Source organism: Bidens hawaiensis, unplaced genomic scaffold, assembly GCF_021521415.1.
Source record: "Bidens hawaiensis isolate Kalapana, Puna unplaced genomic scaffold, B.hawaiensis_p1.1 tig00018749_1, whole genome shotgun sequence".
NCBI lineage: Eukaryota > Viridiplantae > Streptophyta > Magnoliopsida > Asterales > Asteraceae > Bidens > Bidens hawaiensis.
In genome coordinates, this window is record NW_027492842.1 from 118,104 (window position 1) to 177,974 (window position 59,871).

At 38.9% G+C, this 59,871-nt stretch overlaps 4 protein-coding genes across 6 annotated transcripts in view; 1 reads left to right on the plus strand and 3 right to left on the minus strand.

Annotated features, from left to right (window-relative positions):
• The first annotated feature begins 1,941 nt into the window (after positions 1 to 1,941).
• LOC143556900 (uncharacterized) lies at positions 1,942 to 8,595 on the plus strand. 3 transcript variants are annotated; one of them, XM_077046112.1, is made up of 5 exons: positions 1,942 to 2,539; positions 3,422 to 3,542; positions 7,199 to 7,258; positions 7,336 to 8,267; positions 8,358 to 8,595. In XM_077046112.1, exons 1-5 carry the CDS (start codon positions 1,977 to 1,979, stop codon positions 8,530 to 8,532), a joined length of 1,851 nt encoding a protein of 616 aa, XP_076902227.1. In that variant the 5' UTR covers positions 1,942 to 1,976; the 3' UTR covers positions 8,533 to 8,595. The 3 variants fall into 3 exon arrangements, with proteins under 3 accessions (XP_076902227.1, XP_076902228.1, XP_076902226.1); XM_077046113.1 differs by having other exon boundaries at positions 7,336 to 8,316; positions 8,425 to 8,593; XM_077046111.1 differs by having other exon boundaries at positions 7,336 to 8,594.
• A 945-nt stretch (positions 8,596 to 9,540) lies between these two features.
• On the minus strand, positions 9,541 to 11,453 carry LOC143556889 (uncharacterized). Its single transcript, XM_077046104.1, has 3 exons — positions 11,111 to 11,453; positions 10,015 to 10,199; positions 9,541 to 9,940 (listed from the first exon to the last, which is right to left on the minus strand). The coding sequence occupies exons 1-3, from the start codon at positions 11,451 to 11,453 to the stop codon at positions 9,617 to 9,619; spliced, it is 852 nt and encodes a 283-aa protein (XP_076902219.1). The 3' UTR covers positions 9,541 to 9,616.
• Positions 11,454 to 40,328: 28,875 nt separating this feature from the next.
• Positions 40,329 to 43,186, minus strand: LOC143556890 (putative sucrose-phosphate synthase 1). The gene is made up of 4 exons (XM_077046105.1): positions 42,860 to 43,186; positions 41,122 to 41,775; positions 40,907 to 41,034; positions 40,329 to 40,569 (listed from the first exon to the last, which is right to left on the minus strand). The coding sequence occupies exons 1-4, from the start codon at positions 43,184 to 43,186 to the stop codon at positions 40,329 to 40,331; spliced, it is 1,350 nt and encodes a 449-aa protein (XP_076902220.1).
• A 9,173-nt stretch (positions 43,187 to 52,359) lies between these two features.
• LOC143556901 (putative sucrose-phosphate synthase 1) overlaps positions 52,360 to 59,871 on the minus strand; it is a 7,881-nt gene continuing 369 nt past the window's right edge. The window contains exons 2-13 of the mRNA XM_077046114.1: positions 57,877 to 57,966; positions 57,001 to 57,242; positions 56,540 to 56,603; positions 55,738 to 56,439; positions 55,195 to 55,311; positions 54,899 to 55,030; positions 54,648 to 54,824; positions 54,507 to 54,560; positions 54,192 to 54,254; positions 53,208 to 54,110; positions 52,993 to 53,120; positions 52,360 to 52,636 (exon numbers count right to left, since the gene is read on the minus strand). Coding sequence (XP_076902229.1) covers positions 52,360 to 52,636; positions 52,993 to 53,120; positions 53,208 to 54,110; positions 54,192 to 54,254; positions 54,507 to 54,560; positions 54,648 to 54,824; positions 54,899 to 55,030; positions 55,195 to 55,311; positions 55,738 to 56,439; positions 56,540 to 56,603; positions 57,001 to 57,242; positions 57,877 to 57,966 — 2,949 coding nt within the window. The remainder of the gene's footprint in view (positions 52,637 to 52,992; positions 53,121 to 53,207; positions 54,111 to 54,191; positions 54,255 to 54,506; positions 54,561 to 54,647; positions 54,825 to 54,898; positions 55,031 to 55,194; positions 55,312 to 55,737; positions 56,440 to 56,539; positions 56,604 to 57,000; positions 57,243 to 57,876; positions 57,967 to 59,871) is intronic.

Sequence of the window (59,871 nt, forward strand, 5' to 3'; positions counted from 1 at the left end):
ATAAATGTATAATATAAAATAATAATGAAGAAAGCATGCCTCTTGAGTCATAAAAAGATGTGTAATAATTAGGAGAAGATAAGCTTGAACTGATTATAAAGATGAGAGTAATAATTGAGGAGCAGATAAACTTTGATTATGAAAATTAAAGAGTGATTTGAGTTGAAGATAGAATGATAAATATATATAATATGGCTGGTAATGTTTTACAGATGAGGCCCAGCGTTAATATTTTAAGCAGATGGGCCCAAGCAGTTACATTTTTAATTTAATTTAGACTGCATCACATGAAGCGCCATCTCAAACGCCTCACCCGCTGATGCGCCGCTTCAAGGCGCCTCATGTTTTTTCTCGCCTCACGTAAAATAAGGTGTTCTCCTTAACGCCTCGAGAGCCTCGCGCCTGAGGCACGCCTTTTTAAACCAAGAACACAAGAAGACAGTAAAATGCAAAGGCCACCAAAAGATAGGAAAAGCTAAGCCCCAAAGACAAAACTAGTACAAGTAGTACGTCTGTACGAAGTCTATCAACTTCTGCCTAATTTGCTCATCCCAAGATAGTTTGGGTCTGCCTCTACTTCTCTCTTCCAAAGTGAGGGTTCCTACGGCTGTAACTGTCGTTGTCTCTCTCCAATTCACATGCCCAAACCGTCTCAATCTACTCTCTTTTACCTTAGTCGATATGCTAGCCACTCCTAACGTTTCCTGAAAGACCTCATTTCTATCTCGTCCAACGTTGTGTACCCATACATCTACCTCAGCATCCTCATATCTATCATCTATGTGTCTTTTTGATGGCTCAACAATCTATTATGTATAATATAGCCCATTGAATAAGTTCACAAAGTAGAAAATGGTCTAATCGATGAGAGAGTTTGCTTAAATAATCCCGTCCAAAATGGTTCTAATAATATACATAACTCAGTATTAAGTCCCTTTCAACATTGTATACATAACACAGTATTAAGTTCCTTACTTTCAGCATTGTATAGCGTCTGCTTATATTTTTTCTAGAGGTAGAGCGAGAGTAAAGTATAGTAGTAGTATTCAGCACACTGAAAAGGGCTTTTTGCAAAGATATAAACGTATCTTCTTTTCATTTTCTCGTTTTGGTCGCATAATTGCATTCTTTCTAAAAATCTGGATCATTAAAAGATGATTTTGTGTACTGTTTGGTACATTTAACATTGTTATATAACGTTTAATATTATGTATAAATATATATAAATTTAACACAATTTTTTTTTAAATGACATCATTTTGACAGTAGGCTTTTTAATACAAAATGGCCCAATTAGGACACAGTTTCCTTATGGAAACTGCGGATAACATAATCCCTGATCAAGGTTGAAACTGAAAACAAAGAAGACTTGGATGTTTTAATATACCAAAAGAAAAAAACAGACAATTCTAATGTTATAACCTAAATATCATATGCAATTGCGAGTGGCAATTGACTGGCTATGAACATATAACTGAATTTAATCTGATTGAATAAGAGCAACAAATACATCGGAACAAACCTAAATTATGATTGTCACAGCAGCATCTGATCACCAGAATTAAGGTCACACGCTAAAAACTAACTCACAATGATTCATGAGCAAAAGTACAAGCTTCAGTTATCTGTGTTGCATGCTCATGTAGATACTATGATCATACGGCAATCAAAAGAGCCCACGTCATCAATGCATAACTGAAATTGACAAACTCATACAGCAAAATGTGAAACTTTTTTCAAGAAGTTCCCAAGTTTCAAAGAAAATAATGGAAGGGGTATGCATAAGTATTACCTTAATTTAGTTATTTTGCATGTTTCCTTCAAAAAATGATTTACAGAAATGAAAATTAGAAGAAAGGCCTCTATCCTTTTTATACTGCTGCATAATAATTAGTTTTGCAATATTCATCACGTTGATCTTTTTTTTTCCTTCTTTCAGTTGGCAAATCAATTTGTTTAAATCCATAATCGGTATTATGTTGAAAGATAAATGGGAAGATAAACCTGGTACTAACCTACCAGCTCAGACATCTTTTTCAAACAATATGGTACTACAACCTCTTCAAGGATTATCCGATAATGTAACAACTTTGACTTCTCCCGGGTCAAACTTGCAAGATGGTAAACCTGGATTTCCTATTAATAATCAGTTTCATCAGCAGAATAATTCTTCAGAAACTCATGCTGGACAACCTATCGTTGATTCTAATTTGCAAGAGTTGATAACGTTTCTCTCCGCCAATTATGGGCCGAAGAAAACGCCACTTCAAATCGGAACTCCTGAATACATGAAACTTGTCGAGATCTTGAAACAAGGTTCTGTTGATGGCAGAGGGCCATCTGTGGAAGAATCATCAGGTGATTCAAAAGAAATTGGTTCTTGTTCAAAAGATGGACGAACATATAATGTTCAAAATGTAGACAAATCAATTGTTGGTAGAAACAATCAAGAGAAAATAAGTTGTTCTGAACAACTGTGGGAAGGATCTCTTCAACTAAGTTCTTCTGTCACTTTATCAGCGGTTGCCTTCTTTAAAAGGTCTTTTTCAACTTGCTTTTAGTTTATTACAGATTTTACTTTAACAGCTTTTAGATTTTACTAAAATTATCATTATTTTTTTGGATTTGTTGACTTTCTACCATCATTTTTATTACGTATTTGCAGGGCTGTAAACGAAACGAACTGAACTGACGAAGCCTTGTTCATGTTCGTTCGTTTAGCATTAAACTTGTTCGCCAATGGTTCCTGAACTATAACTGAACGGAGAATCTTGTTCGTGTTCGTTTGTTAAGGAATTGAAGTTGTTCACGAACACAAACGAACATGTACAATTTACGGAAAAAAAATAACATTCTTAATCCTAAACATTAGACATAATCACCATAATTAAAGCACCTGAGATAATAATTATAAACATAATCAGACCCAATCGACGGTTTTATTATGATAATGCCAACAAAACACGAGTTAGATTTGTTAGTTAAAGCAAGATTTTATAAAACAAACCATTAACGAAACAAACTGTACATGAACTATAAAATTATAAAATTTAAAATTAAATGTTAGGCTGGTTATTACAAATAATATATAAAAATACAAAACAAACATTTAACTTGTGACCATAAACTGTCGAACATAAATGAACACAAATGAAAGAACGCAACCTTTATTCATGTTCGTTCTTTAACTAAACGAACAAAATTTCTTGTTCGTGTTTGTTCGGTAATGAACGTAAACGAACTTCCCACCGAACGGTTCACGAACTGTTCGCTGAACGTTTGGGTTGTTTACAGCCCTCTACATATTTGCATGTGATATCAATTTCTTGAATCTGCACGCTCTGCTTAAATGGGAGTTTGAATAATTGAACATGATAGATGATAAATCAAATCCATCTTATGCATAATTGCTTGTTTGTAGTGGTGAGAAATTGGTTGGTAACCACTGGCCTGAGTTCATAGAAGTTAAAGGAAAAGTAAGATTAGAGGCGTTTGAAAAGTACGTTCAAGGTCTTCCTCGCTCGAGGAATCGTGGATTAATGGTAAGATGTTGCTTTCATCATCCCTTTGCTGTTAATTTTTTTTAGTTTATAGTATCATACCAATTTTTGTTAGGATATAAGCATCGATGCTACACGTGATTCGTTTGACTTTCAAAGTCAAATAAGTACTAACATAGCAAGAACTAAGGGAGTATAATCAAAGCAACTGACTATAAGTCCCATGATTAGGAAAAAGTAGAACTAAATACAAATATCTATTCAAGCAAAAAATATTATTAAACGATCCACTCTTTACTGCAATGAATTTATTATACGTTACAATCCAAGTATAAAACGGACATTTACCGGCAGTGGCTTGTCCTTGGCGTAGAGCTGCCTTTTCAAGACATCATTTAACAAATATGTCATGTGTGTAACATGTGAGCACAACGAAAGAACCCATGACTTCCTCACTATGAGTACCAGTTTTAATCTCTTATGCATGATACTATGATCCTAATAAAGCTATACAACACCACTACTCATTTATTTTGTATAATCTATCCCTCTTGATGCACTTATACGTATTGTTTTATATCTTTTGCTTGGATGACAAACTCTCCAAGAATCAAGTTGTTTTTGGCATTAGAGAGAGCTTGGAATGGAAGCGAGAAAAGTGCTAGTTACGCTCTAGCAAATGCTTAAATATAAACCCATATGCGAGAAAATTTAGCATCCGTTTATAGGCTACCTTCATAACCAAATTATTTTCGGCTTACGTGCTGACTAGAGACTTAAATGAAATGAAAGATTGCAACTGAAATATTAATTACTGTCAAGATAATGTCATAACCAACATTCTAGTCTTAGTTGAAATAATAAAAACAACAATTTAAATAAATACCAATTGCTTTAAAAAGTCATACATTGGTTATTATTTTAGAGTTGTTGACCCCCACTGGTCCATATACAAGTCGATCATTTGAGCAATTGGTCGTTCATCATCCTTGGCTTTAACCAAGGTCTCCTTTTAACGCTTTCTCATTGGAGCATGGGTTACCTTCAAGACCAAGAACCGACCAGAATTAGAAATAGATCTTAAAACAGACAATGCATCAACTGCAAACTGTGAAATCTGTAAATTTTTGAATTAGTTGTAAATATGTTCTGCTGCTTAAGCGAAATTTGTATTTATCAGCTTTTTACCTGGAGTAAATTATCAGCTAGTGTAATTTTTATGAGTTGTGAATGACATTAAGTTATACAAATAATTTAGTTAATACACTTCAAAATCTGAATGTCTCATGTTGAAATAGACTTGGGCCAAAACGGGTTGAAATTACTTACAGAAATACTAGTCATCTCAGGATGCAGTGCTGGCATAAATGATCAAGAAACAGTTGGCTGATCTTGTATTTACTTCATACTTGAAAATAATAAAGGATTCATGGTGTTGATGAATTTATATATAAAAAAAATCAAAATATCAATAGTTTGTTTTTTCTTATAGAAATTGCTCAACTCTGTGAGACCTGGTAATTTGAAGCTGGAGAGCAGCATACAATAACTCACAATAAAAATCTTATATGCCCCTGTGATAACTAGTAGTTTGCAGCATCTAGAAAATATGCAGAAGTACCGATTCAAAGAGAATTTAAGTTCTTTATATTCATGTCCGTTAGCTGCTGCTCCATCCTAACTAACAAATCCAAGAACACTAAACATAAAAAACTAGTTTCATTTCATTCATTATGTTTATCACAATGTATAATGCTCCCTTCGATAACATATGAAGCTAATTGTCCCTGTGACTAATCCACGAATGTTGTCCCACATCGAGAGCCGAGACAATGTATGGAACTTTTTCTCTATTTTCTTTCTTTTTTCTTATTACCAGAATGCCCCCTTCACATGTGAACCTATACATGATTAGCACTTCAATAAATGCATATTATAAAAATTTAATGGCTACACTATAAGTGAAAGCGACCAGTGAAAAGGGACAAGATCCGTAGATGGTTTCGACAAGATGCTGAGACATCTTTTTAGTGTTCAAAGATTGTTAGTGCAGTAACTATTATCTAGAGTTCATTTATAATTTACAAATATTCTATGAATGTGTGGCGTCTCGCTAACATGAAGTTTTCGCCTTGCGCACTTTTAACTCTTGGGACCTAAGCTTCTTGGAGCGCGTCAGGCTTTCTAATGCCAAGGCATGGACGATCCGTTCAGTTTTACTTAGGAGATATCTAATGCTTAGTAAAATCATTAACAATGAGGCATACTGGTTTTCATTTACTAGCCAAAGAACAAATAGATGGAACCGTACCTTTACAGGTCCTGTGGATTACCTTTAGCATGCTTCCACCAACATCGATCGCCAATTTATCCACCCTCTTGCCCATATTAATGGGAGGGACATTGTCAATCAACCAATTAAGTTCCATGTTCAAGTACCGAATCCAGACCCCTTATGTGTTATAGGCAAAAACCAATCAACTTTTGTATAATCACATGGTCGAAAATAGGATAGATCTACAGCTGGGTTAGATACAGATTCACCACCAAACAAGCGACAGGGCTGCAATGTCAAAACCGTAGCTGTAGATGCACCACAACAGTTAAGAAATCGGGTCTAAGATCACCACCCAATTTGCCATGGTTGAGCACTTGAGCTATCATAGAGTGGATCATTAACTCAAAATAATTCTCTTAATCGCCCCCCAGATATCTCCATATAGACTATGGTTACTGTTTAAATGCACAGCCTTTTCCCCTTCCATTTGGAGGCTCGTAAACCAAACGGGCTTCCTCATCTTCCATATAAAGTAGCTGCAATATGAATTGACCCTGACTGCAATTTTAGACACGTTTTCAAGTTGATGATGGCTGACCAATGAACATGACTCATGAGTATCGAAACATGTTGAGGATGAAGTTCACGCATTAACACCTTCATTCGAATGAATTTATAGTTAATACATGTATAATTGTATATACATACTTGCATATATGGAAAACAGCAAGTACACAAATTTGAAACCTGCTGTAGAAGTAAACTTTATGGATGACTATGGAATTAGACAAATTATCTTCTTATAGATTTATTATAAGCATACACGCCAATTTGAACTAATGATTGCTTGCAATTAAATGATGGTTGTGTGCCAAAGATTACAGTAAATCTGCGTGTTGAATCCAAATACTGTTGGCTCAAAGTGCAAGGCTCGGTAATTATATGAAATTATCAGCATCAGCATGCATCGTCGTTGATACATTTGCGCCAATGAAATAAATTAAATTTTTTTACGAATACAAGATATTTCGACATCAATAAAAATGTCTAAGCAACAAATTATCCAATCCTAACTAATATATTCTGTCTTCCAAATTATGATTTATGAATCCATTTTCATTTTCTGAAAATTATAATATATGGATGAAGATGTTGTAACTTGTAAGGTGTCAACTGCCATTAAATGCATCATGAATGCCATAGTGGTTATTAGATGAGGAAACACACATGGTAGTTTTTTAGAACTGGGATAAGCAAGATTGCTAATAAGTTGATTCTCAAACCGACCAATATTATTATGACTGTAAATGAACCAAACAAACAAGTAAATGATCATATTTTTATGTTCATTCGTGTCTGTGATCGTTCCTTAATATAAAACTATCTTTTTACTGATCTGGCCCGTTCACGTGTTGAATAGGTAGCCTCGATATGCTGGAACGAGGGATCATCTAACAACGGACTGAATGGCATGAAAGAGGTAATGATTAACAAGTTTACCTTAATCAACACATAAAATGGTTGAATTTTTTATATATTGGTTTTTATTTATTTCAGGTAGCCAAAGGATACAAGAAAAGTTCTCGTGTCGGGTTTGCACATCTTTTGTCGGGTACAGATCTTTACATATGCCCTCGCAGCGATCCCATAATAACAATTTTGGCAAAATATGGTTTCTTTAAAGGCATGTCGGTTCTTGATGACAAACCTGATTCAATGATCGGTTGTGTTGTATGGCGTAAAAACCGACCGTCAAATCCTGTTGAGAATACAACAGATGTTAAAAATAGCCCCGGTTTAACCGAGTCTCAAAATTCACCTCCCGGTTTTTCTTCAAAACAACGCGCTGAACAGAAACTCTCACCTGAAAAGACAGAATCTAGTCAACTTGACAAGCCTTTGACTTTGCCGTTGACCACAACATGCGCTGAGGTAGAGCCTTGTAATTTGGTGGTAAAGAAAAGACCTTTTGAAGATGATGATCTTCCTGAGTTTGACTTTGGTGTTGCATGTGGAAAGTCAAAGTTTGACCTTGGTGTTGCATGTGGAAAGTCAAAGTTTGACCTTGGTGTTGCATGTGGAAAGTCAACTGTAGCAACTAAGCCTTTGAATTCTCCTAAAAAGTTGGATAATAATTCCTCATTGATTCAACTTCCTTCAGTTGTGAATGTTATAGAAAGGAACAACAATAATAACGGTTCGTTAAAGCCGTCGTCAAAAAAGACCAAACTGTTTGACGACGATGATATGCCAGAATGGCAGCCGCCTGAGCTTCACAACCAACCGCCACCACTTACCACCTCAAATTTCCAGACATTACCTTTACACCCTCCACTGCCTCCTGGCCCCCCACCGCCCCGAGCTGAGATCCATTCGTCATTCCCGTACCTACCATTCCAACCTGCTAATTCTCAGCCACCTGTATTTGTAAGACCACCACTACAGCAGCTACCACCGCCACCACCACAGCCGCCAAGCTCGACAGGCAGGTTCAGTTCTAACCAAGTTTTGCCTGTTAATTCTCAGCCACCCGTATTTGTAAAACCACCACCACCACAGCCGCCTAGCTCGACAGGCAGATTCGGTTCTAACCAAGTTTTGCCTGTTACTTCTCAACCACCCGTATTCGTAAGACCACCACCACAGCCGCTACCACCGCCACCACCACAGCCGCCTAGCTCGACTGGCAGGTTAAGTTCTAACCAAGTTTTGTGGCATCAACCGCCATTTCCGCCTTCTAGTGGAAGACATTGAAACAAAGGCTTATGTCAAAGTTTGTATATAAATCTGGATTCTTTCTGACTTTTTTTCTAGTAAAACATAAGTTACATTGTGGTTTATGTCAAAGTTTATATGTGAATCTGTATCCTTTATTACTTCTTTTTTAGTATAACATAAGTTACAATGTTGTTTTTTCTGGATCAATCTTTATCAATATTTTTGGCTGATAAGATTTTTTTGAATTTGTTCAAATTATTATGGTATATTGGTTTTTAATGATCTCAACTATTGCCTTTTGGTCACTGCGGTCCCAATTAATAAATTGGCTACTGATGGTCCAAACTTTTAAAGTATTTTTTCCTAATAGTCCACGACTAACAGAATCCTAATGTCGTTAGTTTCAGGTCGTCGGGAAAACGTTTTTGGTCGGAAAATTCAAATTTGTTGCCGGAAAACACCACATGAACACCGCAACCACTGTCAATTGACTCACCGTTAACCAACTACCACCACTTGAACACCATCAACCGATTTCGACGATAATTCTAGAGTTTCCGGCGACCTTAATAATTGGGCTTTTACTAGAAAAAAGTTCCTAAAGGTCAAATACGAAGTTACCAAGATGTTTGGGACGAAAATGTTTAGTTTTCGGGAAAAAAATTGAGTTTTCTGGCCAAAACCGTTTTTCCAAACACCTGAAACTAACGACGTTAGGATTCTGTTAGTCGTGGATCGTTAGAAACATATACTTTAAAAGTTGAGACCATTATAAATCAACTAAAACTGAATTCAACCGGATGTCAAAAGCAAAACATATTAACCAACCAAGCATTCAGATAAACCCTAGAGATGAATCGACCTTTACAATGTGAATTTACACGCACTCAGCCTCGACTAGTTGACCGAATCACCCTTTGTACTACATTCAAATTCATAGAAAGACACAAAAATAAACATTCGACCTCTCGTACCAACTAATATTATTCGCTTTATCTCTGTTGCTTAAGTGCTGACACAACAAAAGGAAACCGTAAACTGGTTATGGACAAAATGAATTATATAAAGTTGGATGTTACGATTAGTAAATATTTAACAAAAGGATAAAACGATTAATGTACTATAGATCACCATCCTCAACCGCATGCCAATCACTTGACGACCCTTCACTTTCTGACCGTCTTTCATGATACCTTGATCGGTTTGCTTTTGAAGTCCCACCCCCACCGACACGAATCCAATCACTGTTTTCACTTGCTGAGGAAACCCTGCTACTTTGTGTTTGTTTATATTCCTCATCTTCCACATCAGTGAAACAAACATCATCCTCGCGCTTCTTATTTTTCATCGTATTTGTTGCATCATCAACTTCAACCTCGCCTGAGGCTTTGGTTTTGGCTCTATTTACCATACTACCCTTAGTATCCTCATGCATTTGAAGAATCTATAGTAGAACAAGCAAATCAATATTAAATAGCAATAATAAAGATTATATTTTATCTGAAGATATAATCTAACCTCTGGGGTTAGTAGAAGGCAACGATCATTCTCGTTTAACCGCGGGACCAACAGAATAAAATAGATCATCCAAAACTGTTGTTCATTCATGAAATTGTGAATTGTACGTCTCAAAGTAGCGAGAGTTGGCACCAAATCTTGTATGGCAACGGTGTGATCTTTCTGAACTTTCGACATGCGAAAATCTGCATTTAGATACTCCAAATTTTAGCTTATGTTCACAAGAATATGTTCGCTTTCGGGAAGTTAGATTGAAAATAATCCAAAAAGTTCAAAAAACAGGGTCAATAAGGTAATATCATAAAGGGCCGTTCTATAGATACACGAGTGATGCTATACAAATATCTAGTGATGCCATCATATGGGCCAACGACAGCGCGAAAAATGATCATACGTGTAGTACAGCTTTTTCTAGCTGGCCAAGACAGCCACTTCTGCGTCAGTGAACCACATCATATGGGCTATTATTCAGTAGCGGACTCAGGAAAAAAATTTCACAGGTATCGGAATAGGATCGGTGTCAAAATTTTATATAGGTCAATCACTCGATCATGATTTTAACATATAAATTATCATCATCGTACACAGTAAATCCCACCAATAGCAAAGCTATGATAGGGTCTGAGGAGGGTAAGATGTAGACAGCCTTACTTCTACCCTGTAGGAATAGAGAGACTGCTACCGGTGATTTTAAAATATAAATACCTTAAAAAAAAAATTTTTCACATGGTCGGCTGACACCTACACCAAAGGCGTAGGTCCGCCAATGGCTATATGATAGGTCAAAAAAGGTCATACGGTCTGTATGACTTTGTCAGTGATCACATCAGTCCTACGATGCATATTATTATTTTTGCCCTATCATATAGCCCGTTTGATCACTTTCTGCATACCATACTACCCGTATGACACATTAGTAACTTAGTGGCGCCTATACACTATTTGCTTACCCTGCCATAAACTCTATCCAACTCTTGATCAAATACGAATCTGACGCAATTAAATACCTAATCGATCCTAACTCCTTACGGGTTCATACCCAAGATTAAAACCAACAATTACCAAAAAAACACAAAAACAACAATAAAAATCAAACCTTTATGTAATAAAGCCAAAGGGAAATCAATCCACCACTCGGGTCGAACCGAAACCGCCTGAACAAACTCAACAACACCATCAGTAACCCCCACAGCATCAAGACCACTGCTTTGATCAAATTGGAGCAAATTAGAAGCAAATTTTGTAATTCCAATCATACCCATCTTTAAACTGTCCCCAATTTCAGCTAGATCGTTCTTTAAGCCGTCGTAAGACGACGGTGAAGCGTCGCCGGAGATATCGGAGCACGGCGGTAGCGGCGGCGGTGGGGCGAGGAAGGTGGCGACGGTGTGGATGGTTTGAGTGATGACGGAGAAGTCGGGTTTAATGGAAGGTGACATGGTTATTGGTTAAGGGTTGATTAGGGTTTTGAAGAAAGTGAAAGAAAGCATGAAGATTGAAGATGATGATGATGATGGTGGAAGGTTTATCTGATTTGTGATGTTAATCTCAAAAAACAAAAATATGAATCTTTTTTAAGTTTTTATAATAATAATAATAATAAACATAAATATTCGTATGTTACATTAAAAGTTTTGCTCTTGTGGTGGCACAACGAATATATAGAATATATAGTATGGTTTTCTGGAGAAACGCCAAAGTCAAACTTTGAAGCCAGTGCGGGCCTGATTAACACAGCATAATGTGGTCAGTGTTGGACAACAGGGCTCTCTATTGAAGAACGCGGTGACCTACCCAGGGGCAGATCTAGGTAACCGGGTGCGGGCTCACGAGAACCCACTAAGTTTAAGATTTTGTATAAAACGCTTATATAAAATATGAGAGTGAACTCATAAACAAAGTTGAACCATGGTTTAGTGGTAAACATCTTGCGTTGTCACTGTGATGACTAGATTCAAATCGCACTATTAGGGGGTGTTTGAGGTTGCTTATTTTATCTCTTTATGACTTATAACTCAATAGGTGTTTGGAAAAGTTAAAAATTGTGAGTGGATAATCTATATAAGTTACAACTTTGTAACTTATAACTTATGGCTTATATAAGTTATAAGGAGGTTAAATAAGGAATCCCAAACACTCCCTTAGTTGTTTCTTTTACTTTTTTTATTACCGCAAGTTCAAAAGTTGTGGCATTCACTTGATTAGCTAAAATATGTTTACTTTGCACAAAATTATGTGACTCCTGTGGACTAAAATCAATATACGTAGCAACTTAGCTAGCATGCAATTATATGTAGCAACTTAGCTAGCATGCAATTATATGAATCGTGTGATTGCTATGATTACATGTTATAAGATATATAACAAAGAGATATAGGCTAGCCTTTCTAAAAGAACGTTTTGGTCACTATGTTAAGGAAGCAAAGTTGATCTTTCGTAAAATCTCATTCTTGGTAGAGTGAACTGACCCAAACTATCGAAACGACCCAAACTGTTAAATCGACCCGAATAGCGAACCTGCTGAAAAAAAAAACTTAATTCATCACTGAACCTAACACACAAAAAGGTCACCGTTAAAAATAACAATAATAATATACTAAACTAGCATGTAATTGTTTTATCTTTATTCTTATAATTGTTTTTTTTTTCTTAAAATGATATGAATAAAATAAAATGAATCTAATGGGGACTCTTGGGGGGTATATCGGGCCAAGTATGGAGATATTATGAGAATACAAGATCCGGAAGCAAACATAGATTGATAGATACAAGAATTGATGTTAGGTTGGGTGTAGAGGAGTAACGCCTTAAATTTACCTAAGAATCATTTTTGCAGGTTTGGATAGTGATTAGTGAATACCGTTCGAGAGGGGGTGTGAAGGGTGGGTGTGCAGGATTAGTTGTCTTGAAGAGCAAGCATAGATTGATAGATACAAGGATTGATGTTAGGTTGGGTGTAGAGGAGTAACGCCTTAAATTTACCTAAGAATCATTTTTGCAGGTTTGGATAGTGATTAGTGAATACCGTTCGAGAGGGGGTGTGAAGGGTGGGTGTGCAAGATTAGTTGTCTTGAAGAGCAAGCTTAGTAGATCTATAAATAGGAGTCTAGATATTGTTTTATTAAGTCTTTTTTCTTTGTATGCTCGTGAAGTTTGTTTGATTATACGAAAGAGTCGAGTGTTATCATCCCAATACCGGCCTTGTGTTCGTTTATTTGATCTGATTGTTTAATCCGTATGGGGCTGAGATTAGAATTATTGAAAGTGAAGAAACACTAGTTCACCCCTCGGTCTAATTACTTAGTCCTTTGGTTGAGATCAAGAATTTCCCACGGGGGTTAGATACAACCCGGTCAATCTGAGTGTAACCACATGTAAAACAAAACACCATATAAGGAGAAGGGAGGGTCTTCTTGTAACCACCTCTGGTGTGAGAATCATTACAGGAGACTAAGTAAATAATGAATACAAGTTATCACGGAGCACTAGTGGGTGTTCTCGCCTAAAAGTTTTGATCCTTTTACTGTTGGAGATTGAGCGATATTTATAGCCGGATGGGAGGAGAGGAGGTTTGGGTCGCCTGCTATGTCAGGAGTCCCACCAATTAGAGAGTTCCCACGTGCGCCTAGAAGGTTGGCGGATAAAGCAGTTGACCAATGATGATGTTTGTACTATGTAGTATTATTGACTATGTGTTGTCACTTCCTTATTGGCTGGACGTCCCTTTCAGTAAGATATTTCCTTTTTGCACCATGCTTAGGAAGATCTTTGGCACTACGCTCCCCAAGTAGTTAGGGAATGTTTGGCGCCTGATAGGATGTAGCACAGCTGTAACGCCCTGGAATTTGACTGGTAGACAAAAATCAAGGAATCATCGGAAACTATACACTTTGGGGTTCTGGACGATAAGTTCGGAACCCATATCATTGGAGAAATCTGCTTTTATCATTTGAAATGTTTATTTTATAAAACGACATTTACGCCTGGAAAATATTAATTTTTATGCTTTTGAAAAATAAAATGTTCTTATTTAAAAAAAAAAAAAAAAAAAAAAAAAAAAAAAAAAAAAAGATTTTAAATAATTATTCGGAAAATGGTTTATAAAAGTTTTGCTGAAAAAGTTTTAGTTTGTTTAAAAACTTATGAACTCGACTAGTCTTGACCCGTCGGTAGCCTAAACCCGAACCCGAGTCACCCGAGTATTTAAGCGGAAAATCAAGTATTCTTACACCATCTCTTTCATTTCCACCAACACTTCCCACCCAAACACTCCCACTTCTAGAGAGAGAGTAGTGAGAGAAAGTCATCCAATCTAAGATTCGAGTCCACCAATCTGTTTATCGTTGTTGTCGGTAAGATCTTCTTGAAAATCATACGTTTTTACAACCAAAACCCGCCCCGAATCGAGCAAAAACTCCGACTTTTGTGTCAAGTGTGTTCTTGGTCAAAAACCGTCATTTTTGGTGTCAAAATGCAAGCTTTTGTGTTTAAAAGTACTAGGAATCGATACCCCTTTCAATCCCGAGCATTTCCATGTCAAAAACTTCGATTTTGGGTCAAAAATCTGGAAAATCTGGAAAACCCGTGGGTATCTCCGTCGCCCAGCTTGAAGGAGTCGAATCAGTTCATTCGATCGAACCAGTCGATCGAATCAGTTCATTCGATCGAATGTGTCGATCGAACCAGTCCAGTCGACCGAATAGGAAAGCAACCGAATGGTCTCCAACTCATTCGACCGAATGAGCTTCGTATTCGATCGAACGTCTGTCTATTCGATCGAATGAGTGTCTATTCGATCGAATGTGTTTCTATTCGATCGAATGTGTGTCTATTCGATCGAATGTGTGTCTATTCGATCGAATGTGTTTCTATTCGATCGAATGTGTGTCTATTCGATCGAATGTGTTTCTATTCGATCGAATGTGTGTCTATTCGATCGAATGTGTTTCTATTCGATCGAATGTGTGTCTATTCGATCGAATGTGTGTCTATTCGATCGAATGTGTGTCTATTCGATCGAATGTGTTTCGATTCGATCGAATGTGTTCCTATTCGATCGAATCAGGTCAGAACCAAGCTGTTTCGTCTTTAAAACCTAGTTTTTGCTCGAGATCGTGTAAGGCTTACACTCTTAGACTTAAACTGTGTTGTTAACTTATTATGTCCTTGTCTAGACTTAGAGGATCGACGTTTGACAGCACCCGACCGCCCTAGCAACCACACCTAGTCAACAAGGTGAGTTCATAGCCCCCATTTTTCTTTTAAAGCCTTTCAAATCATTGGGGGTGAAAACATGGTAAATGTACACGTTTTGACAAAACACATTTATTCAAACATTACTTATCATAAACACTTGACAAATCTTTTGCAAACAATGAACATTGGGAAAACAAGTAATCATGGCAGGTTACGCGTACCTTAACTTTCTCGGAAGTTGTGTATGCATAATCAAATATTCAGGAGTAAATATGGGAATCACTCAGCGTTTAGGGAACATTGGACGTTTGGAAATCAAAGTCATGTACCCGTTATACTTTATCATGAAAACACATTATTCATTGGTCAGTCTTGTGATCGTGTGAACAGTGGCAATATAGGTCACAATAGTGCATAGGTTTGATCTCCAAGTGGTCGATTGGTAGACAGGCCGTCACTAGATGTGGGATTCTAAAGTGATCGATTTAGAATACACGTGACCTATGGGGTTCTTAAGTGTTCGATTAAGAATCCGAAGGATCTCTTAAGTGTTCGATTAAGGATCCGAAGGATCTCCTAAGTGATCGATTAGGAATCCAAGAGATACTAAAGTACGCTTTAGAATTCTCTCATGGTACCCAAAGTGATCGATTTGGGTTACCATCAAGGAAATCAAGTAGCATAGTGTGGTCTTGTGTGGGGTCGATGTCAGGTCTTGTGTGATCATTATGCATCATTATCATTTTTCATCATGGCATGGTTACATATGATTCTTGGGTATCTTATACATATATCCTTGATACCGTTCCTCCTGCATGCATGGAAATAATAATTGGAATCTTTATACGAAACTCTTGCAGATTCAGTTGAGATGATAAGCATACCAAGCATAGTAGGATAAGTTGTAGGAGTGGTGGGTTAGCCGATGGTACACCCTATATATAAACCCCTACAACTTAGCCTAGTATGCTTGTGTAGGGCTTATCACTACAGTATTAGTTAACCTATGAATTCACTCATCTACTTTTTGTAGTTGACGTTTTATTACATGTTTTCAGGAAATGAAGCAGGAAGTAGCTAATAGCTGATAGAGGCCTTAGAGAGATGAAGGCTAGGCTAGGAGTTGTTTGGAAACTTGATATTTTGTATTAAAACAATTTGTTTCATGTTACCTGGATGATGTAATATTTGACAGTTTGGTTATGTTTATGCATTTAGACTTTTATACTATTGTGCTCAATCAATCACGACCTAGTCGCCACGCCTCGGTTTTCCGCCATTACGACCGGGGTGTGACAGATTGGTATCAGAGCCAATGGTTATAGGGAATTAGGAAACCGACCTAGACTATAACCTAGGACCCTTAACTCTAGATAATTCATGCATCACTATCACACGCCCACACTTATGTGCTTGCTATGTGCTTATGTGCTGCATCTTTAATTGTGTCTATCGTAGCGATGTATTCTTTGGCTATTCCTTATCCTGTTATTCTTATTCCCGGTATCATTCTTGCGCGTTCTTTTTCTTTTTCAGAATGCCTCCTCGTCGCTCGTCCGTCAATGCTGACCCTGCTGACCTCGCTGCCATCATAGCGCAGCAAATTGCAGCAGTTCTTCCGGGTCTGGTTAACAACCTAAGGCAAGAAGGAACCTCGGGTGCGCCACAAGCCCCAGAACCGAATCCTACTCTTCAGGCCGACAGGCTCTATAAGGCTTTTACTAACACTGGGCCTACGAGCTTTAATGGATCCGAGGGAGCTGCTGGTCTTCTCCAGTGGTTCGAGAAAGTCGAAGCTTCATTCAACATGTGCTCTTGCCCGGATGAACTCAGGGTCAAATTCGCGGCGAGTATGTTCCACAAACGGGCTCTCACGTGGTGGAATATCGAGATTAGAACCAGGGGGCGAGACGCGGTCTTAGCCTTGCCCTGGGCCGAGTTTGTTGAGCTAGTCACGCAGGAGTTCGTTCCGAGAACCGAACTCCAGAAATTGGAGGCTGAGTTTAGGGCGCACACGATGAAGGGCGCCGATCACATGAAGTACACGGAGAGATTTCATGAACTCTCCCTATTGGTGCCCCACATGGTTACCCCAGCTTCACGCGCTGTCGAGCAATACATCAGCGGTCTTCCGGACTCTATGAGGGGCATTGCGGTTGCAGTTGACCCCACTACACTTAAGGCAGTGATCGATCTCACTGCCCGTTTGACCAGGGAACAGCTCAGGTCCGGTGTTTTGCATCAGGATAAGGGCAAATCTTCCGATGGGAAAGCGAAAAAGGAGAACAATAGGAAGCGGAAAGCGACCTACTTAACTGCGATCACTGGTGCTACGCCTATCAACTCCATGGCCCCCGTTTCAGCCGCAACAGTTCAGGGAAGACCGAGAAAGGAATATACTGGGCCGCATCCCAAGTGCAACTTATGTTCTTATCATCACCCAACAAGTGAGTTGTGCCGCAAGTGCACAAATTGTGGACGATTCGGACACCTGGTGGAGCGCTGCAGGAGTCCTGGCAACCAATTGGCTGTGGGGAATGCTAACCCTCAGCCTAACCCTGCTCGAGGCTGCTTCGAGTGTGGCGCGATGGACCATTACAGAAATCGATGCCCTCGCGTCACCAACGTTCCTCCGGCTCGCGGGAGGGCCTTCACCATTGGAGCTGCCGAAGCACGCCAAAACCCCGATGTTATTACTGGTACGTTTACTCTTAACAACAATTGGGTGTCTGTCCTATTTGATACAGGAGCTGATAGGAGTTTTGTCTCTTGCGAATTGGTTCCTTTGCTGAAATTAAAAATTTCCGAGTTGGAACCTGCCTTGGTTGTTGAACTTGCTAGTGGAGAGTCCACACAAGTGAGGTCTGTCATTCGATATTGCACCCTTACTCTTGTCACCACATCGTTCAGTATTGACCTTATACCTTTTCGTCTTGGAAGCTTCGATCTAGTTGTGGGAATGGACTGGCTGTCTAGCAATCGCGCGGAAGTAATCTGCGCCGAGAAACTTATTCGTATCCCTCTGTCTTCTGGTGAAATTCTAACCATTCAAGGGGATAGGTCGGGTGGATGCCTAAGAATCGTTTCTTGCTTAAAAGCCAGTCGGTACCTTCAAAAGAAGTATCCCGCATTTCTAGCCCGTGTTACTCTCAAGGAATCCAAAGTCAAGAGACTGCAGGACTTCCCTGTCGTGCGTGAATTTTCTGATGTTTTTCCCGATGAGCTGCCTGGACTTCCTCCTAGCAGGCAGGTGGAATTTCGTATCGATCTTATTCCTGGTGCTCTCCCTGTTGCTAAGTCTCCTTATCGTCTAGCTCCGCTGGAACTTCAAGAATTATCGAATCAGCTTCAAGAACTTCTTGGCAAGGGATTCATTCGCCCTAGCTCGTCTCCATGGGGAGCCCCAGTACTCTTCGTCAAAAAGAAGGATGGGACTTTCCGTATGTGCATTGACTATCGGGAGCTTAATAAACTGACCATCAAAAACCGGTACCCGTTACCGAGAATTGATGATCTCTTTGATCAGCTTCAGGGTGCTACGTTTTTCTCTAAGATCGATCTGCGTTCTGGTTACCATCAATTGCGTGTTCTGGAAGAGGATATCCCGAAAACTGCGTTCCGAACTCGTTACGGTCATTACGAGTTCATGGTTATGCCTTTTGGAATGACCAATGCCCCCGCCATTTTCATGGATCTGATGAATCGCGTTTGCCGTCCATATCTCGACCAGTTTGTCATTGTTTTCATAGACGATATTCTCATTTATTCTCGTTCGAGGACCGATCATGAGCTTCATCTCAGGCTTATTTTGGAGCTTCTCAGGAAGGAACAACTATATGCCAAGTTCTCCAAGTGCGAATTTTGGCTAAAGGAAGTTCAATTCTTGGGACATGTTATCAATGTCGACGGCATACACGTCGACCCTGCCAAGGTAGAAGCCATCAGAAATTGGGTAGCGCCTAAAACACCTACCGAAATCCGTTCATTTCTTGGATTGGCTGGTTACTACCGCCGATTTATCTCAAACTTCTCCAGGATTGCCTTGCCTTTGACCACTCTGACTCAGAAGGGAGAACCCTTCGTGTGGGGACGAGATCAAGAGGAAGCCTTCCAAACTCTGAAGAATAAACTTTGCCGTGCACCGATTCTATCGCTTCCGGAAGGTGACGATGACTTTACCGTTTATTGCGATGCTTCAAATCAAGGCCTCGGTTGCGTTTTAATGCAACGAGGGAAGGTCATCGCTTACGCTTCTCGACAACTCAAGGTGCACGAAAAGAACTACGCCACGCATGACCTCGAGTTGGGTGCTGTGGTGTTTGCCTTAAAAATCTGGAGACACTACCTGTACGGCACGAAGTGTGTCATCTATACCGACCACAAGAGCTTACAGCACATCCTCCATCAGAAAGAGTTGAACATGAGGCAGCGACGCTGGGTCGAACTTCTCAGCGATTACGATTGTGAAATCCGCTACCACCCGGGAAAGGCTAATGTGGTGGCTGACGCATTGAGTCGTAAAGAAAGGACCCAGCTGCACTCTATTCGAATTCAATCCAATCTTCCCTCCTTAATTCGCGAAGCTCAGAATCAGGCGCTTGTGAATGGAGATCTCAAGGGCGTTTTGTCGTGTGGAGCCGAACAGAAATTCGAAACCAAGTTGGACGGCATCCTCTATTTTCTTGATCGAGCATGGATCCCAAACTCTGAGCCTCTTCGAACGCTTATTCTAAGTGAAGCCCACAAGTCCAGATACTCGATTCATCCCGGCAGCAGCAAAATGTATCAAGATCTTAAACCTCATTATTGGTGGCCCGGGATGAAGAAAGACATCGCTTTATACGTGATGAGATGTTTGACTTGTTCGCGAGTCAAGACAGAGCATCGAAGGCCGTCTGGGCTGCTTCAGCAACCTATTATTCCTCAGTGGAAGTGGGAAGAGTTAGCTATGGATTTCATCACCAAGCTACCGCGGACGCCTAGCGGTCATGACTCAATTTGGGTTATTGTGGACATTCTAACTAAATCCGCTCACTTTATCCCGGTTCGTGAGGACTACACTACGGAAAAGTTGGCGCGGATATACATTCGTGAGATCGTTTCCCGTCATGGTGTGCCTAAGGGCATTACGTCTGATCGCGACAGCAGTTTTTCTTCCAGGTTCTGGAAATCTTTGCAAAAGGCCTTTGGGACAAGTGTGAAGCTTAGCTCTTCCTATCATCCAGAAACTGATGGGCAGAGCGAGAGGACCATACAAACCCTAGAGGACATGTTGAGAGCTTGTATCCTTGAATTCGGTAATAGTTGGGAAGCTCATCTGCCGCTGGCAGAATTTTCTTACAACAATAGTTACCACTCTTCTATTAAATGCGCGCCGTTTGAAGCTCTTTACGGTCGCAAGTGTCGCTCACCCTTGTGTTGGTCCGAGACCGGGGATTCACAGATCATCGGCCCGGAACTAATACAGGAAACAACCGATCAAATCGCTATCATTCAACAGCGACTCAAAGACGCCCGTTGTCGGCATAAGTACTACGCAGACAAACGACGCAAGCCACTCGAGTTTCAAGTTGGTGACCGTGTTCTGCTGAAAGTTTCCCCCTGGAAGGGCGTAGTCCGTTTCGGGAAGAAGGGAAAGTTCGCTCCTAGGTATGTTGGACCATTCAAAATCCTTGAAAGGATCGGACCAGTTGCCTATCGTCTTGAGCTGCCGCCGGAACTCGGTAGAGTTCACAATGTTTTTCATGTTTCGCAGTTAAAGAAGTGTCTTGTTGACGAGGCCCTTCTCATTCCCGTCGACGAGGTTCGAATTAACGACAATCTGCTTTTTGTTGAAGAACCCGTCGAAATCTTGGATCGCGAGGTCAAGAAGACCAAGCGTAGCCGCATACCGCTTGTGAATGTTCGATGGAATAACAAACGCGGACCCGAGTTTACATGGGAACGCGAAGATCAAATGAAGGAGAAATACCCTCATCTGTTCTCTTAGTCTCTATTCTTGTAATCTATTGTCTAGAAGTCAATATAACATTTGCAGCATGTATCAAATAATTGTGTTATTCAATGAATATCGTGTTGCCTTATTATGCTTATAAGTATTCTTTTATTTGCATCCACAAATTTGGCTACTCAGGGCTCATGCTGGGAGCACAAGTCATATCTACTCAATCATATGAATTTTGGGGAAATTTATACATTATTTAAGCCAAAAATTTGTCATTCATTCTTGCATTCATGGAGCATGGTTGTGTGTATGTGTGTGGTGTCGTGTCAAATTTTCTAGCCGCACACAATAGAGCTTATACATTGATACAAGGTGAGCTCGTAATTATAGTCCGGAATATAATTACATCAAGGTCACAGGTGTATACGTGTATAAGCAATATGCTATTGTGTAACTAGAAGTCGTGAACTCAAGGTTCGTGTAGAGAAATATTCGACAAAGGTTGAAGAAGTGGTGGGTTAGCCGCTGGTACACCCTATATATAAACCTCTTCGGCACGAGTTGAATATGTCTGAAGCGAAACCTGGAATTAGGGACTTATAGTTAGCGTGGCAGCTGTGAGACATTGAATTCAAGAATTACCGAGGGTAATATTCGCGGAAGATTGAAGGAGTGGTGGGTTAGCCGCTGGTACACCCTATATATAAACCCCTTCAATCCGAAATGAATATGTCTGATGTAAAGCTTGAGGATGATGCCTCGTAGTGGAAAATAGTGTGTCGTCCTGTGTGTCATTGATCTAATAGGAGTCGAAGGAAACACCCAAGTAAGGTTGAAGGAGTGGTGGGTTAGCCGCTGGTACACCCTATATATAAGCCCCTTCGGCTTGATTTGGGTGGTGCCTGAGACGAATATTAGAAGTGGTGGCGCATAGTGGTCATCATGGGATCATGTAATCTTAATCATCGATGCATCAAGTATACTAAAAAGCTAAATTTCGGGACGAAATTCCCCTAAGTTGGGGAGGATGTAACGCCCTGGAATTTGACTGGTAGACAAAAATCAAGGAATCATCGGAAACTATACACTTTGGGGTTCTGGACGATAAGTTCGGAACCCATATCATTGGAGAAATCTGCTTTTATCATTTGAAATGTTTATTTTATAAAACGACATTTACGCCTGGAAAATATTAATTTTTATGCTTTTGAAAAATAAAATGTTCTTATTTAAAAAAAAAAAAAAAAAAAAAAAAAAAAAAAAAAAGATTTTAAATAATTATTCGGAAAATGGTTTATAAAAGTTTTGCTGAAAAAGTTTTAGTTTGTTTAAAAACTTATGAACTCGACTAGTCTTGACCCGTCGGTAGCCTAAACCCGAACCCGAGTCACCCGAGTATTTAAGCGGAAAATCAAGTATTCTTACACCATCTCTTTCATTTCCACCAACACTTCCCACCCAAACACTCCCACTTCTAGAGAGAGAGTAGTGAGAGAAAGTCATCCAATCTAAGATTCGAGTCCACCAATCTGTTTATCGTTGTTGTCGGTAAGATCTTCTTGAAAATCATACGTTTTTACAACCAAAACCCGCCCCGAATCGAGCAAAAACTCCGACTTTTGTGTCAAGTGTGTTCTTGGTCAAAAACCGTCATTTTTGGTGTCAAAATGCAAGCTTTTGTGTTTAAAAGTACTAGGAATCGATACCCCTTTCAATCCCGAGCATTTCCATGTCAAAAACTTCGATTTTGGGTCAAAAATCTGGAAAATCTGGAAAACCCGTGGGTATCTCCGTCGCCCAGCTTGAAGGAGTCGAATCAGTTCATTCGATCGAACCAGTCGATCGAATCAGTTCATTCGATCGAATGTGTCGATCGAACCAGTCCAGTCGACCGAATAGGAAAGCAACCGAATGGTCTCCAACTCATTCGACCGAATGAGCTTCGTATTCGATCGAACGTCTGTCTATTCGATCGAATGAGTGTCTATTCGATCGAATGTGTTTCTATTCGATCGAATGTGTGTCTATTCGATCGAATGTGTGTCTATTCGATCGAATGTGTTTCTATTCGATCGAATGTGTGTCTATTCGATCGAATGTGTTTCTATTCGATCGAATGTGTGTCTATTCGATCGAATGTGTTTCTATTCGATCGAATGTGTGTCTATTCGATCGAATGTGTGTCTATTCGATCGAATGTGTGTCTATTCGATCGAATGTGTTTCGATTCGATCGAATGTGTTCCTATTCGATCGAATCAGGTCAGAACCAAGCTGTTTCGTCTTTAAAACCTAGTTTTTGCTCGAGATCGTGTAAGGCTTACACTCTTAGACTTAAACTGTGTTGTTAACTTATTATGTCCTTGTCTAGACTTAGAGGATCGACGTTTGACAGCACCCGACCGCCCTAGCAACCACACCTAGTCAACAAGGTGAGTTCATAGCCCCCATTTTTCTTTTAAAGCCTTTCAAATCATTGGGGGTGAAAACATGGTAAATGTACACGTTTTGACAAAACACATTTATTCAAACATTACTTATCATAAACACTTGACAAATCTTTTGCAAACAATGAACATTGGGAAAACAAGTAATCATGGCAGGTTACGCGTACCTTAACTTTCTCGGAAGTTGTGTATGCATAATCAAATATTCAGGAGTAAATATGGGAATCACTCAGCGTTTAGGGAACATTGGACGTTTGGAAATCAAAGTCATGTACCCGTTATACTTTATCATGAAAACACATTATTCATTGGTCAGTCTTGTGATCGTGTGAACAGTGGCAATATAGGTCACAATAGTGCATAGGTTTGATCTCCAAGTGGTCGATTGGTAGACAGGCCGTCACTAGATGTGGGATTCTAAAGTGATCGATTTAGAATACACGTGACCTATGGGGTTCTTAAGTGTTCGATTAAGAATCCGAAGGATCTCTTAAGTGTTCGATTAAGGATCCGAAGGATCTCCTAAGTGATCGATTAGGAATCCAAGAGATACTAAAGTACGCTTTAGAATTCTCTCATGGTACCCAAAGTGATCGATTTGGGTTACCATCAAGGAAATCAAGTAGCATAGTGTGGTCTTGTGTGGGGTCGATGTCAGGTCTTGTGTGATCATTATGCATCATTATCATTTTTCATCATGGCATGGTTACATATGATTCTTGGGTATCTTATACATATATCCTTGATACCGTTCCTCCTGCATGCATGGAAATAATAATTGGAATCTTTATACGAAACTCTTGCAGATTCAGTTGAGATGATAAGCATACCAAGCATAGTAGGATAAGTTGTAGGAGTGGTGGGTTAGCCGATGGTACACCCTATATATAAACCCCTACAACTTAGCCTAGTATGCTTGTGTAGGGCTTATCACTACAGTATTAGTTAACCTATGAATTCACTCATCTACTTTTTGTAGTTGACGTTTTATTACATGTTTTCAGGAAATGAAGCAGGAAGTAGCTAATAGCTGATAGAGGCCTTAGAGAGATGAAGGCTAGGCTAGGAGTTGTTTGGAAACTTGATATTTTGTATTAAAACAATTTGTTTCATGTTACCTGGATGATGTAATATTTGACAGTTTGGTTATGTTTATGCATTTAGACTTTTATACTATTGTGCTCAATCAATCACGACCTAGTCGCCACGCCTCGGTTTTCCGCCATTACGACCGGGGTGTGACAACAGCGCCTAAAGGTGCAATTTGGCGTTTTGATGGGTTTGGCGCCCTACCTCTTCAGATGTGTCACAGTGTCTAAAGGTGCACTTTGATGCTTAGACGGATTTGATACCCTACCTCTTCATAAAGGTTATACTGGCATACCATAGTGGTAACATTGAAAAGGCAAGGATATCACTGAATAGTGCTGGAAGCAGATACTTGCAGGTATTCTTATTTATTTTTTTTTTTCATTTCTAACTTATTTTTATAAACTTTTATGTTACATTTATTAGTATTCGTATATTGTATAATTTCAACTTCAACTTCGAGATGAACTGTCAATATTATGGGATGGGGTATGGAGGACAAGCTGCAAAATGGGCGTTATGTATGAACCAACAAAGTGTTGAGCGAACGATTGATTTTCTTAAAAGATCGAGGTTGATATTAAGCGAAGAAATAATATAAGGTAAGTAGTTATTTAAAAAAAATGTTCACAATTTTTGTTATACAAAGCGTGACTTGTGTTCTTTAAAAATGCAAAATTAAGGAGCAGAAGAAGTTTGGAGTTGCCCCTTTCTAGGAAAGCAGTTGATCTTCAAAAGTTAAAGAAATCAGTAAAGAAAATAATAATAAAGTAAAAAAAATGTTTTCCTTATGCTACTTTCTGATTCAATTAGAGGATCATTGTGGAAGAAACATTTTTTCTTTCCAAAATGGCTTCTAACTGTGAGATGAGAGTTAAAACATCAAACTTTATGAATTCAATAGGTTTTTCTTATTTTGTTCGTTTCTTTTAGAAAATTACTCGAAATGTCCTGCTAATGAGGTGAGATTTCATTTTTGTCTCTGAAGAGGTAGGTCCCAGCAGAGCCTAGTTGGACCCGCAAGACTCACCTTGAAGAGGGACGTCTGCGCAGAAACCAACTGGATCCGCAGGACCAACCATGCTCAGAGACGTGACGTCCTTACGCGCAGTACGCAAGCTGTTCCCGCAGGAAATGCCTCCCAATGGTGAAGGACTCCGCCTGTTCCCGCAGCTTCGGATACAAGCCATCAGGGAAAGCCACCGCGCAGCAAGGCTACACGCACAAGGCACTTAGCTCTCAATCACAGTGTCACCTGAAGGAATGAGCAAAGCCGGGAACAATCCCGCACAAAGGCGGGAGGGGGAATACTCCCGCCCATAAGCCAGTCCGTATGATACGGGAAGATCTTCTGTACTGTACCTGACGAGGTATGGGCAAAAGATCTGACTAAAGATACGACAGCTTATTGACAACAGTATGGCGAGCAGCATGCTCCTGTACTGTATGTCACTATTAGCCGCTGCCTACTCACCAACTCCTGTCATACCACGTGCATAGCCGGCAGTTGGTGGAAAAGGAATAGTACACAGCAGGCCTGGTCACTATCAGCCGCTGCCTACCCACTAACTACCAGCAGGGCACGTGCGTAGGCCACAGTTGGTAGAACAGGAATACTATTCAGCAGGCCACACCTCCTTGGAAACCTACATTCGGCTATAAATACCACAAATGGTATGATCATCTCATCTCATCATATCTTATCACATTATCATCATATTATACCTGATATCTGCTCTAGCAATCTCTTAATATACTTTTATATTTAAAGAGCAATCTAGTCTGATTCTCACGCCGGAGGGTGGTCACAAGGAGGAACCCCCCCCCCCCCCCCTTCTCAGTGACAAGCTCACGGTGTCTGTTTTGCAGGTTATCAGAAGAACCATCTTTGCCGGGTCTAACCCCTCGTGGGAAACATCTATCTAACCCCCAGGTTACCCGTAATCTGCCCGGGGTCCGGCTAGTGTTTCTTCATTGGCGCCATCCGTGCATAAAGCTAGAACTTCATTTTTCTCCAGTTTTTTCAAACTTCTGGAAAGATGGTTAAAGAAACTCCGGTAACCACAACCCCAGCTACTGGGGGGAATACCGGCTACACAGTCTTTACAAACACTACCCCGGTTACCCAAGCCGGGGCAAGTGAAGTAAATTTTACGAACACTACCCCAGTTACCCAAGCTGGGGCAAGTGCAGTAAATAATCGCTCACTGGGATTCACCGATACCCAGTTAGAGAAACGAAGGCTCCCCCGCCAAACACTCGATGAAGTTAAGGCATGGGCGGAGGCACGTCAGAAGGAATTCCAAGCTGAGTTGGACGAACGCTTGCGTTCCGTCCAACAGGCTGACGAATTCGAAGAATACTTGGACGATGACTCGGAGGAATCCGACTCTGACGCGAACCCTCACCATAGGGCAAAAGGGAAGCGTAAGGAAATGGACTCCCAACCGAGAAGGCATTTTGGAGAAGCCTTCAAACCAAAAAGCACAGGTGGAAGTCCACGTGACTTCTCCAAAACATTCAGACCAAACGTTGCAAATGCGGGAACGTCCAAATTTGCAAGGGACATTGCGGAAGCAATCGCCCCAAAAAGTGCCAAACAAATGTCCAGCATAGGCACATATGATGGTATATCTGACCCAGATGATCATTTGAACAGATTCATAGCGGGGGCAACCGTCAGTAGTTGAACGGAACCTACGTGGTGTTACATGTTCCAAATGACGCTTGTTGGGGCTGCTAGAGCGTGGTTCGATCGTCTACCGGTCAACCACATCTACGACTGGGCAGACTTCCAACAGAAGTTTAGCCAACACTTCAGCCAGCAAAGAAAGTATACCGAGGAGCAATGGACAATCCTCAAATGCATTCGAGAGGAGGATGAATCTTTGCTAGACTTGTTCGCGCTGCTTTTATTCAGGGCGCGAACGACCCAGAGCTCATCCGCACCTTAACGGGTAAAGATGGCATGCCATCCACATGGGATGCCATCATGACAGCAGCTAAACGCTTTGCAGAAACGGAGAAGCAACTGGGTAGAGATCTCCCTCAGAGCACAAACCTCTACACCCAGAAAACAAGGGAAGACAACGTCCTTACCGCCCGATTAAACAAAAAGCGAAAGCTAGGCATTTGGCAGTCAAGGGTAAACTTTGACACCTCATCCGGCTTGCAACATCGGTTAGGCGGAAGGGATAACGTACGGTCGAACCAGAACTCCAGATGGACGCCGCTCACCAAAAGCGTCACCGAGATATTCGCCACTGAGGAGCTCCCATGGCCAAAGCCTCCAATAATCCGACATCGTCACAATGCTGATCGGAGCAAATACTGTGACTTTCACAGGACAAAAGGCCACAACACCGAAGAATGCATAGACGTAAAGGACATGGTCGAAGCATTTGTCAGAGATGGGACGCTCGCGCATCTCGTGGCGCAATGAACGCTGAGCAGGCTGATGCGTGTAGAACCCCAGCTGGGGAAAACACGAATAAAAATTCCAGCTTCAATGAGACTACATGCTGCGTAAAGAACGAGATCCCGAACCAGGTGCGTATCGGCTCGATGGCACTCCCATCCCAACAACATGGAAGGGAGCTCATTTACACAGTTTGCATGTAAATCAATTCCAAATTTGTAAAGAAAAGGCCAAGAGCCACTTCTAATGGAAATGATTCTCCTTAGAACATCGATGCTGATGATTTTACATTTATACTTTATGAACTATCCACACGGATATGCCGGTTTTCACCGCATAATTACGTGAAAAGTCGTTGCATGGGGAAGGCGGCAAAACCCGCATAAACCCAAAAAACGGCAAACCTTCACGCAGGTCAGTTGACGGGGAAAAGTTCAGTCATCCCACTAAATGAAAGTGCCGGTCTATCCGCATGAATCATGAGGAAACTGAACACTAACCTATTAATAACCGTGCGTCGAACGGTTAATTTATTAAACACTAATATGCCGGTTTTCACCGCATAATTACGTGAAAAGTCGTTGGTTGGGGAAGGCGGCAAAACCCGCATAAACCCAAAAAACGGCAAACCTTCACGCAGGTCAGTTGAAGGGGAAAAGTTCAGTCATCCCACTAAATGAAAGTGCCGGTCTATCCGCATGAATCATGATAGAGGAAACTGAACACTAACCTATTGACAACCGCGCGTCGAACGGTTAACTTATTCAAGAAAATTTCTAACAAAAGGATGAGGAAAACCTACACGCAGGTCAGATATAGGTAAAGTTTAGCCATCCTACTAAGTGCAAGTGACGGTCCTACCCGCACAATCACGAAAGAGGAAGCAAAACTTCAACCTATTATCTACCACGTTCAAAGGTTAACTTATCCTAAACACTTAGAAATTTCAAAAAAGATGAGGAAAACCTACACGCAGGTCAGATGGTAAAGTTTAGCCATCCTACTAAGTACAAGTGACGGTCCTACCCGCACAATCACGAAAGAGGAAGCAAAACTTCAACCTATTATCTACCACGTTCAAAGGTTAACTTATTCTAAACACTGGGAAAATTGCTAATTTAAACTAAAGTATGCAAGTCATATACGTTTATAAAGCAAGGAATCCAGAGAAAATAGCGGTCTTACCCGCACAAAGATTTATATTTCACAATGATTCATTACAAGAATGGCCGGGTAACTACCCGCCTACAAGAAAATAAATCTATACAAGCTAAATCTATCCTAGCAGTGGGAAGGGATCTTCAGGATCAGGCTTCAGGGCCACTTCCACTTGGACCAGCACCATCAGTAGAGCGTGGCAGTTCAAGGAAAACTTTAAGGATAGCTAGCCCATCATCAGCAGCAGCAACTTCGTTTACCTTCTCCACCACCGGATGCGGGAATGCGGCATATTGATTCACTGCTTGGTCGTATACAGCTTCAGTATCTACATCGAATAAAGGGAAGTTGGAAGGCGGGATGCCTTTCTCAACGAACCCTAGACCAAGCAGGAAGCCGGCCTTTTCCCCATCCTCGTGAGAAGCGTTGAGGGCTGCGCTCATAGCATCGTCATAAGACGTCTCAGTGAAGACTTGATGCACAACCTACAAAAGAAAATATACAAGTGTCAAAACTTTTTCTATTTACAAAGAAAAGCGTGAAGACATGAAGCTAAACATACCTGAGACAACGCTTCTCGAAGAAGCCATTCATTGGCAACCAGAGCTTCTTGGAGGGCAGCTTGAGCTTCGTTACGGGCGCGTTCGGCTTCACTCTTGTTGAGGTTGGCAAGCAACACATCTTTAGCCGCAGCCTCTTCGACGCCCTTTAGCTTACGCTCGGTATGGTCAAGCACCCCCCTCTGGTCCAGGATTTCTTGAAGCTTCTTAGCGTCCTCCATCGCCAAGGCATCATGAGCCTGTTGGAGAGCCTCTAATTTGGCTTTAAGCTCTTCATTCTCCAGGCGTAGAGGCTCAGCAACAGCTTCAGCCTTGGTGGCCCTTTCAGTTGCGTTCCTAGCAGCCTCCTTAGCCAGCCGAAGCTGTTCATTAACAGCTTGGGCAGCCTTGGAGCGAGCCTCGAGACGGGCCTGAACCTCAACTTCAAGGGCCTTGAACGCCTTTTCCTTCTCCGCCGCCGCGGCGGAAAGCCTCCTATTCTCCTTCCGGACAGCCCGCGCCTGAGCTACTTCCTGAAGGCGAGCTGCTTTTAACTTGTCGTTTTCACGACAAAGCAGCTCGACGCGCGGCTGCATCCGGGCCAGGAGAACCCGAAGCTCATTGCTTAGCCTACCCTCCTGGTAGCTAGCCATGGCTTCCCCCAACGCACCACTGGGAGCAGCGTGACGAGCCCACTCCACGCACTCCACAGGGGTGCGAAGGGTTGTTCCTTGGCGAATGTTCCATCGTGGAACATACACTTCATTGGAATCCGACACTGCAAAAAACAAAGAGCAGTTAGGAAAAGATGATTGAAAAATATAAAATAGGCCAAAGGAACCCTACGCACCTGTAGGGTCAATAACAGGCCGATAGCCGCCGAACCCATCACCTGAACCCAAGGGAAATCCATCCAAGAGGTCAGGCAGATGGGAAGGTGGCAAAGTTTGGCGATACGCCCCATGCATACCTGAAGGATCGGCCGTCGTTGCCGATGACTGAGGAGGCATGGTAGCGGCCGCCGCGGTCGCCGCTGCGGAATCCGCAGCAATAGTAACCGTCGGCTCGGTGAAAGATGCTGTAAAAATAGCACTCACAGCCGGCGGTGACGTCATCACAGCTGGAACAGTCGGCTCAAAAGAGTGAGCAACTGAACCAGCGGAAGCAGGCGCAGGCGCCTGGGTCGTCGCCTCAGATAGGCTGACCAAGCCTACCGTCATTGGCGGAGAGGTACTCCTCTGCGCTCCACCATGGAATGCGTCAACATCCACGCCTGCGTAAAGAAGATAAGTGTTAATGATATTAAGCTATGAAGTTAAAGATAAAGGAAGTTTGTACTTACGGGTTTTCTTGAGCCTAAAGGTACGGAGAGGCGGGGACGAACCCGATGGAGCCGGCCTCTTTGCGCCGGTCACCGTCGTCTTCTTGGGCTCTCCGGAGGTGACAATCGCAGCCTCCGGAGCGTTGGTCTTATCACCACCGGGATTCCCCGCCACCTCTTCGCTCTCGGTCTCCGAATCAGACAGAGGCACTGGATCGGCAGTGGAGGCCACCTTCTCCTTCCCCTTCCCGCCGGCAGCCTTCTTCTTCCGCACCAACGGAGGACCATCTGCGGATTCCTCATCAGAACATACGATTAGAGGAATTCCAGCAGAGGTTTCAACATTGAGGGGTCGAGGGTTGAATAGCGCCTTACCTGGCCGCCTGGCACTCAGGATCTCGTGGCCTAGCGGGTAGACCTCCACGAACCGATCCGCCGTTTGTTCTAGGATGGGCAACTCGTTCTCGTCTAGAGCGCGAGTACCCATCCGAGCGGGACCGTCAGCCTCCCGCGGGTTCAGGAGCGACTGCAAGTCGTTCCCCTCTGAAATAAACAGGAAAGAAATTAGAAGAAATTCAGAATCAACAAAAAGAAACAAAGCATACCGTAAGGAACAGAGTTCGAACCGTATTCGAGGACGATCGGAATCTTTCGCGCATCCGCCTCCTTCCACACCCGGCTCATCCCCAGCATCACCATCCCGGACTCCGCAAACCGGTAAACCGGAGATTGGACCCGGGATATCTTCGAAAACCATTCCGCCTCCTCGTAGTTGGAGGCGTGAAGGCTGAGAAGTGCTTGCCCATTTTTGAACTTCATGGCAAGTGGGATGGCGCGAGCGGAGATGTAGAAGAACTCCCGCTTCCACGAGCGAAGACTGCGCTCGGTTGCGCAGATTTTCAAACCCTTAATCCGGGTTATCAATGTATACCACCCCTGGATGCACCTCCAAGTGTAGAAGGTCATCAGGCGGTCAACATAGGGCTCAATGCCCAGAATCCGGCATACCCACTCGAAGTGCCGAATCTTGGCAATCGCCATCGGGTGCACGTCGGTCAGGTGCACACCGTGCCTCTCCAGGACACGGTAAACAAACTTTGTCAATGGGAACCTAAGATTCCCATAAACAAAGAATGCAGCATATACCCCGATCTTGCCTCTGGGGGCATCGTACACAGTCTGATGGGGTTCAGGAAACTCAGGCTCGAGAGACTCGAGCATGAACTTCCTGACGACGTACTGGTACAGATCGACAGGCAGAGCACACTGGCACTCGCCAGCAGTACTCTTGTCATCGGCTGTAGATTCGAGATCACGAGACGACATCTTGCAAAAGAAAGAAGAAAACGATTTCAAGAGAATGCTCGACTGAAAGATGAGTATTCGCCGGAAATCGTTCTAAAGATGAAGAGAAAAGTGAAAGGTGTGAATTACAAAGAACCCTCTCCCCCTTTATATACTAATCGCAATTAATGCGATGAATTTAATGCGGAGGAGAGAGAAATCGAAGTTGCAATGAAACTATGACACGTGGCGAAAAGCAAGCTGGCAACAGCTGTTGAAAGGACGCGTACCATTAATTTCGCGGCCACGCGCCCGAAAAATCGCACCCACGCGCCTGAAAAAGCGTCTGGAATGACCATGTACTGTCACGTCACCATAACTTCCTGCACGTTCTGACACAGTCAGAAGAAACCGTCGCACGACGTTTCAGAGGTTTGGACTGTTCTTATCCTTTCACCAACCTTTCGAATTTCAAAAATTCAAAAAGATTCAAAAGTAAGCGGGAAAATACCCCTTACCTTGGCAACCAAGTAACCGTAAGACGGATGCGGGTACAGTGTTAAGGCAAAACCCTTCACATACCTAGCACCCGCAGGGAATTGAAGCCAAGAATTACTTGGCAACCAAGTAACCGTAAGACGGATGCGGGTACAGTGTTAAGGCAAAACCCTTCACATACCTAGCACCCGCAGGGAATTGAAGCCAAGTATACCTCGGCAACCAAGTAACTATAAGACGGGTGCGGGTACAGTGTTAAGGCAAAACCCTTCACATACCTAGCACCCGCAGGGAATTGACGCCAGGAATACCTTGGAAGTAAAGTAACCGTAAGACGAGCGCGGGTACAGTGTTAAGGCAAAACCCTTCACATACCTAGCGCTCCGCTGGGAATTGAAACCAAGAAGGATCTTCTGGGCAATGCTTGCGGAAACGGAAATAACATCCCCGCATAGCGGGAACGTCGAGAACTACGTTGTTTGAAGCTCCAGGATGGAATTAGTGGTTTTAACATAATTGATCACTATGTTCAAAACTACCAAAACCTCATGGAGAATCCACACAAGTGGGACTCAATGCTCCTGACTTGCGAGGAGGTTACAGACCTACCCGCATCATACCCAAAGATCAAGCAGGAAACTCGGGAATTTCTGCAAGTGACAAGGACTTCCGCGGGAAGAATCCCCATGGAAAACCTTAAAAAACCCTTTTCAAAACCCTTTGCTTAAGTCCAAAAGTTCACCTCACTTTATTAAACACTCATGAGAAGAACATTGGACTGGGGGGACTTGAAGAGGTAGGTCCCAGCAGAGCCCAGTTGGACCCGCAAGACTCACCTAAAAGAGGAACGTCTGCGCAGAAACCAACTGGATCCGCAGGACCAACCATGCTCAGAGACGTGACGTCCTTACGCGCAGTACGCAAGCTGTTCCCGCAGGAAATGCCTCCCAATGGTGAAGGACTCCGCCTGTCCCCGCAGCCTCGGATACAAGCCATCAGGGAAGGCCACCCGCGCAGCAAGGCTACACGCACAAGGCACTTAGCTCTCAATCACAGTGTCACCTGAAGGAATGAGCAAAGCCGGGAACAATCCCGCACAAAGGCGGGAGGGGGAATACTCCCGCCCATAAGCCAGTCCGTACGATACGGGAAGATCTTCTGTACTGTACCTGACGAGGTATGGGCAAAAGATCTGACTAAAGATACGACAGCTTATTGACAACAGTATGGCGAGCAGCATGCTCCTGTACTGTATGTCACTATTAGCCGCTGCCTACTCACCAACTCCTGTCATACCACGTGCATAGCCGGCAGTTGGTGGAAAAGGAATAGTACACAGCAGGCCTGGTCACTATCAGCCGCTGCCTACCCACCAACTACCAGCAGGGCACGTGCGTAGGCCACAGTTGGTAGAACAGGAATACTATTCAGCAGGCCACACCTCCTTGGAAACCTACCTTCGGCTATAAATACCACAAATGGTATGATCATCTCATCTCATCATATCTTATCACATTATCATCATATTATACCTGATATCTGCTCTAGCAATCTCTTAATATACTTTTATATTTAAAGAGCAATCTAGTCTGATTCTCACGCCGGAGGGTGGTCACAAGGAGGAACCCCCCCCCCTTCTCAGTGACAAGCTCACGGTGTCTGTTTTGCAGGTTATCAGAAGAACCATCTTTGCCGGGTCTAACCCCTCGTGGGAAACATCTATCTAACCCCCAGGTTACCCGTAATCTGCCCGGGGTCCGGCTAGTGTTTCTTCAGTCTCTATAAATAAATGTTTCAAGAAATGTCCTCTATAAACATGTTGACGATTTATTTGGTATGAACACGTCTTTCACGACCTGTTTGGCCACCAAACGTGTCTTCCACGACATGTTAGCCTCCAACGCGTCTTTCACGATGTGGTTGGCCTCTTTTGTTTTTGTTTTTTTTTAATATTACATTATTATAATTAATTTTATTCATATTTGGTTTTGCTTCTATAACTTTTAGAGTAAAGTACCATTTTCGTCTATGAGGTTTGGCCATCTTTGTGACTTTCGTCCAAAAAGTTTATTTTTTGCAACTGAGCCATAAAGGTTTCGTAATTGCTATCAATGTCGTCCAAATCACTAACTCCGTTAGTTTTTAACGTTAAAAGATGGGTATAATTTTGATCTTTTAACTGTTTATATATTATTATTATTATTATTATTACTAAATGAGGAGTATTTTGGTCTTTAAAAATAATTGTTTATCTTCAACTAATGTTTAGAAACCCAGACCGGACCGGTCCCCAGGGACCCGCTACTATTTCAGTCCGGTTCGTACCAATAGCCCGTTTTCTGAATACCCGGCCAGGTTTTGCGGTTTGCGGTCCGACCGGACCCGGTGAACTGACAGTGAAATGACTAGTGTAAAAAAAAAGACCCCGTATTAGGGGGCTAAAAGCTAGTAACCCATAAGGAATTTTACTCATAATATTACATTATTATAACTAATTTTTACTCATATTTGGTTTTGCTTTTATAACTTTTAGAGTAAAGTGCCATTTTTATGAATCGGCAGTAATGATTTGTGGTTTTGGCCACATTTTTATGAATTGATCATGTCACAATGGCATTAGAGCGTTTTACATTGTCTATGTAATTCAATACTTAAGGTACTTCAAATTCGAAATAATTCAGGTAAGCAAAATTGAATTACAAATGTGAAGACATGATGCATTAACTAAATTTGGTTTGTTTATTACATTCTTTTTTACACAAATAAAGAAGAAAACACGAAACTGAAAAACAACCAATTTTATACAATATGCTATTCACTCAAGCTTATTTGCCAAACAGTGGTAATGAATTGCAAACTCACAATTTAAACACTTAAAGATCATATTCTGTTCGAGTATATAACTACAAATGTCACATTTGCCATCTCTTGCAATCCCTTGGCGGAATGTAAGGGGGTGTGGATGCACTTCAATATTGTCATATGTTCTCCCAAATTTCACATTTACAAACTCGTGAACGGCTCTTTTGTTAGCCACGTTGAAATGAGCATGTGTTTCATACTTAAGTATTGACGGCGCACAAGCTGTATGCATAGACTGCATACACTCATCACAATGATAGAATGGATAATTAGGATTAAATTTCGTCTCACAAATTTCACAAAAATATTCACTTTTGTGGTTCTCAGCAGGGAAATATCTCAGCTTCATAGGATGCTTGTCACACTTGTGTGTGGTTGTCTCGGGTATTAAAAATGCGCAGTACGCGTGTATATAAAAATCATCACAGGTATGACAGCTGAACGCAAACACTTTCGACGTCCAATATCTATGCTCGCACATTCTGCAGTATCTCTCTCCATTTTGAACTCTTGAAAGGAGGTGATTTGGTTAGAGGCATGAGTGATTTCTTTAGGTAAGAAGGCGCAATTAGCATCAATACAATACAATACATGCATTCCTCACAATAGTAGACCAATCCGTTGCAAGTTAAGTGACAAATATTGCAAGAGAATACTCCGAAGAACTTAACCAGGAATTTTGAATGGAAAACTAGGGTATGTTGTGGATGACGGGGGTGGTCTTTTAGTTCAGTGGGTAGTCGGCTACACCACTCATGGAGCACAAAGTTACAATGCCCGTCTTCATTAGCATACACGTAAACCGGCCTACTCGTAATTGGTCTCACGCATCCATCGCACAAAAGCTCAATCTTTTTCATAGGTTCATGGTAGGATATTGATTTTGTACTTGAAGAGGCAGGGCTTGTGATATCAGTGCATCGTGCGTCCTCAAGAATTAGTGGATGTTGATGACTAATATGTGTTTTAGTGACCTCTAACGCGCTACATTTATTTTCCTTGAAAAACACGTGTTTTAGCATGCTATAAGATGGATCGGGAAAGGGAAGATGAAGAAGATCTGGATGTTGAGCATCTTCATAATTTTTAATGGTTTTGCCTGTACCTAATAAAAAAGATTACGCACTAATTAATGAATCTTAAATGAAGAGCCAGTAAACATATATATTATGTAGATGTAGCTACGTACCTGGAGATGTAAGTATGGACATAAATGGTTCATTTCTTGATGTTGCGCAATGCAGATGTGTATAGTATCTGCACTTTTCACATTTATAGATCCAAAGGTTTTGATTAGAAAATAGTTTATTGCATAACCTACACTGTGGGAAAAAATTAGATTCTTGATCCTCGTTTGGAAAAGAATAAGCAAGGGAGAGCGGATGAATATGGGAGAAAAATTCATTTGTCGTATGTTGGATATGCAATTGCTTTGGTAGGAAAGCACAATGACTATGTATGAAAGTGTTCGCACACATGGGACAATTATAGAAGATCCCTTTATGTTCCTTCCCACATGCATCACACTCGCATAAAATCTGTTTGTCAGTGTAAACTAACGGGTGTTTATGGCTAGGATGATGGATGATATTTGTTCGTAGCCTTTTCGTAGCACAATCCGCATGAACAACGTTAAGACCACAGTGAAAACAATAATAAATAAAAGGTTGCCTAGATCGATAGCTACAGAGTATACAATTGAATAAAATATGCCCAAAATTGAAGAGGAACATAGTATGACCAACGTGGCAAATGTCTTCCAACATATATGGAAGCTCTGCACAAAACTTATGGAAGGCATAATTACATTCGCTACATTTGTAGTAATATCTATGAAGCCATTTGATATTTTTGCCACATATGTCACAAAACCTCTGGAAATTTTGTTGTGTAGTTAAATCCACAATCTCATCCTCCTCTTCATCATACTCTTCTTCTTCATGTTGCAGTTGCTCTGCCCACAAGTCTACGAGATCTAATGGATGTTTGTGTAAGTGCGTGAACATTTTAATTTTTTATATAGTTTCTTTTCGGTATCAAAACTGGTAAAAAACCCAAAAAATAAAAAATCAAAAATGATATGAGAATTGGAAAGACAACAAACCGAAGATGAAAGAGATGAATTATGAAAAGATGATTATAAGCTACCATTTGTAAGCACGAGAGTTTATGTTGTCATGCAACGCTATAAATTCTTATCTTTATTCTCAAGTTTATATAATTAAAGATTATATATTCTTATCTTTATTCTCAAGTTTATGCTAACTCTTTTTCTTCAAACTTTAGATTTTCATTATTATTTGATTAATTTTGAGTACATTTTGTTTTTCTCTTATTACTTTTTGAATATAATCCATTATAAAATCCAAAAAACCTGTTACGACATGCTTAAATTTATCTATGTTTCAATGTAAGTTTTATTTATTCAAAAAGAAGATGTACGTGATAATATACAAGTAAACTAAGCATAGACGAATAAGGCCATTAAAGCTTTTTGTTGTTATTCTTTTCTATGATAGTGTTTTACGTTTCGGTCTAAGTTTTATTAATTTACGTTTTAAAGTGCCTCAACGCGGGAGTTAATACTTCGTAACATGCATGCTCGGTTCAATGTTTTGACTTACGTTTTTTGGTATGATTTAATGTCAACGCGCAACGCCAGGTCATAATACCTAGTTACAAACACATTTTTATAAATTTATTTAACATATTAGATAACTAAATATGTCCAAGCAAGGTATTTATACTTAACTAAATATGTGTGTGTTCTTGAACGCAAACAATGTATTTGTTAAAGAGAAAATGAATTACCACTGAAATATGGGATTTTGTTACCTTCTTTTTGTATTCTTTCTAACTTTTAACCTTTTCATTACAAAAGAATTTCAAGAATTCCAGATAATTTATTTATCAACTCAAAACTAAGATTTCATATATGACTTTTCTTGTTGAAATTTCACATAATTAAAAAAAGGACCATTTAAAAAACATCCAACCATCATGATTATTAGCACACGTATACATTGTTATTGTTACTTCAAAATCTTGTGATAAAAAAGAGTGGATTATTCATCAACGAAAGAAAATAATGAAAAAGCATTAAAATAATGAAAAAGAAAGATAAAACTTAATAGAAATGAAAAAAACATTAAAAAAAACTCATAAGCGAAACCTAAAAAAAATAGAAAAAACCAAAAACAAATTGTAAAAATATAAATAAAAACCCAAAAACTAATTGTAGCTTTATTCTTCAAGATATAGTCATTACAACTCCCAAAAATAGACCTAACACTTCCCAATTTTTTTATAGTTCTATAAAGTTAGCATAAAAAAACAAGAAAAACACATCACTGATAATTTATCCCTTGAGAACTCCAAGTTTTACCAACGACCCACGAATGTCGGCAACACTAAACTGATCGGGTGTTTGAATAATGTTAGAACTATCTTGGGGCCAGACGTCTGAAAACGGGTAAATTCTGTTGGCATTAAGTTGGTCGTTAGTTGACACGAGGTCGAAGACTCGCACAAAAATAAACCAATTACAACTAACTAGATAGCGGTAAGTGGGTGTCGAACACGAGGAGTTTGTGGAATATGTGTTAATAGAGTAGCTCAACAATTAGCTATTATAAATGTAAATGACAAAAAAATAATTCTCAAGTTGGTTTTGATTTGATTTTATAAACTAAATAAACGAAACGAAGGTTGTAAACAATTGATTAAATGAGCATTCCTCTTGGAGTTCGGTTATCACGCAACTCTTTTGTTTAAGTTCAATGGATAAATCATGATATCTTGATTTCGTGTAAGTGTAATTGTTTGTGATTAATCAAGAACTAAGTACTCGGATTCCTAGAACGCGAGGTCGTTATTTGGTAATCAATCAATATAATCTTAACCCTAATTTCTTCTACTAAATCTCGATTGTCAACAACACCAAGAACGTATAGAACGAAACTAGGTTAAACGATATGACAAATTACAAAGAATCAAACAAGCAACGTGATTATATTAATCTAAACAATTCGATAATCAATCAAAGTGCAAGAACAATAAACAAAAAGAGTATTGCAATAACCTTACAACCAAGAGAAATGCTAGAAGTTTTAGCCACACATAATTGAAATCATCATACCAAGTTTAATCCGAAGTAATCCAAGATTATGATGTTAATCTTTAATTAGAAACACCCAAAATATTGTTCCAAGGCACCAAAATCACCCACACCAATTGTCTAGTTCGGAATCTCCAAGAATGGAATCCAAAAGTCCTTTAAAACCCATTTTTTGAGTTGTAACCGACATTAAAATGCTGAGGCTACAGTAAGCTACGGTGGCTACCGTAGAAGTTCTTACGGTGGAAAGTGTCTGTTTACGGTGGCTTTTTACGGCAGACCCCTAGCGTAGCTTACGGTGGATACCGTAAGCTACGGTAGACCCAGTTCAAAATTCCATTTTTCTTTATCAATTCTTGGTTGTTGACTTCCCGCATTGACTCTCTTGTTCCTTTTCATCTGAACACACTTGAGCAACCTTTTCTCCTCATTTGTACCTGCGTTAACACAACATAGTGTAGTAATCCAAATCCTTGAATTTATACATAAACGCACACGTTTTAACTCGAATTACGACACTTAAGGGTGGCTCTACAATCCACCCGTCATTAGTATTACCAACGCCTTTAAGTATAACAGATTTATGAACACCACCAAGAAATCCTTCATAATCAGTGTCTCCACTTTCACCGATAAAAACGACCACTTTTGTCAAGTCCATACCCCAACGGAGATATAAATACCTGAAAACATATTATTGAATGGTAAAAATGTGTTGTTATGGATTGGACATGTCGAGCCTGACCCGGCCCATTACCAGGCCCGTGAGGCACGAATGGACCTAGAAAAGACATGGTATATTTTTTAATGGAATACTGGTTCCAATTTGGGTCAACAGAAGTCAAAACCAGTTTGGTTAGGATAAGTAGAGTTTTGACTCGTTTGAAACTGGACTTTGACCAGTTCGGGCCGTGTTAGATCGGTTTTTTTTGGGTTGTTTTTTTTTGTGCACCTCTAAACGGGTCAACCGTCAAGGCCCGGTACTTATAAATCAGAGACGGGTATTAAATTTTATTATACCTGAGGGCTTGTGAACGAGACGCTAATACTGGAATAACGTTTATTTTCCGCCTGTTTTGGCAATAAATAAAGTGACAACGAAGAGCATGGATTCTCATCATCTTCCTAAGCTCCTTTGCAGGAGGAACCTGCAAGTTAAATAAGAAATATAAGATAAATAGATAACGGGTCAAACAGGTTGAAAGTCAGTCAAATAACATAATAAACAAACTTACCAATGCTGGATTTCGAACATTAAAAGCATAACAATAATTAGTAGAAACCGCTGCATCTTCTGTGACAACATGCTCTTCATTTTTATTTTGGGCCTTTTTGTCAATAACCGAAGAAGCCCATCTAACCAAAGTCGTTCTAAGCCCTTCACCGCCCCATCGGTACTCAATATGCGAATGATAATAAAGATCAAACACAAGCGGGTTATCTACCGAATGCGAAGACGTGTAGTACAGATCAGCACTACTGTTGCAAATAAACGTGTCAAAATCGGACCGGTTCAGCCCGTTTGAAACCATAAACGAGTGAATTTCCGCCATTTGTAACGATGTCGCCAATATAAACCCGACCGACCCGTCTTTTTTCTCGTTTTCTACCGCCTCAAAAACCTTCTTAATGTTTTCAAAAAGATTTTTAATATTATCGGTATCGATGGCGATTACAAAGATATGGTTTCGTCTTCTTAACGCCGGAAACTTAGCTTGATCAGATTTTTCTCCTGACACGGTTTTTACGATATTACCCTTGGAATATGACAATACCACACTCTCTAGTTTACTCTTTTTATCCTCGGAATCGACACCGTCTAAATTTAGAGATATATCCTGCATATCTCTTAACGAGTCACTTGGTGATTCGGGTGCCTCGGCTTGCAACTCGCGATACGTGAAAGGTAAGTTTACATTATATGTAAATAAATTGTTGTTGTTGTTGTTGTTATATGATAAAAACTAGTTTTAGAGCCCGTGTCACACACGGGATAATTCAAATTATAAAATTACAAGTAAAGCAAATAATTACATAGCGTATATGCAAAAATGTATTACATCTATTCTTCTATCTACGCTACGTGTACATAAATGATTTTATGTGGCAACCCCAACTTTCGGTCCTTTTTTTTTATGTTGACTGGTTTATTATTATTATTGCTACTATTATTATTGTTATTGTTGTTAAATAGATTCCTATTTAGTTAGAGCATGAGCTAGGAAACTGTATAACACAACTTAAGGCACGATTATGTAAACTAGGCTTGGACCACTTGTCTTAACATAGCATTAATAGTTCGGCTTGACACAAACACACACGAAACCCAGCAAATGATTTAAATCTATGTAGCCCATGACACGTCTACATAATTATTTACAAACATTATATAAGTATACAATCCAAGCTATACGGATATGGATTAACAAATATATGCATATCGTCCTCTCATATCTTATAAATATGACCCGCACACATAATTACTTCCTAATATTTAATGTAAACATAGCACATATATGAAGTAATTAGTATCTGTATATATTACTCGTCTAACAAGTTTATGTACTTATAAACATCAACAAACTAGATAATAATAATAATATAATCATCCAATTAGCTGTGCGTTCTTCACAAAAGTTACAACATGTAATGTTTTGAGTGACGCTTGCCACCGTCCTATTACCACCCTGAAGATTTGAACATTCTATGGCCTATCTTTCTATTATCAGGCTGAGGGGTGTGGGGGGCTCTAAAGGGGGCGCGAGTGGGGGCTCCAGCCAATAATATTGTGACGTGTGGCAGAGAGAGAAACTGGATAAGATGGGTGTTGGAGCCCCCGTTGGAGCCCCTGGCCCTAGTGTGGAGGGGCTCCAGCGGATTTTTTTTTTATTTTTTTATAAATAAAAAATACCCCTTGCTATTATAATCTCCATAACCCACCCCGCCACCTTTGAAAGAAGGTTTCCGACCAACCTGCACTTTTTCCGATGAACCGATATGAAACCCAACAACAAAACAATACCCTTGATTTACCATCTTCACTCCATAACCCACCCCGCCACCTTTGAAAGAAGGTTTCCGACCAACCTGCACTTTTTCCGATGAACCGATATGAAACCCAACAACTAAACAATACCCTTGATTTACCATCTTCACTCCATAACCCACCCCGCCACCTTTGAAAGAAGGTTTCCGACCAACCTGCACTTTTTCCGATGAACCGATATGAAACCCAACAACAAAACAATACCCTTTCCGACCAACCTGCACTTTTTCCGATGAACCGGTTGTTAATCTCATATTGATCGTGTTAGTTCGATCACATAGTTACGTTCAAAATCTGTCGTAGCAGTTTTCCGACCAACCTGCACTTTTCCAACGGCTAGATCACACTTTCCCATGCACCTTTACGCCCATCCTCACCCGCGACCCACCTTGCGCCTGCTTTGAATTCCGTGCTCGCGCCCCTCTCGCGCCCCGGTGGTGTGGTGCTCGCGCCTGGGGGCGCGAGCGGAGGGGCTCTCGCGCCCCCGCTGAAGCCCCACACCCCTCAGCCTCATGTGTATGCTCTAACTCGATCATTTTGCCATGTGATACAACAGTGTCCTGTAACCCAATCATCCTTATTTTGTGTAATTATTCTTAGTTTGTCCTAGCCTATAGGTTAAACTTTCCATCCCATGTATAGGAGTATTACTTTGATTCATAAATTGTTATCATTTCCCAATTCAAAATTTAATAATTTATATATACGCATATTATTTGACGCATATAAAGACTCGCGTATATTATACATCATATATCATCTAAATATGCCCATACGTAATCGGCTGGCATTATTTTATAGATCATCTTATATAATATACTTAACATTATATCCCAAAACTTTGCATAACCAAATGGCCGTCATTTTGTGTCTTGAAACCATCGACCCACCCCACCTTCTATGTTTTCTTTGGGAACTCTTGCATTAATTTCCTTTTATGAATTCATTCTAGAGGAAACTAACTAAACCTACAAAATTTCTTTATTTTTTTTTCTTTCTTCCGTCTATATACACACATCTCACCTACATAGTTTATATAATCATTAGAACTAAAATGATGGCATAGTTATTAACAATGTCATACTTATTGAAGTTGCATATTCATATAATTTGTTAAAATCCATAACATTCATAAAAAGGTATCATAGTTTAGCCATGTTTTTTTGCGTATGATAATATTATATTAGATATATTAAAGCACAATACATATGTTTCTTTTTCCTTAACATATCGACCCAATTGTTTATTTTTACGTTATCTTTATTTATATTTATTAAGTCAAGAATATTGATAACAGCTTTATCTGAAATAATAAACTTAAGTAGATAACATTAAGTCAAATCTCATACTCCAAAGAAGTTTCTGAAGTTTGCAATCTAACCAAATGCCTACAAAATCTCATATTTTCCCTTTCCTTTCTTGAAGCTATCTCTCAACCTCTACTAGATATGAATCCTTATTTTGTCATTTTTTTAAGCTTCTAGATAGATGTTGACTTATGCAAAGAAACTCAAAGATCTCCTTATCTTTTCTTAAAAGATTTACGTATCTTCCATAATTTATCATTCCCCATGTCTGCAAACCCTATAAGTCAACCTCTACAACTCCATGTATGATCTCTATAAGATATCCATAGACTGCCTTTAGCAATGCATCCCCAACAAAACACCCCATTACCTATTGCACCTGGACATAAAATTCCATTTCACATTCCAGACACACTTCCTTTTGTTCTTCACAGTGACGGATTCAAAATTTTTTTACAGTAGGTTCACTGTTTTTAGATATGTATTTCATAAAAACAGGATATAAATTTCAAAATATGTGGACTCCCTGCTTCTCATGACCAACTAAGAGCAGCCCTGAATTTTGGTAACGATTCCCTATCCCGTTCCTACGTTAATCTCGCGTAAAATCACGAATCTGTACACACTATAGGCACCCATGATTATCATACACATGCAATACGTACTTAAGAAATAGTTATTTTCAGTTTTTGTATAACTTATCACTACAGTAGATAAACCAAAAACAAAGAGAAAATTCATTCATATTAAGGTTATATGGTATTTGATGAAAAGTTGGGATTTTAAAAGCATAAAAACAAAAAGAAAATAATAAAACAATCATACATATCATCAAAATCTACAAAAGGATGGATTGTTACAAAATATATACCATATAAAAATAGTCTTTGAGATGAAAAGCAATAATAGATAGTTCTAGCTAATTATCGTGTCTTATTAAACATAAACGGTAAACGGTAAATTCGTCAAGGATATCAGATTTGAACTTCCAAGATACACTTAATGTTTTTCAAGTAACTACATAATAATAATAAAAACAAGATCAAAACTATTTTATCATAGATTGATATTCTAAGTATTTAATATTTAATATAACTACATAATAAAAGTTTTTGTTTTTGCAATAACCGACAAGGTAAATCAATAGAAAGAATTTTTACTAGATATTATTTCGTCACATTATATGTTCTAGTAACAATTATTTTGATAACTCTTTGGTGAATTAAAGTGCACTTTAAACCTTAATTTGCATTTTTTGTTCAAACCAACAAAGCCAAAACAAAATGTTTGTATATAGTTTCATTGCAGGTTATATTACACACAAAATATGAACAATAATATTTATCTAACGTTTTAGTGATCCTATCGTATAAAGAACAATATTATATAGTATTAAAACATAAGTCTAAAACATAACGTATTACAAGTTTACCATTTAGAAAACTTTGTATAAATTTTTACAACACAATGACAAACTTATGTGATCTTACTCATAAATGGTATTACTACATATTCATAAGCAAAGATTATAACTTGAAATAGTTGCAATCCGTAACTTTATAAAATGGAAAAACTTCACACAATGACAATTACATATATCAGTTTGGAACTAAATGTTACGATATCACTTAGGTCACAAGCACTTGTGATACCACATATATTACTGTTAGTGACACGTTATTTGTATTTAGGGATGTCTATTATTTGGAGTTGTTTCCGGTATAGCTTACAAGATTTCTTTAGTAATTTGATCTTCACGCATAGACTAAGTGAGTTCATGCACACCCTTTTTCTTAAATTTTTGGGTGGATACATGCTTCTATATGTTTTAAAATTATTGGTCTATTATTAACCAAGACCGATTTTGCTGCCATAAACAATCCCTAACTTTGTAGCACAATCATTAACTCCATTAGGAGCCACGGGATATATGGGTAGTACTATCTGGGAAAGACCCCCGCACAAAGTGGGCCTATATCATGGACGACTACCCACTGAATGATATAATGGTTATCTTGTGACATATGTCGGTGCAGTTTTGTATCTTATGTTGGCAGACATAAGTAAATTTGACCCAGAACAATAAGGGGTATGGGACTATGGGTAAGGGGTTTATATATTTTAGATGTTCACAGGTTGTGAACACAGGTTTGATTGTGAACTTGCTTAATGTGCACCATACTATTTAAATCATTTATATGTATATATGCTTTTACAAATTAAACTCATGAGCTCACCAACTTTTTAGTTGACCAAATTATTTTAAGCATGTGTTTAGGTACCTCTTCTCAAGATCTGGAAATATAGAGATTAGACATGAGCTTGTTTGGAGATAGAAGACCTACATCAAACCGTAGAGATTAACCCGAAGAAGCCATGATGAATAGTAGAACATATCCCCTAATTAGATGGTAGTTGAATTTCTAGCTTGTAGTTGTATTTGACATTTGATTGTAACACCTAGTGTCTTAATATACGTTTGTTACCTTATTTCCGTTGTGTTTTGATTGGTATTCAATCGTCACGTTCAGCCCCCTAGTCGGGGTGTGACATTTTATTTATATCAAAAAATGATTTTTTTAATGAACTAAATAAAAAAAATGTTCGTGTAAAAACGTACCCGAGAATGCTTCTTTCTATTAAAATTTCATTCTCAGTGTCATATATGTATAACTGAAAGAATTTTAGTTATGATCCAATTTCGGAAATAAGACTTCTCATACGATAATAGTTATAACCACTCAACCTAAATACAAAAGGAGCGTTACCTTTATTGATATGTTTTTATCAATTTACCACCCATCAAAAGAAATGAGAACATTAAATTGTAATGACGGATGCTCTTCAAGAACTATTTTTTTTTAGATACACCATGAAAAAGATTTTGATAAGTTTCAGGGGCTTCTCGATTTGTCATAATGACAACATAAAAAATAACATGTTAACTTTTATGAATATTTTTGTTTCATTTGAGCATAGTTTTGCATGACATACTTCCCATACAACTTTCTAATCACCATTGAAGGAAAAGTTAATGCTGACATAAATATTTCAAATTTGATCAAAGTTAGAAGCATTGATAGGCATGGGGGTGGCATGTCAAAAGTGTTCGCAATTTTTTCTTAAATTTTAATAGTCGAGGGAAAAACAGTCAATTTGCCAAATCCCAAACATTTTGATTATTTCAAAAATTACCCTTAAAAATAAATTTAAAACCCAAATCATGTTTAAAATTCTAACTTTCATACTTTTAACATTTTCAAGTCAACACTTCGAACCAATAACAAATTTGACGATAAATCTATTTGCATTCTCAAGCTTTTAAAAATACTCAAAATTTTCATTTTTGACCCATAACAAATTTTGACCTAAATGTAGTTAACTTGTACCAAACAATCTATTTACCAACTTTTGACTCATAAAATCAAATTTAAGTTCCAACCCGAAACAATCCTTGATAAAAAAAACTAAGAAATTAAGTATGATAAACTTTGTTATGTCTAAAAGTGATTCGTATATACTATCATTACATTTTAACATATATATATATATAGTTTACTAAATTAACCGAAAAAATAAATGGATAGATTTAAAGCATATATTTTATAATTTATACGATAATTTACAACAATAATAATAATAACAGATAAATTGATTGATTTTAAAAAAATTGATCGACTTTTAAGCATGTATTTATAATTTAATGATTAAAAAATTACTTTGTAAAATGAAAGCCTGTTCGAGTTTTGTTTTTCTTTACAATCTTCTACAAATGTTAAAATTTGAAATTATATTTTTTCCGTCTTTGGGGAAACATGATTTGTTGTTAATTTTTTGAATTCACCAAGTATTTTGAAATATATAGTAAAATAATATGTTAATATTTATATTTATAAAAATATATAGATATAATATAAATATAGTGTAAAAGAAAAGTGAATAATTATTGATCTATTACGTATATTAGGGTATCTTAGTTTTGGAGGGAAAAAATTGTAAGAATTAACCAAAAAATGATAAGTGTCTACAATTATCTTACTATATTATAATAGGTAGATTATATAAATATAGTGTAAAAGAAAAGTGAGTAATGTATATTAGTTTTGGAGGGAAAAAATTATAAGAAATTAACCAAAACATAACAAGTGTCCACATTTATTTTACTTTTTTATAATAGGTAGATTATATAAATGACAGGCTCGTGAGCCGGCTTGAGCTTGATAAGTGAAGCTTGGGCTCACATTCGTTTATTAAACGAACTTACTTTTAGGCTCAGGCTCGTTTAAACTCGCGGCTCAATCATGCTTTTTCACGAGCCGAACACGAGTGCTCGAGAGTGGGTTTGCACCCTTAATCCTAATGGCACTAGAGCGTTTTACATTGTCTGTCTTATTCAATACTTAGCGTACTACAATTCAAATTCGAAATAATTGACGTAAGAAAAACTGCATTACAAATGTGAGACATTATGCATTAATATTTAAGTTTGGTTTGTTTACAACATTTTATTTTCACAAATAAAGAAGAAAATACATAACAGAAAAACAACCAATCATATAAAATATCTTATCCGTCTAAGCTAAAGTTCCAGACAGAAGTAACAAATTGCAAACTCACAATTTAAACACTTAAAGATCATCTTGTATTGGTTTCCGTTTCTACAAATGTCACATTTGCCATTGCGTGCAATCCCTTGAGGGAATGAAAGGGGGTGCGGATGCACTTTAATATTGTCATATGTTCCCCTAAATTTCACATTTACAAATTGATGAATGGCTCTGTTACTCCATCTGGTATTCGCATGTGTTTCATACTGAAGTATTGACGGAGCACAAGCCGGATGCACAGACTGCTTACACTCATCACAATAATAGAATGGATAATTAGGATCAAATTCCTCCTCACAAATTTCACAAAAATATTCACTCTTATGGTTCTCAGCGGGGAAGTATCTCAGCTTCATTGGATGCTTGTCGCACTTGTGCGTAGTTGTCTCGGATATTAACAAAGCACAGCAAGTGTGTATATAAAAATCATCACAAATATGACAACCGAATGCAAGCTCATTCGACCAAGATATATGCCCACACATTCTACAGTAATTGTTTATGATTTGAACTGATCTTGAAAGGAGGTGATTTGGATGAGAGGCATGAGTGATTTCTTTAGGTAAGAAGGCGCAATTAGCATCAATACAATACATGCATTCCTCACAGTAGTAGACAAATCCGTTGCAATATAAGCTACAATTATGGCAATAGAATACTCCGAAAAACTTACCCGGGATTTTTGAATGGAAAACCAAGGTATGCTGTGGGTGACCGGGGTGGTCTTTTAGTTCAGTAGGTAGTCGGCTACATCACTCATGGAGCACAAAGTTACAATGCCCGTCTTCATTAGCACACACGTAAACTGGCCTCGTCGTAATTGGTCTCACGCATCCATCGCACAAAAGTTCAATCTTTTTCATAGGGTCATGACAGGATATTGATTTGATTCTTGAAGAGGCAGGGCTTGTGATATCAGTGCATCGTGCATCCTCAAGAATTAGTGGATGTTGATGACTAATATGTGTTTTAGTGACCTCTAACGCGCTACATTCATTTTCCTTGAAAAACACGTGTTTTAGTACGCTATAAGATGGATCGGGAAAGGGGAGATTAAGAAGATCCGGATGTTGTGCATCTTCATAATTTTTAATGATTTTGCCGGTGCCTAATAAAAAGTTTACGCACTAATTAGACAATCATAAATGAAGAACCACTAAACATATTATGTAGATCTAGCTACATACCTGGAGATGTAAGTATGGACATGAATGGCTCATTTCTTGATGTTGCACAATCAAGATGGGTGTAGTATATGCACTTTTCGCATTTATAAATCCAAAGATTTGGATTATAAAAAAATGTATTGCATACCCTACACCGTGGGAAAAATTTAGATTTTTGATTTGCTTTTGGAACGTCACTTTTAACGTTATTTTCACGAGATTAGTAAAATAACGTCAAAATTAGTGCAATTTCACTTTTGCCCACCCGAGGGTTCACACATATATACATCATATGTGCGCACCGCAAGCAGGGCTACATCTTACCCTCCTCAGACCCTACTATAGCTTTGCTATTGGTGGGATATACTGATGATGATGATGATGATGATGATGATGATGATGATGATCTGCTTTTGGAAAAGAATAAGCAAGGGAGAGTGGATGAATATGGTAGAAAATTTCATTTGTCGTATGTTGGATATTGCAGTTGTTTTGGTAGGAAAGCACAATCACTATGTATGAAAGGGTTAGTACATGTGGGGCACTGATAGAAGATCCCTTTATGCCCCTTCCCGCATGCATCACACTTGCATAAAATTTGTCTGGTGATGCAAACTAACGGATGTTTGTGGCTAGGGTAATGGATGATATTTGTTGTTAGCAATTTCGTAGCACAATCTAGATCAACGTTAAAATCGCATTGAACACAATAATAATGATGTATTCGCGACGAATATTGATGGCTTCAAATATTACACCAGAATGACTGAGGCTCCCATCTTTCTTTGTATGAGATAGAGATTATATGATTAACCCTGGCGTGCATGGTATGACCAACGTGACAAACGTCTTTCAACGTTTTTGGAAGCTCTGCACAAAACTTATGAGAGACATACATCGGCTACATTTGTAGTAGTACTTATGAAGCCATCCGATATTTTTGCCACATATGTTACAAGAACACTGGAAATTTTGTTGTGCGGTTAAATCCACACTCTCATCCTCCTCTTCTTCATACTCTTCTTCATGTTGTAGTTGCTCTGCCCACAAGTCTATGAGATCTAATGGATGTTCGTGTTTGAACATTTTTTACTTTTTATGTATAAGAAAACTAACACAAGAGAAAAGATTTTTCGAAAATGAGATGAGAAATGGGAAGACAACAAATCGAAGATGAAAATGGATTAATTATGAAAAAATGATTATAGTTAAGCTCGCATTTGAAAGCACAAGATACTTACGGTGTGGTGCAAAATTATGCATTCTTATCTTTATTTTCAAGTTTTTTTTTTAAAGATTATATATTCTTATCTTTATTCTTAAGTTTATCTAACTCTTTTTTTTTTTACTTTAACTTTTATTTTATTATATTATTTACTTAAATTTGAGTATATATATTTTTTCAATTATAACTTTTGGAATATAATTTTTTATAAAATACCGAGAAAACCGTTGCGACATGCTTTAATTTGTCTATGTTTAGATGTAAGTCTCGTTTAGAACAGAGTTGCACGTGATAATGTCAAGTTAACTAAGCATAGACGAATAAGGTCATTAAAGCTTTTTTTGGTTATTCTTTTCTAAGATAGTGTTTTACGTTTTGATCTAAGTTTTCTTAATTTAAGTTTTAACATGCCTCGACGCGTGAGTTAATACTAGATAACATGCATGCGTTGTTCAACGTTTTGACTTATGTTTTTTGTGTAGTTTAATGTCTTCGCGCAACACCAAGTCGTAATACCTAGTTACACGCACATTTTACAAAATTGGTTAACATAATACATAACTAAATATGTGTGTGTCCTTGCACCCAAGTAAGGTTTTTGTTAGAGAAAATGAAGTACCATTGAAGTATGGGATTGATTTGTTATTTTCTTCCTTTCGTATTCTTTCTAAATTTTTTCTTTCGCAAGAATTCCAAGAATTCCAGCTAAAGTCACAGATAATTTATTTATCAACTCAAAACTAAGATTTCAGGTATCACTTTTTTCTTGTTGAAATTTCATACATTATGATTGTTACTCCAAAATCTCGTGATAGAAAAGAATGGTTTATTCAACAATGAAAGAAAATAATGAAAAAGCGTTAAAATAATGAAAAAGAAAGATAAAACTTAATAGAAATGCAAAACACATTTAAGAAAAACTCATAAGCGAAACCTAAAAAAATTGAAAAAGCCAAAAGCAAATTGTAAAAATACAAATAAAAAACCCAAAAACTTATTGTAGCTGTATTCTTCAAGATTTAGTCATTACAACTCCCAAAAAGGGACCCAACACTTCCCAATTTTTTTTATAGTTCTATGAAGTTGCATAAGAAAAAACAAGAAAAACACATCATTGATAATTTATCCCTTGAGAACTTCAAGTTTTACCAACGACCCGCGAATGTTGGCAACACTGAACTGATCGGGTGTTTGAATAATGTTAGAACTGTTTTGGGGCCAGACGTCTGAAAGCGAGTAAATTCTGTTGGCATTAAGTTGGTCGTTAGTATTACTGGCGCCTTTAAGTATAACTGATTTATGAACACCGCCAAGAAATCCTTCATAATCAGTGTCTCCACTTTCGCCAATAAAAACGACCACTTTTGTTAAGTCCATACCCCAACGGAGATATAAATACCTGAAAGCATATTATTGAATGGTGAAAATGTGTTGTTATAGATTGGACAAGTGGAGCCTGACCCGGCCCGTGAGGCACGAATGGTCCTTGAAAACAACTGGTATTTTTTAATGGACGGGTTTAGAGGTGCAAAAACTGGTTCCAATTTGGGTCAACAGAAATCAAAATCAGTATGGTTAGGATAAATAGAGTTTGACTCGTTTGAAACTGGACTTTGATCAGTTTGGGCCGTGTTAGATCAGTTTTTTGGGGCCGTTTTTCTTTTGTTTTTTTTTTTTTTTGCGCACCTCTAAACGGGTCAACTGTCAAGGCCCGGTTAGTTATAAATCAGAGACGGGTATAAAATTTTATTATACCTGAGGGCTTGTGAACGAGACGCTAATACAGGAATAACATTTATTTTCCGCCCATTTTGGCAATAAATAACATGACAACGAAGAGCTTGGATTTTCATCATCTTCCTAAGCTCCTTTGCAGGCGGAACCTGCAAGTTAAATAAGAAATATAAGATAAATGGAAAACGGGTCAAACAAGTTGAAAGTCAGTCAAATAACATAATAAACAAACTTACCAGTGCCGGATTTCGAACGTTAAAAGCATAACAATAATTAGTAGAAACCGCTTCATCTTCTGTAACAACATGTTCTTCCTTTTTATTTTGGGCCTTTTTGTCAATAACCGAAGAAGCCCATCTAACCAAAGTCTTTCTAAGCCCTTCGCCGCCCCATCGGTACTCAATATGCGAATGATAATAAAGATCAAACACGAACGGGTTATCTTCCGAATGCGAAGATGTGTAGTACAGATCAGCACCACTGTTGCAAATAAACGCGTCAAAATCGGACGGGTTCAGCCCGTTTGAAACCACAAACGAGTGAATTTCCGCCATTTGTAACGATGTCGCCAGTATAAACCCGACCGACCCGTCATTTTTCTCGTTTTCTACCGCCTCAAAAACCTTCTTAATGTTTTCAAAAAGATTTTTAATATTATCAGTATCGATGGCGATTACAAAGATATGGTTTCGTCTTCTTAACGCGGGAAACTTAGCTTGATCAGATGTTTCTCCTGACATGGTTCGTGACGCGGTTTTTACGATATTACCCTTGGAATATGACAAAACCGCATTCTCTAGTTTACTCTTTCTATCCTCGGAATCGACACCGTCTAATGAAAACTTTAGATTTAGAGAGATATCCTGCATATCTCTTAACGAGTCACTCGGTGATTCGGGTTCTGAATTTTCATCATCATCACTATCGTTGTTTTTTAGCCACCCGGGATGCCTCGGCTTGCAACTCCCGATACGTGAAAGGTAAGTTTTACAATGCTCGGTCCATGAAAACAAATGAATGTTTCTCAGCCCGTTTGACCGGCATTTTGACCAAAGCTGCTTATCTGCCACGAGCTTTAACAAGGCGTCAGCAACGGATTCGTGGTCGTGTGGATCGACGAGTAAACCATTGTCAAGTACCTGCAAGGGTAAAATGGTCATTTTGCAGGTTGAGTTAATCAAATCATGTAACAACATAAAAAAGAAAGAAATGATACTTACACGGTGTATATCTACAGGACCGCCATTTTTTGTGGCAACCATCGGTAGCCCGTGAGCTGCAGCCTGTTCAACGAAAAGTTAATATCTGAGGTGACTATTTTGACTCATTGACTTATAAATGGGCCCACTTTGGTTATGGTTTATCTCAAACGGGTCAAATGGGTCAATAAGATTATAGCAAATATGTTAAAAAGTTAGATGCATCTAATCAAAATTCATATAACCTCCTAAATCGTTTTATTCAAAGATTTAGATTACTATAACAATAATATTTTTTTTCTGTAATCATCATTAACGCATTTATAAGAAGATAACCTCGATCAAAGTGAGTCCGAATGGCTCAATGAAAGCTGGATTGATGAAAACACCCTGCCATAAAAAGTAAAAAATGCTTTACGTCTCAAAATACACACGCATAATATGATATTATATCTTTTCGTTTTGGTAACTCTATACCTTAGTCTTTGCTGCTAAACAGTAGATATCAGGAACTTCATTTTGTTTATGATGTTTAGGGTATGCTACTTGACCATAAAGATCATACTTATCAATCATTTTAATAATTGAAAGAAGCATTGAAGCACCCGTGCTTGACATCTCATCAATGTTATCACGGTTACCCATTATTAACGTCTGTTAAATAAAAACGAAAGTTAAAATCCAATAAATAAAGTTAAGAAACCAATCAAATATAAATGTAAACATACAAGATTTGCAAGCTCTCGTAACGGACGACACTCCCCGAATGCTTTGACCAAAGTTGTAAGATTCTTTTTCGGGTCGGGCCTAGCAAGTGCGAGTATCATGGGCTTGCGTGGGTTCGTGAAGAAACGCATTATCTGCATGAAATGAAGGTTAAGAATGTAGCGTGTTTACACTTTCAAATATTGTAAAGCCAAAAAAGAATGTGTTGATTTCGGATGGGCCGAATATTGTTTTTAAATCATGTGACATTATATAACGACGACCAGCCCGGCCCGTTTTGATGTGTTACTTAACCAACCTCGGCCCAAATAGGCGGATCCGGAGAGGCCGGACGATCTTCGGTTCCTTCGGTTTCACCATCCATGTCACCATCATGTGGAATAATATGATTAAACTCCATTCCAGGAGGAATTACCTGTCAGTAACTATAGTTATTAATCATGTACACGTGACATTATAATAATAAAAACGGTAACCTTTAGAACATTTTTACAATAGTTACAACGGGCCAACTCAAAAGATAACGGGCTTTTCAAGTTGCAGCAGAATGAAGAATCTTAGCAACATTGAGCAAATATACATATCACAAAAATTGCACATTCTGACCCGTTTATATAAGAGCCTCCTAAATCATTATACTGCTAGATTATTATTGAAATTATATCGTTTTTTGAAAACATATTTGACAAGCTAATTAGTTATAATAAAATAGGTACTAAAAAAGGTGCTTGTTTAACCCATACTAAAAAACTAGTTTTGACTATGACTTTTGGTCCGTTACTCGACTCTGCCCACTTTGTACATAACATCAGCATAAGCGAAAACATGATTTGGAACTTACAACCATGCGAGGCATAAACCGTCCATAACAGCTCACGTTCTGCCTGATCCGAGCCCGAAGCTTACGTTCAAGAACCGGGTCAAACCCGTTATACAACCTCCACTGTTCTTCAATTTCCTGTCGAGTACTGGTTATAACCACCTCAGATGCATCAAGAGTCAACTCTTCAGCCTCAATCCTGCGCATTATCTTATACGTATCGTTAATCTCATCTTTAGATAATCTCCCTTGTCTTAAAAGTTGTTCCAACTTATCTCGCCCTAACGAGTGGCCCGTAAAGAGCATGGGCACGTTTAAGGCACCAGAAAGAAGAGCAGCTGAGTCTCCAGCATCTGCATAGTGACCATGTATGGCAACGGGCCAAACGGGCCGACCACCACCAACTTGCTCACCCAAAACTTTGGACATTTGGATGATGTGGCTAAGTGCACCATCAACAAACTCGGGAACATGTGGCCATAACAGCTCTTTAGGGATATATTTGTCTTTTGGACCGAACGGGATTCGGATTATATACGCACCACTACTCTCGCCCATTTCATCGTCTGTCAAACTGTCTGAATTATGTGGAGCCAGCATTTCAGTTGGTTCACCATAACTCCAGTCAACTTCAGGTGATGCCACTTGTCTAGTGAGTAAATCGACTCGGTAGACACCTGGCATTGAAGCTAAAGCGCGTGCGAGTTCCACAACATACTTAACCTTGAATATGAGATAGCATTTTGCATCAATTTTTTTGTATTTTTTTCACAAGGAATATAAGAGATACAAATTCTAAAGTATTATATTACTGTAAGTGTACCTGACCACCCGTATCAGAATCACGACCAAGCTCCATATTTTCACCACGTATTAGACCGTGAAGACTGCAAGAAATTTAGTTACAATATTATGCTAATTACTCAAAAAATCTTATCTATAACGGCTATAAATACAGATTTCACGAGAAACTTTATTTAGATATATTTTATTGTCATTATGCACCATGACACAATAATTTCAACAATTTCTAAGAGCAAGATTCTAAAAGTGTACAAGCGTCTTTAATGATCATCATGTCGTGTCTTAGCGCGATCAGATTCTTTTAATTCTCGCCCTTTTTCAAGATGGGTCCCACCGAATTAGTTTAGATTAACAACATTCATGTTTTACGCGTTATTTGACCGTTTTGCATGATAGATTGTGATTTAGATTGTTATTACTTATTAATATTATTATCAACTAGGCATGCATATTAATGTTAAAACAGAAGATACAACTTACCTTATTAACACAAGGTACAATTTTTTTCCCTTTTGTTGATTAGCCCATGCTTCCATTGCGTCTAACGAGCTAATTCTAGGCAACCGACCTTTATGGTTATCACCATGAGCCGATACATCACTGATCGTATCTCCTTTTTCACCCTCAGATAAGTCTTCTGACATATCAGCCACAGCTTCCCTTCGACCCCGTTCACGCTCAAGCCAGCGTTTATTCATTCTTTGAGTTACCTCACTCTCAAGCTACCAAAAAAAACCAAGAAAACTAACCACCGAAAATGTTTTGATTGTATATAACATTATAACTACAAATTGTGATTTCTAAGCACTTGTAGAGTTGTAGTAAGATATAATGCATATGAATAATGATTGCATCAGCAGTTAAACATACAAAGCATGCATGATCGTTAAAGATATCGCCTTTAATTAGAGTACTCGATACTATGAAGGATGAACATGAATTTACACTTCATATCTATCCTTTAGGAAGCCAATTATGAAAATTAAAAATGACAAATTGATCAAAGATTCTTTTTAAAGCCCGGTGTTGTAAAATCGGTTTTAGTCGGCGATTAATCAGTAAACGGTGAGTGACCGATTTGATTTCAGCTAATCGGACCCAATAATCGGTGGTCGGTCAAAGCCGATCCAAATCGGCCCAAATCAGTCAAATGTCGATCAATATTGGTCAAATTTCAGCCAAAATCTGTCAATGTCAGTCAAAATTTTTAAAGTATTTGAAAAAATTATACTTACTAATCCAATCTGATTAATAAGCTTAAAAATTATATATAAAATTTCAAAATTTTTGTATATTTATATCTATTTTTGAAAAACTATATATAAAACTACAACTACAGTTTGAAGAAATATAAACCTGTTTCTTCTGTCTAGCCAAATTCCAAATCCTCCAACACATATTCTCCAGCCTAGTGTTCCTCTCCTGAGGACTCCTCGTCGCCTGCGCCTGCATACACGCACATAGGGGTGAGCAACTTAACCGTCATAACCGTTAAACCGAACCATAACCAACATAACCGAACCGATTTTAACCGATAACCGACATAACCGGTGGGTCGGTTTAATGAATTTTTAAAAACCGCCAAATACGGGTCGGTTTTGGTTAAAGATAATTCCAAAACCGCTATAACCGAACCGACCCATTTATTTAACCAACAATGTGTTTAATATGTTTGGGATTAACTTCCACCAAACATGTTGTTGGATTATATTATTTTGATGTTTTTGGTTCAACGTTTGTTAGCAAATTAAGTTGAACTTCTGGATTATATATTGTCATTCTTTTTTGAATATTTGATATTAATATTATGGATTATATACCTTGTTAGATTATGTCATGCCGTTTTTTGTAATAATTGGTACCAAACTTTAAGGCTCAGTTACATTGTTTTTGTTACGGTTAACCGACCCATAACTGACTCACGATAACCTACAAAACCGATTAACCAAAACCGCCATAACGGTTCGGTTATGGTTATGGTTATTCATTAACCAGCATATCGGTTATGGTTATGGGTTTGGCTCAAAACCGCCCAAACCGACCCATGCACACCCGTACACGCACAACAATCCTTCAATTCATAACAGATTATAACAAAAACATAGCAACAGACATACACAGTGGATTAGGCGTGTGCACGAAACCGGAAAAACCTAACCAAAACAAAAAACAACGGTTTGGTTTTATGTTTTTGTAAAAGCCGAACTTATGGTTCAGTTCTAGTTTAGCATGTAATAAAAACTAAAAATATCGAACCGAAACGAACCGTACTTATAGATTTTCATTTTTATATTATTATTTGAAGTAATTCATAAGAATTTAATAAATTTGTAACTCAAATATTTTAGCCTAAATGTATAATAATCAATTAATAATTAACAAAATATTATAGCGCAAATTCATTATTTTTTTGGCCCAAAATTTCAAGCTCAAATGCAAAACCTAAACTGGACGGTTTTCAAATTTTCAAAAGTTTCGGTTAGGGTGGCAAATGTGACCCATTGGGTTGAATGGGTTGTAATAAAATGTATATAATGAGTCAGAACAGGTCAAACTAAAAAAAGAAAAGGATTGAAACGGGTCAAAACGGGTTAGACATTTCTTGAGCTTTTTTTTTAATGGAACGAGAAAAGCGGAGAAAACTTTTTAGTTTTTTTACTTTTTAAGTTTTTGACTTATATTTCAAGTTAAAATTTTTTAATTATTTTGTTCTTAATTTTTTTAATGAGGGGTTTTTGAAATAAGTCAAAATGGGTTGAGATTTTAGAAACCCCTCATTAAAAAATTCAAAAAAATAATTAAAAAATCATGACTCAAAATATAAATCAAAAACTAAAAAGGTAGCTCAGTTGGCCAGGCAAGTGACGGGAGACCCGGAAGTCCCGGGTTCGATCCTTGATGCCGACGGGAATTTTCCCAGAGCAAAAAAGCATGTCGTGCCTTCGGGCAGGGTGAGCAAACTGGGTTTTACCGGGAACGCCAAGCCAAACTTGGATACCAGCGTGGATCCCGATAAGGTCAACATAGTCTGGCCCGAGTGGGGTGGTGGGGCCGTAATGCGGTCGTGATATCATTTAACTGCAAAAATTCACCGTTCGAAAAAAAAAAACTAAAAAGTTTACTCCGTTTTTCTCGTTCCATTATAAAAAAAATGTCAACCGTTTTGACCCTTTTTCTTTTTTTATTTTGACCCGTTATATACATTTTATTACGACTCATTCGACCCAATGGGTCATATTTGCCGCCCCTAGTTTCGGTTTTTGGTTTGTTTTAGCCCAAAATCAACTCAAACCGAACCATATACACCCTTTCAGAGCACCGAACTGATACCTGCCAAACAAATTCAGAACA

Coding starts and splice junctions, on each gene's coding strand:
- LOC143556900 (XM_077046111.1), top strand. CDS start 1,977: ATGTTGAAAGATAAATGGGAAGATAAACCTGGTACTAACCTACCAGCT. Junction 2,540..3,421: donor GCGGTTGCCTTCTTTAAAAG/GTCTTTTTCAAC, acceptor GCTTGTTTGTAG/TGGTGAGAAATTGGTTGGTA. Junction 7,259..7,335: donor GACTGAATGGCATGAAAGAG/GTAATGATTAAC, acceptor TATTTATTTCAG/GTAGCCAAAGGATACAAGAA.
- LOC143556889 (XM_077046104.1), bottom strand. CDS start 11,453: ATGTCACCTTCCATTAAACCCGACTTCTCCGTCATCACTCAAACCATC. Junction 10,200..11,110: donor TTTGGCTTTATTACATAAAG/GTTTGATTTTTA, acceptor ATCTAAATGCAG/ATTTTCGCATGTCGAAAGTT. Junction 9,941..10,014: donor GCCTTCTACTAACCCCAGAG/GTTAGATTATAT, acceptor GTTCTACTATAG/ATTCTTCAAATGCATGAGGA.
- LOC143556890 (XM_077046105.1), bottom strand. CDS start 43,186: ATGAGATTAACAACCGGTTCATCGGAAAAAGTGCAGGTTGGTCGGAAA. Junction 41,776..42,859: donor GTTCATCGGAAAAAGTGCAG/GTTGGTCGGAAA, acceptor ACGTATCGCGAG/TTGCAAGCCGAGGCACCCGA. Junction 40,570..40,906: donor TCTCGTTCACAAGCCCTCAG/GTATAATAAAAT, acceptor ATATGTTTTCAG/GTATTTATATCTCCGTTGGG.